The sequence below is a fragment of the Phyllobates terribilis genome, unplaced genomic scaffold (genome assembly GCF_046119375.1).
Source record: "Phyllobates terribilis strain yellow unplaced genomic scaffold, ASM4611937v1 Scaffold_217__1_contigs__length_3308461, whole genome shotgun sequence".
Taxonomy (NCBI): domain Eukaryota; kingdom Metazoa; phylum Chordata; class Amphibia; order Anura; family Dendrobatidae; genus Phyllobates; species Phyllobates terribilis.
In genome coordinates this window covers 654610-726698 of record NW_027362977.1, presented here as the reverse complement: position 1 = coordinate 726698, position 72089 = coordinate 654610, and the positions used below count along the sequence as shown (strand labels likewise).

The following is a 72089-nucleotide window of genomic DNA, read 5'->3' as shown; positions in this document are numbered from 1 at the left end:
GTTGATATATCCCACTCTTAGTCCACTTGGCTAAAAAGATGATTTACATCCAGGGAAGAGGGACAGAGGGGCAGGAACACAAGAAAAGCAACGCCGTATTCAGAACAGGGGCATTTACACCAGGTAAAAAATTACATCGTTATGGAAAGTGACAGGTTCTCTTTAAAGGGATTTCAGAAGACTGAGAACACCTACAACACCTGAAATGGATGACCCACATCTCTGGTTCACTCTATTATGACCGGCTATTAATGGAAAAAGTATGGAAATTGGACCAGTCGTGTGCAGGGTCCTCACATACAAAGGTTGAAAAAAAGATGATGGGGCTGGTATCTACTATAGACAAGTTGTGGGGCCGCACATCAACTAGTCCATAAACCTCCTGCAATCAGCAGCAAACCAAAGACAAGTGCGAAGCATCATGCTCCGTGTGCATTACCTAATTCTCTATTAGTTATTCATTTGTGGGGATAATTTGGGACATTAATTTGACTGCTGGTTCTATTAGCTCAATAGGTCCACAGGAATCCTTGATTAGTTTAGGAAAGGGCATCCACTATGGTTACTGGACACATGAAGTCCCCCACAACCACCATACCCATACACAATAGATACAAGGTAGAAAGTCTTGCCCTGTTGAACGCTACACCTGACTTGAGGCCACCACCTCTTGGTTGTCCAATGTTCTTGCTTCTCTAGGGCTCTTCTCAGATATTCATTATACCAGCTCCCCAGAATACCAAAGCTAGGGTGGGTGACCACGAGCCCTGGTGGTGGTCATAACTGCGGCCACCCAGGGGCAATACTCCATAACAACAATCCCCTGAGGTGGTGTAGGATGTAAGGACCTATTCACACTACATTCAGCGCTGCATTCAGGTCTTTACACAAGGCTTACAACTGAATCCCTGAAATTCAGGATTGTGCTGTCTGAAATGAGACATCTGAAAGCAGAGCAAATGGAGCCTGAAGATTCATACTTTAGGCTCGGTTTGCCTTTGTTCAAATCAATGGAAAAAATCCCCATCTCTACATGTCTGACAGCCATTCTATTCCAGCGTCAGCTGAATTCCAACCACAGTCCACCTCATTCTACTTAATGTGCTTCTGATTAGGTGATCACCTGAACCAAATCTTATGTAACCAGGGAAAGTATAAAAAACACTGCTGTGGTCTTCACAATCCTCTTGCAATAGGACAAGCTGGATGGCAAAACAAGTGCTAGGAATAGCCCAAAAGTAATTTGAATGAAAAACTAACTTTTAACCATGCCAAAGGAGTTGAAAAGAAAAGTCTTGAGTGAGGAAAAGAAGGGCTCAATTATGGCTTCACTAGCAGAGGGATACAGTGAGCGTCATGTTGCCTCCATCCTTAAAATTTCAAAGACGGCAGTCCATTACAACAAGGTCAAGCAGCAGACATTGGGGACAACAAAGCTACAGACCGGCAGAGGGCGAAAGCGACTCTCCACTGACCGGGATGACCGTCATCTTATTCTAATGTCACTCAGCAACCGCAGGATGACATCAAGTGACCTACAAAAGGAATGGCAAATGGCAACTGAGGTGAAGTGCACGGCAAGAACAGTTCATAACAGGCTCCTAGAGACCTCAAGTCATGTAAAGCTAGAAAAAAGCCTTTCATCAATGAGAAGCAAAGGAGAGCCAGGCTGAAGTTTACCAAAGACCATAAGGATTGGACCATAGAGGACTGGAGTAAGGTAATCTTCTCTGATGAGTCTAATTTTCAGCTTTGCCCAACACCTGGTCTTCTAATGGTTAGACGGAGACCTGGAGAGGCATACAAGCCACAGTGTCTTGCACCACTGTGAAATTTGGTGGAGGATCGGTGATGATCTGGGGATGTTCCAGCAAGGCTGGAATTGGGCAGGTTAATCTTTGCGAAGGACGTATGAATCAAGCCGCATACAAGGTTATCCTTGAAAAAACACTTGCTTCCTTCTGCTCAGGCAATGTTCCCCAACTCTGAGGACTAATTTTTCCAGCAGGGCAATGCCCCATGCCACACAGCTAGGTCAATCAATGTGTGGATGAAGGAGCACCACATCAAGACCCTGTCATGGTCAGCCCAATCTCCAGACCTGAACCCTATTGAAAACCTCTGGAATGTAATCAAGAGGTAGATGGATAGTCACAAGCCATCAAACAAAGAAGAACTGCTTACATTTTTGTGCCAGGAGTGGCGTAAGGTCACCCAAAAGCAGCGTGAAAGACTGGTGGAAAGCAGCCAAGACGCATGAAAGCTGGGATTAAAAATCATGGTTATTCCACCAAATATTGATTTCTGAACTCTTTCTGAGTTAAAACATGAGTATTGTTGTTTCTAAATGAATAAGAACTTGTTTTCTTTGCAGTATTTGAGGTCTGACAGCACTGGTTCTCTGTTTCTCTGTTTCTTTTTTATTATTTTGACGATTTCTCATTTGCTGCAAATAAATACAAAATTTTTAGCTTTGAATTTCGGAGACATGTTGTCAGTAGTTTATAGAATAAAGCAACAATGTACATTTTACTCAAAAATAGACCTAGAAAGAGAAAAATCAGAGAAAATGAAAATGAGCTGTGTATATATAGATATATATAGATATATACACACACACATTATATACATACACACATTATATTATATACACACACACATATATATGTGGCGCCCCTGAGGGTTCGGTCACCACAGAGGTACTGCATCTCACCCAGAGCTGTGGTATCTCACTCTCAGGTAAGGAAGGAGTACAGCTCAGGACCCCAACACCTGCATTCATTACACCACACTTCAGAGGGCGGGGCGAGATTGCTCCTACGGGAGAGCACAGTCCCTGGTCCCTGGCTGGAGTGGGGGGAACCTAGTAAAGGGGTGTGGGTGGAGGACGTAGTTAAGGGGAGCACATAGAAGGAAGATATAAAAAGAGAAACCATCTTAGAAAGACAGATTAGTCTGAGGAGGAAAGTGCCAGGAGCAGAGGCTCTGTAGGAGCTCTTTTCCAGAGGCGGGCCTAGCCAGTGAGGCCCAAGGCTGAGAGGAAGAAGAGAAGGAGAGGAGAGGGAGCAGGAAGGCTCCAGGAACCAGAAGAAAGGATCCCAGGGGTACAGGCAGTGCGAGAGGCCACCCGTACGCCCGAATATGGTGGAGGGGTCAGGCTGCATACAGGGAACTGGTCCCTCAACTAGTAGAAGATTGCACGTCTTAACTAGAAACCGGAGGCTGCAGTATTTCATGTCCAGTAGCCAACATTCCATACCAGTCTCACCAGGAAGGTAGCTATATAGGACCCAGGGGACGGAACAGACGTCGCCCGCCAAGGCCTGCAGGTACTGGACTGGGACACTTGGTATGAGGTTCGGGGAGACAGCCAGAGAGAGTACACAGAAGGGGGTCGTGCTATGAACTCCAGAGTTACCTGGGGGTGGACTGAACCCCTCACTGAGTAAATGCTGCACGGCACGGGAAGTTACCTTGACGTCTGTAACTTGGACTGCAATAACCGTGAGTAAAGATCCAGAGGACTGCACCACCTTGTCTGTGTTTCTTGCAGCGCCATCACTCCCTGCACTACAACGCCCAGCGCAACTTAAAACAACATCTACACTGCCCTGGAGCTAGCTCTTCCTGTGGAGAGCCACACCATCCCTGCTGCAGTAACATCAGCTTCAGAGGACGGCTCCGCAGCGGCCGCTCCCTTTAGCCGCAATCCACAGGTGGCGTCACAAACTTTAACATCCTACTAATATTATAAATGCGAAAGTTTGTGAGTATGTATGTTTGTTACTCTTTCACGAAAAAACTACTGGACGGATTTGCATGAAACTTTACAGTAATATAGATTATACATCGGAATAACATATAGGCTACAATTTGTAATGATTTTATGTAATTTTGGTCGTAATATAACGATACATGTCAATTAAGTCGGAAAAAAATCTGGCCTCTGAGAGTTATCTTGGCGTACGCTGCCTAAACCGTTGGAGTTACACAAAGATGATGTACCGTAGAATTGTTTGTCTTGAATAGTTCTAAATAAAAGTCCGCGACAGCATATATCTACCTTTTATGTGGAAGCCACTATGACCAAAATTGTGAACCATAAATTTAATTAAATTAGATACTATTTTACAATGCACATTTTAGTATATTTATCAAACTTTTTAGTATATTTATCAAACTCTTATATACACACATACACAGGTGATATTTAAATGGCTGATTTACAGCAGTCAGAAGAGATTGATAATACAATCATTTGCCCATAGTGGATCATTGTATAGTGAGGTCACAGTTGCCGCCTGTCCACAGTCAGAATACAGGGGTGATCATATACCGTGGCCAGGTACAAGTGTGGCACAGGGGGTTCACACACGACCCCCAGGGACTGACATTTCCTAGAAACTTTGGCAGCTGTCAGTCATGAGCTCACCCTGATACATTACACTCTGGAAACAGCTGAAGGGAGAAGGATAATTGATGACATTTTCTCAGACTTAAAAAAAAAAAAAAAATAGCCCAGAAAACAGCCCATATGTCAGGAACAGGTTACTAGGGAACTACACGTCCCAGCACGGCCTGCCCGCGCCCACAGCCCGGGGGGAGTGTGAGGCTTCCTCCTGCAGGTTGCCCGGGGGCACCGGGCCGTCATTGTCCTCACACAGGGGGTCCATTGTCCCCCCACATAACACCGTATAATAAAACATGCGCTCACCTGCGCCAGCTGCTGCAGCCGGGAAAGTTCCGAGCGCCTCACCTGGGCGGAGGGGAAGTGACTCACACACGGGGAGGGGCAGTAACCTGAGCGCGGCTCCATGGAGGATGCACACACTGCAGCCTGACAGCACCGGCAGCAGCGCTACACAAATGGCGTCCTCCCCTCCTGTGTGCAGCACAGCCCTGTGTGTGTGCAGCGCAGCATGTCACCCACAGCACCAGCAGGCTGCTCTCAGCTCCCACAGAGCACTGGGAATGGTTGCTATGGGTAACCGCGCCACAGCTGCTCCTCATAGACCAGTCATATACAACTGATATCGTCTGTACAGCGATCGGAATATAACTAATTAGATTGTTTTAGTATTTTGTTTGAACTTTACTAAGTACCTATTTTGTAATTAGTACTTATAAAAATGCCGCGAAAGCGTAAGTCTAACATTTCGCAAAGCTCTAATAAAGCCCGAGCTCTGAAAATAATTAGACGTGATGAGACGTCTCAACAAGCCGAGCAACGAAGGCTTGAGCAGGCGGTGCGTTGTGCGGCACATAGAGCTGCAGAGACTCCAGAACAATCCCAAGCCCGACGTAAACGGAATGAGGAGTTTTTGGCATCTCAACGGGCTGCTGAAACTCCAGAACAGTCCCAAGCCCGACGTGAACAGCATGCGGAGTATCTGGCGTCTCAACGGGCTGCTGAAACTCCAGAACAGTCCCAAGCTCGACGTCAGCAGCAAGCGACTTACATGGCGTCCCAACGGGCTGCTGAAACTCAAGAACAGTCCCAAGCCCGACGTGAACAGCGTGCGGAGTATCTGGCGTCTCAACGGGCTGCTGAAACTCCAGAACAGTCCCAAGCCCGACGTGAACAGCATGCGGAGTATCTGGCGTCTCAACGGGCTGCTGAAACTCCAGAACAGTCCCAAGCTCGACGTCAGCAGCAAGTGACTTACATGGCGTCCCAAAGAACCACTGAAACTTATGAAATGGCCGAATCTCGCAGACGCACTGTTGCTGAAAGGGCAGCACAGCAACGTCAAACATTTACAAGAAATACATGGATATTGTTTCATAAAGCTGCATTTGAGTATGACGAGACTCTTTATTATGAAACTCACAAGCTTATAAAAATAGAAGCAATGACCATAGATTGCAAATATTGCGGAGCTCTTAAGTGGAAAGAGGAAGCAGCAGGTATGTGTTGTTTGGGTGGGAAAGTAGCTCTTCCTTATATAGACGAGCCAGTTCAACCTTTAAAAGAGCTTTTCTCTAATGAAACTGATGAATCTTGCCTTTTTCTAAATAATATAAGAAAATACAACATGTGCTTTCATATGACGTCTTTTGGAGCAGATCAAATTGTCTCAATGCCAGGGTTTTGCCCGACCTTTACAATACAAGGACAAGTATACCACCGTATCGGTTCTTTAATTCCTACGTCCATTTCGCAACCACAATTTTTACAAGTTTATTTCATAGGTGACGAAGAAGAACAAATCAACAGGCGTACTGAGTGCGTGCAAAGCGTAGATAGAAACATAGTTAAAAAATTACAACAAGTACTTCAAGACCACAACATTTTGGTGCATGAATTTAAAACGGCTAGAGACAGAATGATCAATGACGATCATTTCAAAGTAGTGATTCACCCAGACCGTGTACCACGTGGTCAACATGAGAGACGATTCAATGCCCCTACTACAAATGAAATAGCTGCTGTAATAGTTAGTAGCGAACAAACTATGTCTCGGGACATCGTTGTGCAGCCGCGCGATGGCATGCTCACTAGGGTTCCCGATACACATAGATTCTATGACGCTCTCGAGTACCCAATAATTTTTTGGAAAGGACAAGAGGGGTACAGCATTGATATTCCTCAGATAAATCCAATTACCAAACAAGCAATGCCAAGCAAAAAGGTGTCCTGCAAAGATTTTTATGCCTTTCACTTGATGGTCCGTCGCAGCGATTTTAATTTGATGCTTAAGTGTAGGCTCCTACTTCATCAGTTTCTGGTCGACATGTATGTAAAGATGGAAAGTGAGCGCTTAAGGTTCATTTCTTTAAATCAAAAAAAACTGCGCGCAGAAAATTATATTCACTTGCAAGATGCAATAAGAAATTATGCGGATTTGGATCCAAATAACTTAGGTCAGATGGTGATTCTCCCGTCATCATTTGTAAATAGCCTGAGATACCTACACGAATACACACAAGATGCGTTCACATACGTACGTAATTATGGGAGGCCTGATTTATTTATTACAATGACTTGCAACCCCGCTTGGCCAGAAATCACCAAAGAGCTTATGGCTGGTCAAAATTCAACGGACAGACAAGACTTAACAGCTCGAGTATTTAGAATAAAAGTACAGAAGTTGGTAGCTCTACTTACAAAAGGTAACATATTTGGTGATATGCAATGCTTCATGTACTCGATCGAGTGGCAAAAGCGAGGTTTGCCTCATGTGCACTTACTGCTGTGGTTAAAGGAAAAATTGCATCCGAACCAAATTGACGAAATCATATGTGCTGAGATACCAAACCCAGAAACCGATCAAAAGCTCTATGATACAGTGAAAAAGAATATGATTCACGGGCCATGTGGTACATTCAATTCTTCATCGCCATGCATGAAGGAAGGAAAATGTGTAGCGCCGGCGTCCCTGCCCTCTGCTAGGCAGGGACGCTGTTCCCCTCACCCCTCTGCTCCGAGCCCGGCGTCCTCCTCCCGCTCTGCTGGCAGCGCGCGCTCCTTCCCGGCCACTGTGCTTAGGGCGCGCGCGCGCTCCCTCCCTCTTAAAGGGGCCGCGCGCGCCGTCCTAAGGAGTCCCCGGCCAATGGCCGGAGGACTTCACCATATATAAGGCACCTCCTCCAAAATGGAGGTGCCCGAGCAATGTTGTTGCACTGTTCACTACTCTGCTTCAGCCCTCAGGTCCCGTTGCCAGTTACCTGCCAGAATCCTGCCAGTTTGCTGTCTGTTTCCTGCCTGACATTCCTCCTACCTGCTTGCTAGCCTGAGGTCCGACGGTCTGCCTTCCTACTCCTGTCAGTCTGTCTATGGACCAGCTTGCCCGCTCACCTGGGAGCGCACATCTGCTACCTGCCTGCTAGCCTACCTGGAGGCTCCGCCGTCACGTGCTGTGACCACCTGCCATTCCAGAGACTCCTGCCCGCTCACCTGGGAGCGCACACCTGCTACCTGCCTGCTAGCCTACCTGGGGGCTCCGCCATCACGTGCTGTGACCACCTGCCATTCCAGAGACTCCTGCCCGCTCACCTGGGAGCGCACACCTGTTACCTGCCTGCTAGCCTACCTGGAGGCTCCGCCGTCACGTGCTGTGACCACCTGCCATTCCAGAGACTCTCGCTTGCTCACCTGGGAGCACACATCTACCATCTGCCTGCTAGCCTACCTGGAGGCTCTGCCATCACAGGTCGTACCTACCCTTTACCCAGAGACTGCCCCGGTCACTTGCCGTGACCTCCTGCCCGTTCATCCAGAGACTGCCCCGGTCACTTGCCGTGACCTCCTGCCCGTTCATCCAGAGACTGCCCCGGTCACTTGCCGTGACCTCCTGCCCGTTCATCCAGAGACTGCCCCGGTCACTTGCCGTGACCTCCTGCCCGTTCATCCAGAGACTGCCCCGGTCACTTGCCGTGACCTCCAGCCCGTTCACTCAGAGACTGTCCTGGTCACCTGCTGTGACTGCCTGCCCATCTTCCCTGGTCGCCACCCGCTCCCTTACAAGGACCGCCCCCTTGTATAGTAGCTCAGAGGTTCCGCCTCCCAGACCCGTTACAAAATGTACCAAAAAATATCCGAGGAAGCTTTTAAAAGATACTCAAACCAATGACAAAGGTTATCCTTTCTTTGTACAGGCGCAGAGCACCAGAGAATGGTGGACGCACGACGATTATAAAAACCCGTAGAGGAACACAGGAAATATTGGTGGACAATAGCTGGGTGGTCCCATATTCTCCACTCTTATCAAAAAAATTTAATTTTCATTTAAATGTAGAGTTCTGTAATACGGTACAGGCGATAAAATATATTTGTAAATATATTAATAAGGGTAGCGACAAGGCTATTTTTAACATCCGCCAGATAGGGAATGTTAACATTGACCCAAGAGATGAGGTGCAGACCTTTAGAAACGGCCGATATGTTAGTAGTAACGAAGCAACGTGGCGGATCTTAGGTCTGCCTCTGCACGAGAGACACCCAACCGTCACTCATCTCGTGATTCATTTACCCAATGGCGAGAGGGTTTACTTTATGGAAAATAATTTTAGAGAGAGATTAGAAGCACCACCTAAAACTACACTAACTGCATTTTTCCTGTTGTGCCAAAGTGATACGTTTGCAAAAACATTACTTTACATTGACGTGCCTCGCTACTATACTTGGAATGTGGCTCGGAAGCAATGAAAACGTCGTTTACAAGGAACACCTGTCGATGGCTGGCCAGGTGTGAAGGCAGGAGACGCTCTAGGTCGCATTTACACGGTGCACGTTAGCAATTTTGAATGTTATTGCTTGCGTATGCTGCTGAATGTAATAAGGGGTCCAACCAACTTCTCGGATTTAAAAACATTTGAAGGTCAAGAACTTGCAACTTTTCGGCAGGTGTGTGAGAAGATGGGGTTGTTGGAAGATGATAACCACTAGGATACCACCTTAGAAGAGGCCGTGCTATGTCGCTCCCCGGCGCAAATAAGAGAGCTGTTTGCCATATTGATATGCACTTGCGGTTTATCCAATCCTCTACAACTCTGGCACAAGTATAAAACTGCGTTATCAGAGGATATCATGCACAGATTTGAAAGAATGGATCACGTTAACGATGATCTCTGTTTCAATGAGGCGTTGGGGCTTATCGAGGACAAAATATTAATAATTTCTGGAAAGAAATTGTCCGATTTTAGTCTACCCTCACCGCGGCGTAGAGGAGAGCTGTCAAACGAGTTGATAAAAGAGCTAAGCTATGATACCAACCAGTTAGATGCTCACGTTTGCGAAACTGAGCCACGTTTGCTACCTGATCAAAGAGAGATTTATCACAAAATAGTGGGACGAGTTGAGAATGGTGAAGGCGGACTTTTTTTCCTTGATGCCCCGGGTGGTACAGGAAATACTTTCTTGCTTAATTTACTTTTAGCAAAAATTCGTAGTGGTCATAACGTTGCATTAGCTGTGGCTTCCTCTGGAATTGCTGCAACATTGCTAAGCGGTGGACGGATGGCACATTCAGTCTTTAAATTACCTCTTAATCTGGTGAAAGAAGAAACCCCATCGTGTAATATCAGCAAGAGCAGCGCCCGTGGCCTCCTGTTGCAACAGTGCAAACTAATCGTGTGGGACGAGTGCACAATGTCACACAAACGCGCCATCGAAGCTCTTGATCGTTGTCTACAAGACTTACACAGTAAACAAACAATAATGGGTGGTGTGGTTGTTTTATTGGCTGGGGACTTTAGGCAAACTTTGCCTGTCATCGAGCGAGGCACTGCAGCAGACGAAATTAACGCATGTCTGAAATCCTCATATTTATGGACCAAAGTTGAAAAGCTGCACCTCACCACCAACATGCGTGTCCAGTTATTCAGTGATCTAGAGTCGGGCGCGTACGCTGAGAAACTGCTCGAGATCGGTGAAGGTCGAATCGAAACTGACGAAGAAGGTATGGTTCTATTCACTAACCAATTTTGTCATGTTGTGGATTCGGAAGACGCACTTATTGCTCAAGTTTTTCCAAGTTTGCAACAAAACATCCACGATGAAAATTGGCTATGTGAAAGAACTATACTAGCACCAAGAAATGAAACAGTTGCGAAAATCAATAAAATTATCTTGGACCAAGTAACCAGCGATGCAACAACCTACAACTCCATCGACACAGTCATGTCATCTGAAGACTGTACGAGCTACCCCGTCGACTATCTTAACTCTTTGGAGCTATCCGGGGTCCCATCTCATAAGCTCGAATTAAAGGTCGGTATACCCGTTTTTTTAATGCGCAACTTGGACGCCCCGAGATTATGTAATGGCACTAGATTGCGAGTCACTGAACTAGGCAGGCACATTGTAAAGGCCACAATTTTAACTGGAGAAGCTAAGGGTGAAAATATTCTTATACCGCGCATCCCAATAATACCCAATAACTTACCCTTTAATTTCAAACGTTTGCAGTTCCCACTTAAAGTTGCATTTTCAATGACCATCAATAAATCGCAAGGGCAAACTTTGAAGGTAGCGGGGATACATTTAGGCACGCCCTGTTTTTCCCACGGTCAGCTATACGTAGCTTGCTCACGTGTTTCTAAATCGCAAAATCTACATATTTTCGCTGAACGAAAGAAATCAAATAACATAGTTTACAGGAGTATATTGCAGTAAAAACACATAGATAAATTACCTGCAGACGTCCATTATTCCAATTACATACTAATTCTTTACTAACACGAACAATATTAAACGCAAGTAACTTCAGTCCGTCCTGTTTATTAATCAGTGTTTAGTAATCCGTTTGTGATGAAATTTGATATGGATAATTTCAAGCCTGGGGAAGGACATAGGGCTACTTTTTATAAACACACCATACAGGCGAAGATTATATAAAACTGTAAACCTGATTGACTGACACAACTAGCGGTCAACGCACAGCCGAAACCACTGAACTTAGCATCTTGAAATTTGCAGATAGGTTCTATTATAGCTTAAATGAGCACTAAGAAAGGAATTTTGATAATTCCACCCTCAAGAGTTTCCCTCTTCATATTATAGGGGTTCAAAGATTGTATGGAATCCGTCAGTTTTGAAGTTAGACATCTGAAATTTTGGATGTACGAGTAACTAAATAAGATTATTTTCTTTTACTCAAGATTATTTTTTTTTACTATTAAGATTTTTTTTTTTTACTATTAAAATGATCTGTCATGAAACTTAATGTGGCAGACCAAATTAAGCTAGTGTTTTAATATTTTAATAAAGGCAGTGGCCAATCTTTTATCCCCAAGTCAATGTGTCAAGCAGTATTTGTTATGCGCTGTTTAGGTAGAGAGTTAGATTAATGTGTAATGCCTTTGCAATGTATCTGTAAAAATCGAAAGCTATACTATGGCTCTGTATGGCATCTGATTTTTTTTACGCACCCAGACTTGAATGTGCGAGTCTCATCTGATTTATAGAAGAAACCAGAGCACGCTGCACTATTTTTCTCACACAAATTCAGTGAAAAAAAAATGTCTCATCTGCACTGTGTCACTGAATAACAATGGTCCGAGTGTGGTCCGTTATTTCAACAGACAGCACCCGGACCAAAAATACAATCCTGTGAATGAGCCCCAATCCTGGCTAGAAATCAGACATGAATTGCAGCAGCTGCTTACTGATGGTCTCCTGGCCAATCTCCTGCCAGCTTCCAGGATTTAAACCACAGAGAGGAAGCAGTCAGCAGATTGTGTGCTGTGATGAGGGCCTTTATGAGAGGGTGTAAAGATGGCAGCTGTGATGACCAGGGTAAGTGGAAGGGCTCTGGCGGGTGCAAGGGTTAAGTTACTTGCATGTTGTCTGGTTATAGGTAAATTCCACTTTTACATTGTGCTGCTGTTTTATGAGATTTGCATTGCTGGGTTCTTCATGGTTTATGTGGAGGCATGTCATTGTATGATTTTCCAATTTTCTTTTTTTTGTCTTATTGCTGAAACTAGAACTTGGCTTCTTCACTCTTTTTAGGCCATTTTAAAAAAAAAAAACAAACCCTTGTTGCTTACTGAAATTCCTGCTGTGACTTTGCTGCTTGCCTACAGGACTGAGTACTGGGCTAGCTGAGGCCTAACCCTGACAGCACATGTAACTCCTTTAGTGATATGGGTTAGGATTAGTGATGAGCGAGCACAAAAATGCTCGGGTCGAGCAAATTGGAATACTCAGGTGCTCGACCCGAGCAACGAGCCCAATGTAAGTCTATGGGAAACTCGAGCATTTTTCAGGCGGCTCCCCCCGGCGGTCTGCAGAGGGCCTAAAAATTGCCCAAATCGATGGGAACAGTGCTCAAATGACATGGGGAAGACCCCTGGAAGCATTTCTGACTCCCAGGTCACTGGTGTCTACAACGTTGTCAGAGAATTACACCACTTTTACGGACTCACAATAAAACATACAAAAACAAAACCAAAATGGATTTTCCTGGGAAATATATTAAGGAACATCCTTTCCAGGGTAAAGATTGTATATAAGGCAAAATAAATAACAAAAAATACTCCTCCACACCTTGGGCTATGTTCACACGTAGCGTTTTTTATGCGTTTTTGCACTTTAGCATTGCTTTCAACAAAGACAAATGCATTCACTGGGAAATGTAATTTTAACATTTTACAACCTTATCTGGCCATGTGGTGTATGACACATCATCAGACACATGCATACAGTGCTGAAAAGACATGGGAACAGCATGGGGAAGTCCTCTGGAAGCATTTCTGACTCCCAGGTCACTGCCTAAAAGTGTGGCCATCATAAGTGATCCTTGGCACATGCGAAGATGCCTCCCGCCATGCACCTGTCGTTGCAGACTTGCAACAATCACTGTCCACGTCCTTGTCCCAGTGCAGCGTTCAGTTGTCCCTACCCCATTCCTTGGAATGCAAGCGCAAGTATGCAGCCACCCACCCACCCACAGGCTGCAATACTATACTGCCAAATTTTTCACAGCTGCTTGCACTTGAAAATGTGGCCTTTTAGGCTCGTGGAGGCGGAAGCTTTTGATAACCTCATGCAGGAGGCGGCCGGGTGTCCATACTCCTCTCCCCAGCCGCCACTGTTTCTCCCGGTGTCGTCTCCTCCTTCCACAAGCACGGTTACCACAACATTACCCGTGCCCTCCCCAGTGCACTTACTGGGAAGGACCGCCTAACCACAAACACGTGGACAGGTGAATGTGGCCAGGGAAGGTACGGAGCCAGTCCACAGCTTTTTCTGCTGAGTTGTATTTCACCACAGCCATATTCTTTAGCTTGGTGAAAGGACTTGGGAAACCATATCTACCCAGCTGTCATTTCTCCCAAGAAGTCCTCTAAAGCTGCTTTCACTTGAAATGTGGCCTTTTAGGCTCGTGAAGGCGGAAGCTTTTCATAACCTCATGCCAGCAGCGGCCGGGTGTCCAAACTCGGTCCCCAGCCGCCACTGTTTCTCCCGGGGTCGTCTCCGTCTTCCACAAGCACGGGTCCCACAACATTACCCGTGCCCTCCCCAGTGCACTTACTGGGAAGGACCGCCTAACCACAAACACGTGGACAGGTGAATGTGGCCAGGGACAGTACAGAGCCAGTCCACAGCTTTTTTTGCTGAGAGCTGTATTTAGCTCGGTGAAAGGACTGGCATAGAGGGAAATCGAATTTAAAGACACGTAGAGCAGGGCCACAATAAAGACAAATTCCCATAAGAAAAGAGAGAGTTTGCTATACAGTTATAGGGTATGCAGTGAGTCCAACGGCTGACCAATTTTAGGAAAAACCCCACTAAGAATTTAAAGACACATGGAGCAGGGCCACAGTAACAAGGTACGACATGTTCCCATTAGAAAGGAGAGGGTCTGCTATACAGTTATAGGGTATACAGTGAGTCCAACGGCTGACCAATTTTAGGAAAAACCCCACTAAGAATTTAAAGACACACGGAGCAGGGCCATAGTAACGACAAATTCCCATTAGAAAAGAGAGAGTCTCCCATAGTGTTGGCCTATGCAGTGAATGCAAGGGCTGCCAAAAATTTGGAGGCACTTCAATGCCCCTTGGAAGAGACGTGGAGGAGGGCCTCATAAAAAAAAAATGTTTCCATTAGAAAGGAGCGGGCCTCCTATACTTGTAATGCCCATGCACTAAGTGTATGGGCTGACAAACATTTACCCCTGGGGGGTATACATGAACATACTGTATAAAAAAAATTTTTAACGGGCATCATAAACACCCTCTAAGAAAATTTTGTGGGTGTTGCATCACGGACCACGGTCACCATGGAGATATGGTGGTGGAGGATGAGGAGAAGGAGGAGGAAAAGAACAAATAGCCAAAATCAGGAAGCGTATACCCATGTGTGGGTGTGAAAAGGTGCATGGGAATACACCTCCCAAGAAAAGACACTGGATTTGAGTTTCTTATGCTGCTATCATTCGGTGTTGTTGAGAAGCCTGGCCCAATCCAGCCCTTGTTCATTTTTATAAGAGTCAGCCTGTCAGCATTTTCAGTTGACAGGCAGATAATTGATTTTTGGGCCTTCTGTGTAACTGCCAGGTACCACTGACCTAGATGCTGTACCGAAATCTCGCACATCAATCTGCTCATCTCTAGTGTCTAGCAGTGGCTGTCCCTATTGACTACACGTAAACCCTCAGTCATACTGATCATTCTATTATAATGGGAAGTCGGAAAAGATAAGTGTTGGCAGGACAAGTGTCTTGTCAATAGCCAACTCATGTCTATGGCCACCTTAGCATCCGGAAAGCCATTCTCCAACCTACCATAAAAATGGAGGCTAGGTAAAGGCTGTTAGAGCCTCAGCTAAACCTCACTTAAAAGAAGTCATGTAACAGTTATTTTAAAATAATAATGTAAATAAAACACAAGTCCGGATAAATGTCATTTTCCAAAACTTTATTTAGCATTGACTTTTTAATTAAAATCATTAAAGTATAAACTCTATTTTAAATGTAAAAATAGCTGCAGGGGCAACAGTTTTTCTTCTGAAACTCCTTTGTGGTCAAGTTGTTCTGCTGTCAAAGGCCCTGCTTGTTCTTGGTCTTCCCCATCGTGCAAATTCTGAAGACCAGGATTGCTCCTCGGGGTCAGGCTTCTGTTGACCAGTCATGAGGTCAGAATGCCATGGAGATATATAGCCTTCAGTTTAGGAAAGCAAGAGGGGAATAAGATGAATGTGATGTACTGACAAGACAGAGCTAAAAAAACAATATGTATGAAATAATATGTGACGTTGCAAGTTGCACAAAAACTGGACCACAATGACCAAAGTGCAGTAGCATTTAAGAGCTTACAAAATGCATGTTTTAAAGAGAAGCTGTCATTTGCCATTAATATGATTTTTTTTTCCAAAACAACTTCAGGGAAACAAAATCATTTAGACCAGGTAAAATATTTCCATATTTATGGCAAGTGACAGATCCTCTTTAAAGAAGAACTCCCGACAAACATATTATCTTGTAAACCTTTCTAGATACAGGGAAGGAAATAATTATTTGATTAATTGCTGTTTTTGTAAGTTTGCCCACTGACAAAGACATGAACAGTCTATAATTTTAAGGGTAGGTTAATTTTAACATTGAGAGATAGAATATCCCCCCAAAAAATCAAGAAAATCACATTGTATAAATTAGATACATTTATTTGCATTTTGCAGTGAGAAATAAGTATTTGATCCCCTACAAACCATTATGAGTTCTGGCTCCTACAGACTAGTTAGACGCTCCTAATCAACTTGTTACCTGCATTAAAGACAGCTGTCTTATATAGTCACCTGTATAAAAGACTCCAGTCCACAGACTCAATTAATCCGTCAGACTCTAACCTCTACAACATGGACAAGACCAAAGAGCTTTCTAAGGATGTCAGGGACAAGATCATAGACCTGCACAAAGCTGGAATGGGCTAAAAAAACAAAAGTAAGACGCTGGGTAAGAAGAAGACAACTGTTGGTGCAATAGTAAGAAAATGGAAGAAGTACAAAATGACTGTCAATCGACATCGATCTGGGGCACCATGCAAAATCTCACCTCGTGGGGTATCCTTGATCATGAGAAAGGTGAGAGATCAGCATAAAACTACAGAGGGGGAACTTGTTAATGATCTCAAGGTAGCTGGGACCACAGTCACCAAGAAAACCATTGGTCGGGCGAGTACAGAGTATCTTCAGCGTGCTCGGTGATATGTTTGAATCACTCCCATGTGCATGATTTGCGACTGTTTGACAGCTTTAATACATGTGAAGAATGCTTGTTTCTTAAGCATTCCTCACATGTATTAAAACTGTCAAAGAAGCACGCTGAAGATACTTGGTACTCGCCCGAGCATACTCGTCGAAAGGGTTAACTGAACATACTCGCTCATCACAAGTGCAGGCCCACCTGAAGTTCGCCAATGAACAACTGTATGATTCTGTGAGTTATTGGGAGAAGGTGCTGTGGTCAGATGAGACAAAAATTGAGCTCTTTGGCATTAACTCAACTCGCTGTTTTTGGAGGAAGAGAAATGCTGCCTATGACCCAAAGAACACCATCCCCACTGTCAAGCATGGAGGTGGAAACATTATGTTTTGGGGGTGTTTCTTTGCTAAGGGCACAGGACTACTTCACCGCATCAATGGGAGAATGGATGGAGCCATGTACCGTAAAATCCTGAGTGACAACCTCCTTCCCTCCACCAGGACATTAAAAATGGGTCGGGGCAGGGTCTTCCAGCAAGACAATGACCCAAAACATACAGCCAAGGCAACAAAGGAGTGGAGGGAGTTGAAACTCCGAGTTGCCAATCGACAGCCTCAAAATCTGAATGATTTAGAGATGATCTGCAAAGAGGAGTGGACCAAAATTCCTCCTGACATGTGCGCAACCCTCATCATCAACTACAAAAAAAGTCTGACTTCTGTGCTTGCCAACAAAGGTTTTGCCACCAAGTATTAAGTGTTGTTTTCCAGAGAAATCAAATACTTATTTCTCACTGCAAAATGCAAATAAATTTATCTAATTTATACAATGTGATTTTCTTGATTTTTTGGGGGGATATTCTATCTCTCAATGTTAAAATTAACCTACATGCGGCCCGGCGTCTCTTTGCCACCAAAACACACGGCCTGGCATCGCGTGCCACCAGAGCACACGGCTCAACTCCCACGTGCCAACAAAACACGTAGCCTGGTTTCCGCTTGTCGCCGAAGCATATGACCCAGCATCCGTATGCCACTGAAGCATATGGCCACATAATCGAATGTCACTGAAACATATGGCCCCGTGTCCATGTGCCACCAAAGTACATGGACCAACATCCACATGCCACCGAAGCTCATTGACCGACATCTGCCTGACACCGAAGCACATGGCTAAATGTTTGCAGCACAGTTAAATCCACTGATAGAGAATATAATGTCATGCTATGGGTCATCTATGTACGTATATAAGAATATGACAAGCTATCAAAATATGAAATTATAACCAAACTGTAGATAATAATACAACCGCTAACATACAGTATGTTATCAGAAAATGAATTACTGGAGAGCTTACCCTCCAGGTCACACTCATTGGCAATTGGTCTGCCTCTGATTTTTTTTTCCACCAAAGCACAAGGCCTGACATCCGAGTACAAACGAAGCACACTGCCCAAAGTCCATGTGCTATTGAAGCACAAAGTCCGACGTCCGCGGGCCACCGAAGCACAAAGAACAGCGTCCATGTGCCATAGAAGCACAAGGTCCTCGAGTTTGAGTCCCACTGAAGCACAGGGCTCGGCATCCGGGTGCCACCGAAGCACACGGCCCCACGTCCAGGTACCACCGAAGCACACAATCCCGTGTACGGGTGCCACCGAAGAACACGGCCCGGCATCTGGTTGACACCAAGGTGCATGGCCCCGCGTACATGTGCCATTGAAGCACAAGGCACCGCGTACGGGTGTTAGAACTCTCCTGTTAGGTTTTTTCTATCTTGCTGGTCACATGACCTTTTTTGCCTATTTAGTCCTGCTCCACCCTCCTGGCCTTGCTGGACTTCATTGTAATTTCTACTCTTAAGCTAGCTTGGTGCTTAGTTACCTTTCTCAGTCAGTTTTCCTAGGTCTTCGGACCTTTGTTCTATGTTGTGTGTTTGTCTTTTACTGCTACAATTTCTGCTAGGAGGTGTCCAACTTTATCCCAGTCCCTAGTTCTTGTAGGGATCCCTTTCTTGCATCTATAGGTCTTCGTACAGACTAGCGAGGACTTTAGCGGGTCTGATCGCAAGATCAGGTTCCCCGTTACATCGTAGGGATCTAGCTTATTTCTATTGTAGGGACAGATCTCCTTTCTTTCCTTAGTACTTGTAGCAGATCATAACAGTAAGTCCAGCCCAAAATTATCTCTAAGGAAAGACTTCCAGTTTCCATCATGGTGTCGGTTCAGGATTTGGCTCAACGCCTGCAGGGACTCTCTCTGGAGGTGGCCGAGCTCCAACAACACGTGAGTAGCTGTTCTGGAGCACATTTTGTGGAGCCAAAGGTACGTTTGCCTGATTTATTTTTTGGTGATCAACAAGAATTTTTTTCCTTTAAAAATGCTTGTTTGTTGTATTTTCATTTGAGACCCAGATCCTCTGGTGATGAATCACAGCGCATAGGGTTCATAATGTCACTTTTGCGCAAGGAGCCTCAGGGATGGGCCTTTTCTCTCCAACCTAGTGATCCATGCTTTAGATCAGTGGATAGTTTTTTTTCTGCTTTGGGTTTGTTGTATGATGATCCTGATCGTGTCTCATCAGCTGAGACTGAATTGAGACGTTTGAGGCAGGGATCAGGTAATGTGGAAAAATATTGTTCTCACTTCCGTCGGTGGTCTGCCCAGGTGGGGTGGAATGATTCAGCTTTGAAAAGTTTGTTTCTTGCGGGGCTAGGTGATAGGGTTAAGGATTTGCTGATTGCTTATCCCACACCTGGAAACTTGCAGGAGGCAATGCAATTAGCTATACGGGTGGACAGGAGACTGCGTGCAAGGGTTAATGAGAGTAAATCCTCTGCCATGTCAGCTCCGAGTCTTGAGAGGGTCTGTACTGACATTGGAGAGCCGATGGAGATTGGGGCGATGGCACCCCGCTCTCAGGAAAAAGACCGCAGGTATTCTGAAGGTTTGTGCTTTTATTGCGGGAAATCTGACCATTTTATTAAGAACTGTGTGCAACGTATGAACAAAGAAAAAAAAAAGGTCATGTGACCAGCAAGATAGAAAAAAACTAACAGGAGAGTTCTAACAGTACCCCCTCTTCTATGAGGATCCTCCGGATCCCCTAGGCCCAGGCTTATCAGGAAACCTCTTGTGAAATGCTCTGACAAGTCTGGAAGCAGAAACATCATCCGCCCTCACCCATGAGTTATCCTCAGGTCCGAAACCCTTCCAAGCGACGAGATACTGCAAACTCCCTCTATACCGTCTAGAATTTAGGATGCGGGAAATTTCGTATTCCCCGTCCTCCACCACCGGAGGAACAGTGGTAGAGGCGTCACCATCCGACACACAAGCTCTTTTCAACAGAGAAACATGAAACACCGGATTAATCTTCCAGGAGGTAGGAACCTCCAACCTAACAGCAGATTGGTTAACTACCTGAAGCACCTTAAAGGGCCCTACAAACTTGGGACCCAATTTTTTAGAAGGAATCCTCAACCGCAGATTCTTAGAGGACAACCAAACCATGTCACCAATAGCAAACAAAACCTCTTGCCGTTTCCTATCAAAGTACCTCTTAGATTTTTTGTTAGCCTCCTGAAGATTACCACGCACATCCGTCCAAACTCTCTCCAAATCACCGGAAAAACTCTCCTCCTCAGGCACAGCCGATACCAATTTGGAGAATGACCCAAAAGACGGATGTCTCCCAGAACAACAAAAAAAGGCGAACAACCATACATCCTCTTCTGCTGGTTGTTCGTCTTTTTTTTGTTGTATTAAAACTGTCAAACAAGCACGCTGAAGATACTTGGTACTCGCCCGAGCATACTCGTCGAAAGGGTTAACTGAACATACTCGCTCATCACAAGTGCAGGCCCATCTGAAGTTTGCCAATGAACAACTGTATGATTCTGTGAGTTATTGGGAGAAGGTGCTGTGGTCAGATGAGACAAAAATTGAGCTCTTTGGCATTGTATAAATTAGATACATTTATTTGCATTTTGCAGTGAGAAATAAGTATTTGATCCCCTACAAACCATTATGAGTTCTGGCTCCTACAGACTAGTTAGACGCTCCTAATCAACTTGTTACCTGCATTAAAGACAGCTGTCTTATATAGTCACCTGTATAAAAGACTCCAGTCCACAGACTCAATTAATCCGTCAGACTCTAACCTCTACAACATGGACAAGACCAAAGAGCTTTCTAAGGATGTCAGGGACAATATCATAGACCTGCACAAAGCTGGAATGGGCTAAAAAAACAAAAGTAAGACGCTGGGTAAGAAGAAGACAACTGTTGGTGCAATAGTAAGAAAATGGAAGAAGTACAAAATGACTGTCAATCGACATCGATCTGGGGCACCATGCAAAATCTCACCTCGTGGGGTAGCCTTCATCATGAGGAAGGTGAGAGATCAGCATAAAACTACAGAGGGGGAACTTGTTAATGATCTCAAGGTAGCTGGGACCACAGTCACCAAGAAAACCATTGGTCGGGCGAGTACAGAGTATCTTCAGCATGCTCGGTGATATGTTTGAATCACTCCCATGTGCATGATTTGCGACTGTTTGACAGCTTTAATACATGTGAAGAATGCTTGTTTCTTAAGCATTCCTCACATGTATTAAAACTGTCAAAGAAGCACGCTGAAGATACTTGGTACTCGCCCGAGCATACTCGTCGAAAGGGTTAACTGAACATACTCGCTCATCACAAGTGCAGGCCCATCTGAAGTTTGCCAATGAACAACTGGATGATTCTGTGAGTTATTGGGAGAAGGTGCTGTGGTCAGATGAGACAAAAATTGAGCTCTTTGGTATTAACTCAACTCGCTGTTTTTGGAGGAAGAGAAATGCTGCCTATGACCCAAAGAACACCATCCCCACTGTCAAGCATGGAGGTGGAAACATTATGTTTTGGGGGTGTTTCTTTGCTAAGGGCACAGGACTACTTCACCGCATCAATGGGAGAATGGATGGAGCCATGTACCGTAAAATCCTGAGTGACAACCTCCTTCCCTCCACCAGGACATTAAAAATGGGTCGGAGCAGGGTCTTCCAGCAAGACAATGACCCAAAACATACAGCAAAGGCAACAAAGGAGTGGAGGTAGTTGAAACTCCGAGTTGCCAATCGACAGCCTCAAAATCTGAATGATTTAGAGATGATCTACAAAGAGGAGTGGACCAAAATTCCTCCTGACATGTGCGCAACCCTCATCATCAACTACGAAAAAAGTCTGACTTCTGTGCTTGCCAACAAAGGTTTTGCCACCAAGTATTAAGTGTTGTTTTCCAGAGGAATCAAATACTTATTTCTCACTGCAAAATGCAAATACATTTATCTAATATATACAATGTGATTTTCTTGATTTTCTTGGGGGATATTCTATCTCTCAATGTTAAAATTAACCTACCCTTAAAATTATAGACTGTTCATGTCTTTGTCAGTGGGCAAACGTACAAAAACAGCAAGGGATCAAATAATTACTTCCTTCACTGTATGTATGCTATGTAGTATTATCGTGTTACAATACTTACTGATCACCTTCTACCCCAGTTTTCAGTGCCGCCTAGGTTCATTAAAAGCTGTTAGAATTTTTTTGCGCACCGCCAAATCTTTGTTCAATTAGTCCATAACCCCAATCTTATGAAACCTTTTCTTCATCCCAATTGAGCTTAATGGCATATGGCTGAAAGAGATCTTCCCCATCAGAATCACCCTACATATAAACTTCAGGGAATCCAACAATGGCTAAAAATTTCTGACTATCACATCACACCGCATTCACCTTTCCATCTTCCGGTAATCAACTTGACAGCCGGCAGCCTACACTGCCCTTTTAGCGAGTCCACTTGTATTCCTATATAGGACAGTCTTGAAAATGGAAAATATTTTTTTCGTGAATTCCATTAATAATTTCTCCTCTGCTTCCTCACTACCTGTCTAAGTCTGTCTTCGCTGCCAAGACTTAGGTTAAAAAAAACAAAAAACATCCACGTACTCTCCTTCCCTGATGCTCTTACTACAAATGTATAAGTGGATGACAATGAACATACCCTGCGCTGTGACTAGTATCTCACTGTTCTGAGCTTTCAGCCATGTAGTGATCACCTCTTTCTTATAACACTTCTCAGCTTTCAAACACTTTATTAACGTGTTAAACATATTTCCTTCCTTACTGCATGCATCTTCATCTGACAATACAGCCCCATCCAATGAATTAGAATAAGACTTACTTGGCTACTGCGGTGCTGCTTGGATTGTGTCCTTGCTGTGACTTGCTCTTGTTTGGCCACTGTTTGCTGCGTGAGACCTCCATGTCCCGGCCACCTCTTATCGTCTAGTGTCCACATCTTGTTGCACCTTGTCGCTGCTTTGATCTCTGCAACAGACACTGTGCGAGTATGCGTTCACATGTGATTTCACTGAGGACGCAACAAATTCCTGCCCACGCCAATTACTCCCTGTACGTGGCCTGTGCTGTGACTACTCACCTAATCCTGGATGCTGTCCATGCTTCCCAACCTAAATTTGTCCTGGCCTCTGTTCCTTACATCTCCTAGTTCTGAGTCCATGATCTGCTCCTGCTATATACTGGTTATGTCCAAGGCCTATTTCTAGTTATAGCTTGTGGTCATGAACCTGATCCCGGCTGTGTCCCTGGTGCCATGATCCTGCATGCAGCTCTTTGCTGTGTCCTAGTTATCCGTCACTCTGCTTACAGCTCCACATCTGGTACTTAAAGGGGTTTTCCAATGAACAAAAGTTCATTTTAATCAATACATCTTGGAATAATAATAATTTCCACAATTGGATGTGTTTACATAAAATGTTCCTGTGCTAAGATAATCTTATAAATGTGCCCCTGCTGTATACTGTGTAATGACCCAACTTCTGTGTGACACTGAAGCACATGGCCCGAACAGATGCCACATAAGCACATGGTCTGATGTCCACATGCTGCTGAAGCATGCGGCCCGGTGTCTCTTTGCCACCAAAACACACGGCCTGGCATCTGCGTGCCGCCAGAGCACACGGCTCAACTTCCACATGCCAACAAAGCACGTAGCCCGGTTTCCGCTTGTCATCGAAGCATATGACCCAGCATCCGTATGCCACTGAAGCATATGGCCACGTAATCGAATGTCACTGAAACACACGGCCCTGTGTCCATGTGCCACCAAAGTACACGGACCAACATCCACGTGCCACCCTAACACATTGACCGACATCTGCCTGACACCGAAGCACATGGCTAAATGTTTGCAGCACAGGTAGAGAATATAATGCCATGCTATGGGTCATCTATGTACGCATATAAGAATATGACAAGCTATCAAAATATGAAATTACACCCAAACTATAGATAATAATACAACCACTAACATACAGCATGTTATCTGAAAATGTATTACTGGAGAGTTTACCCTCCAGGTCACACTCATTGGCAATTGGTCTGCCTCTGTTTTTTTTTCCACCAAAGCACAAGACCTGACATCCGGGTACAAACGAAGCACACTGCCCAAAGTCCATGTGCTATCAAAGCACAAAGTCCGACGTCCGCGGGCCACCGAAGCACAAAGAACAGCGTCCACGTGCCACAGAAGCACAAGGTCCTCGAGTTTGAGTCCCACTGAAGCACAGGGCTCGGCATCCGGGTGCCACCGACGCACACGGCCCCACGTCCGGGTGCCACCAAAGCACACAATCCCGTGTACGGGTGCCACCGAAGAACACGGGCCCGGCATCCGGTTGCCACCAAGGCGCACGGCCCTGCGTACATATGCCATTGAAGCACAAGGCACCGCGTACGGGTGCCCCGACACACACGGTCCCGCTTACAGGTGCCATTGAAGCACATGTCCCGGCATCTGTGTGTCACCGAAGCACACGGCCCTGCGTATGGGTGTCATTGAAGCACATGGCCCTGCTTTGGGGTGCCACCGAAGCACACGGCCCCACCTCACGGTGCCAAGGAAGCACACGGCCTCGCGTCTGGGTGCCACTTAAGCACACGGCCTCCCTGTATGGGTGCTACTGAAGCACACAGACCCGCGTCTGTGTGCCACCGAAGCACTCTGCCCCGCCTCCGGGTGCCATCGAAGCACATGGCCCCGTGTCTAGGTGCTACCGAACACACAGACCCGCGTCCGGGTGCCACCGAATCACACGGCCCCGCTTCTCGGTGCTACCGAAGCACAAAGCTTGGCGTCCAGGTACCACCGAAGAACACGGCTCCACGTACGAGTGCCCCTGAAGCACATGGCCCTGCGTCTAGGTGCCACCTAAGAACACAGACCCGCGTCCGTGTGCCACCGAAGCACATGGCTCCTCGTCCGGGTGCCACCGAAGCACATGGCCCGTGTCTAGGTGCCACCAAAGCACACAGACCCACGTCCGTGTGCCACCGAAGCACATGGCCCCGCTTCTCGGTGCCACCGAAGCACAAAGACCGGCGTCCGGTACCTCCCAAGCACACTGCTCAATGTACGACTGCCACTTTAGCTCTCTGCCCCGCGTCTGAGTGCCACCGAAGCATACGACCCCCTGAATGGGTGCCACTGAAGCACACAGCCCCACATAAGAGTGCCATTGAAGCACATGCCCCTGTGTCTGGGTACCACCGAAGCACACAGACCCACGTCCATGTGCCAAATAAGCACAGGGCCCTGCGTACTGGTGCCACGGAAGAACATGGCTCCTGCTTCTCGGTGCTACTGAAGCACAAAGACCAGAGTCCGGGTACCTCCGAAGAACACAGCTCCACGTACGATTGCTCATGAAGAACACGGTTTCGTGTTTGGGTACCACCGAAGCACACGGCCCCGTTGAATGGGTGCCACCGAAGCACGCAAACCTGCGTCCGGGTGCCACCGAAGCACACGACCTCCCTGTACAGGTGCCACCGAAGCACACGGCCCCACATGCGAGTGCCACCGAAGCACACAGACCCGTGTTTGGGTGCCACCGAATCACACAGACCAGCGTCCGGGTGCCACCGAAGCACATGGCCCTGCTTCTCGGTGCTATCGCAGCACAAAGACTGGCGTCCGTGTACCACCGAAGCACACAACTCCACATACGAGTGCCCCTGAAGCACATGGCCTGGTGTCTGGGTGCCACCGTAGCACACAGACCCGCATCCGGGTGCCACCGAAGCACATGGCCCCGGTGTCTAGGTGCCACCGTAGCACACAGACCCATGTCTAGGTGCCACTGAAGCACACAGACCAACGTTCATGTGCCACCGAAGAACATGGCTCCTCGCCCGGTTTCCAGCGAAGCACATGACCCCGTTTCTCGGTGCTACCGAAGCACAAAGACCGGCGTCCGGGTACCTCCAAAGCACAAGACTCCACGTACCAGTGCACATGAAGAACACGGCCTCGTGTCTGGGTGCCACCGAAGTACAGGGCCCCGTTGAATGGGTGCCACTGAAGCACACAAACCTGCATCCGGGTGCCCCCGAAGCACACAACCTCCCTGTACAGGTGCCACCGAAGCACACAGATCAGCGTCCAGGTGCCACCGTAGCACAAGTCCCCGCTTCTCGGTGCTACCGAAGCACACAGACCGGCGTCTGGATACAACCGAAGCACAGGGCTCCGAATACGAGTGCACCTGAAGCACAAGGCCTTGAGTCTGCTTGCCACCGAAACACACAGACCCACATCCATGTGCCACCAAAGCAAATGGCCCATGTCTAGGTGCCAACGAAGCACACAGACCCGTGTCCGGGTGCCACCAAAGCACACGGCCCCACGTCCGGATGCCGCCAAAGCACACAGCTCACATACGGGTGCCACCGAAGCACACAGACCTGAGTCCGGGTGCAACCGAAGCACACGGCCCCACGTCCGGGTGCTGCCAAAGCACACGGCCCCGCATCTAGGTGCCAAAGAAGCACACAGACCCGTGTCCATGTGCTACCGAAGCACTCTGCCCATGCGTCCGGGTGCCACCGAAGCACACAGACCTGCAATCGGGTGCCACCGAAGCACACAGACCCGTGTCCATGTGCCACCGAAGCACTCTGCCCCTTGTCTAGGTGCCACCAAAGCACACAGACCTGCAATCGGGTGCCACCGAAGCACACGGCCCCGCTTCCGGGTGCCATCGAAGAACACAGCCCCACATACGAGTGCCAATGAAACACAAGCCCCGTGTCTGGGTGCCACCGAAGCACATGGCCCCACATCTGGGTGCCACCAAATCACACAAACCCGCGTCCATGTGCCACCGATGCACTCTGCCCCGCGTCCGGGTGCCACCGAAGCACATGGCACCATCTCTAGGTGCCACCAAAGCTCACATAGCCATGTCTGGGTGCCACCGAAGCACACAGACTAACGTCCATGTGCCACCGAAGCACATGGCCCCACGTCCGGGTGGCACCGAAGCACATGACCCCGCTTCTCAGTGCTACCGAAGCACAAAGAACTGCGTCTGGGTACCTTTGAAGTACACGGCTCCATGTATGAGGGCCCCTGAAGCACACGGGCTCGTGTCTGGGTGCCACTGAAGCACACAGACACGCGTCCGTGTGCCACCAAAGCACTCTGCCCCGCGTCCGGGTGCCACGGAAGCACATGGCCCTGTGTCTAGGTGCCACCGAAGCACACAGACCCGCGTCCGTGTATACCACCGAAGCACACAGACCCCAGTCTGGGTGCCACCGAAGCACATGGCCCCGTGTCTAGGTGCCACCGTAGCGCACACACCCATGTCTGGGTGCCAGAGAAGCACACAGACCAACGTCTATGTGCCACCAAAGCATATGACCCCGCGTCCGGTTTCCACCGAAGCACACGGCCCTGCTTCTCGGTGTTACCGAAGCACAAAGACCGGCGTCCGGGTACCTCCGAAGTACACGGCTCCACAAACGAGTGCCCCTGAAGCACACGGCCTCGTGTCTGGGTGCCACCAAACCACTCAGCCCCGCGTCCGGGTGCCAACGAAGCACATGGCCCCGTCTCTAGGTGCCTCCATAGCAGACAGACCCGTGTCTGGGTGCCACCGAAGCACACAGACTAACGTACATGTGCCACCGAAGCACATGGCCCCACGTCCAGTTTCCACCGAAGCACATGGCCCCGCTTCTTGGTGCTACCGAAGCACAAAGACCGGCGTCCGGGTATTTCCGAAGCACACGGCCCCACATACGAGTGCCACAAAAGCACACGGCCCCACGTCTGGGTGCCACCGAAGCACATGACACCGCTTCTCAGTGCTACCGAAGCACAAAGAACGGCGTCCGCGTACCTCCGAAGTACACGGCTCCACGTACGAGGGCCCCTGAAGCACATGGCCTCGTGTCTGGGTGCCACCGAAGCACACAGACCCGCGTCCATGTGCCACCATAGCACTCTGCCCCGCGTCCGGGTGCCACCGAAGCACACGGCCCCACATATGAGTGCCACCGAAGCACACGGCCTCGTATCTGGGTGCCACCAAAGCACATGGCCTGGTGTCTAGGTGCCACCGTAACACACAGACCCGTGTCTGGGTGCCACCGCAGCACACAGACCAACGTCCATGTGCCACCGAAGCACATGGCCCCTCGTCCGGTTTCCACCAAAGCACATGGCCACGCTTCTCGGTGCTACCGGAGCACAAAGGCCGGCGTCCGGGTACCTCCGCAACACATGGCTCCACGTACGAGTGCCCCTGAAGCACACGGCTTCGTGTGTGGGTGCCACCGAAGCACTCAGACCCATGTCTGTGTGCCACCGAAGCACATGGCCCCTAGTCTGGCTTCCACCGAAGCACATGGCCCCACTTCTCAGTGCTACCGATGCACAAAGACCCACTGAACAGGTACCATCGAAGGACACAGCCCAGCATACGAGTGCCACCGAAGCACATGCCTCCGTGTCTGGGTGCCATCGAAGCACACAGACTCGCTTCCGTGTGCCAACTAAGCACGTGACCCAGCGTCCGGGTGCCCCCGAAGCACATGGTCCCGTGTCTAGGTGCCACCGAAGCACACACACCCGTGTTAGAGTGCCATCAAAGCACACGGCCTACCTGTATGGGTGCCACAGAAGCACATGGCCCTGCATCCGTGTGCCACCGAAGCACATGGCTCCGCTATTCAGTGCTACCGAAGCACAAACACCAGTGTCCGGGTACCACCGAAGCACACGGCTCCAAGTATCAATGCCCCTGAAGCACACGGCCTCGTGTCTGGGTGACACCGAAGCACACAGTCCCACATCCATGTGCCATCGAAGCACATGGCCCCATGTCTAGGTGCCACCAAAGCGCACAGACTCGTGTCAGGGTGCCACCAAAGCACAAGGCCCCGTGTCTGGATGCCAACGAAGCACACGGCTTCACATGCGAGTTCCACCGAAGCACACGGCCCCGTGTCTGGGTGCCACCGAAGCACAAAGACCCACGTCCGTGTGCCACTGTAGCACTCTGCCCCGCCTCCGGGTGCCACCGAATCACACGGCCCCGTGTCTGGGTGCCACCGAAGCACACAGACCCGCATCCGTGTGCCATCGAAGCACATGACCTTGCGTCGGGGTGCCACCGAAGCCACATGGCCCCATGTCTAGTTGCCACCAAAGCACTCAGACCCGCATCCGGGTGCCGCCAAAGAATACAGTTCCATGCACGAGTGCCCCTGAAGCACACGGCCTCATGTCTGGGTGCCACCAAAGCACACAGACCCACGTCCGTGTACCACCGAAGCACACAGACCCCAGTCCGGGTGCCACCGAAGCACAGGGCCCTGTGTCTAGGTGCCACCATAGCACTTAGACCCATGTCTGGGTGCCACCGAAGCACACAGACCAACATCCATGTGCCACCAAAGAACATGGCCTCGCGTCCGGTTTCCATTGAAGCACATGGCCCTGCTTCTCGGTGCTACCGAAGCACAGAGTCGGCGTCCGGGTACCTCCGCAGTACACGGCTCCACGTACGAGTGCCCCTGAAGCACACGGCCTCGTGTCTAGCTGCCACTGAAGCACACAGACCCGTGTCCGTGTGCCACCGAAGCACATGGCCCCACTTCTCGGTGCTACCGAAGCACAAAGATCGGCATCCGGATACCACCGAAGTACACGGCTTCACGTACGAGTGCCCCTGAAGCACACGGCCTTGTGTCTGGGTGCAACCGAAACACACAGACCCGTGTCCGTGTGCCATCGAAGCACTCTGTCCCGCGTCCGGGTGCCACCAAATCACATGGCCCCCGTGTCTAGGTGCTACCGAAGCACACAGACACGCGTCCGGGTGCCACCGAATCACATCGCCCCGCTTCTCGGTGCTACCGAAGCACAAAGCTTGGCGTCCAGGTACCACCGAAGAACACGGCTCCACGTACAAGTGCCCCTGAAGCACAAGGCCGCGCATCTAGGTGCCACCTAAGCACACAGACCCGCGTCCTTGTGCCACCGAAGCACATAGCCCCTCGTCCGGGTGCCACCGAAGCACATGACCCCCTGAATGGGTGTCACCGAAGCACACAGTGCCACATGAGTGCCATTGAAGCACACGCCCCCGTGTTTGGGTGCCACCGAAGCATACAGACCCTCGTTAATGTGCCAAATAAGCACAGGGCCCTGCGTACGGGTTCCACCGAAGCACATGGCTACCGCTTCTCAGTGCTACCGAAGCACAAAGACCGTCGTCCGGGAACCTCCGAAGCACACGGCTCTAAAGACGAGTGCCCATGAAGAACACGGCCTAGTGTCTGGGTGCCACCGAAACACACGGCCCCGTTGAGTGGGTGCCACCGAAGCACACAAACCTGCGTCCGGGGGCCACCGAAGCACACGACCTCCCTGTACAGGTGCCACCGAAGCACACGGCCCCACGTACGAGTGCCACCGAAGCACACAGACTAGCGTCCGGGTGCCACCGAAGCACAAGGCCCCGCTTCTCGGTGCTACCGAAGCACAAAGACTGGCGTCTGGGTACCACCGAAGCACACGGCTCCGCGTACGAGTGCCCCTGAAGCACAAGGCCTTGTATCTGCGTGCCACCGAAACACACAGACCCGTGTCCGTGTGCCACCGAAGCACACAGACCCGTGTCTGGGTGCCACCGAAGCACACAAACCCGCGTCCGAGTGCCACCGAAGCACATGGCCCCGCTTCTCAGTGCTACCGAAACACAAAGACCGACGTCCGGGTACCAACGAAGCACACGGATCCGCGTACAAGTGCCCCTGAAACACACGGCCTCATGTGGGTGCCACCGAAGCATACAGACCCCCGTTAATGTGCCAACGAAGCACTCTGCCCCGCGTCCAGGTGCCACCGAAGCACATGGCTCCGTGTCTAGGTGCCCCTGAAGGACACAGCCTCGCGTCCAGGTGCCACTGAAGCACACGGCCCACATACGAGGGCCACCGAAGCACATGGCCCCGTGTCTGGATGCAACTGAAGCACACAGACCCGTGTTCGGGTGCCACCGAAGCACATGGCCCTGCGTATAGGTACCATCGAAGCACACGGTCCGGAGTCTGGGTGCCACCGAAGCACATGACCCCACGTCTGGGAACCATAGAAGCACAAGGCCCCGCATACGGGTGCCACCGAAGCACACGGCCCCTGGTTTGGGTGCCACTTAAGCACACGGCCCCGGTTACTGATGCCACCGAAGCACACGTTCCTGTACACGGATGCCACCAAAGCATTTGCCCCCAAGTACAGGTGCCACCGGAGCACACATCCCAGCATAAGAGTGCCACCGAAGCACGTGACCCCGCGTCCGGGTGACCCCGAAGCACATGGTCCCGTGTCTAGGTGCCACCGAAGCACACAAACCCGCATTAGGATGCCGTCAAAGCAGACGGCCTACCTGTACGGGTGCCACCGAAGCACATGGCCCCACATGCGAGTGCCACTGAAGCACAAGGACCCGTGTCTGGTTGACACCGAAGCACACTGACCCACATCCATGTGCCACAGAAGCACATGGCCCTGCACCCGTGTGCCACCGAAGCACATGGCCCCGCTTATTGGTGCTACCGAAGCACAAACACCGGCGTCCTGGTACCACCGAAGCACACGGCTCCAAGTATGAATGTCCCTCATGTCTGGGTGACACCGAAGCACAGACCCACATCCATGTGCCATCGAAGCACATGGCCCCATGTCTAGGTGCCACCAAAGCACACAAACACGCGTCCGGGTGCCACCGAAGCACACGGCCCCGTGTCCGGGTGCCACCGAAGAACACGGCTTCACATGCTAGTACCACCAAAGCACACGGCCCCGTGTCTGGGTGCCACCGAAGAACACAGACCAGCATCCGTGTGCCACTGTATCACTCTGCCCCACCTCCGGGTGCCACCGAAGCTCATGACCCCACATACAAGTGCCACCAAAGCACACGGCCCAGTGTCTGGGTGCCACCGAAGCACATGGCCCCATGTTTAGGTGCCACCGAAGCAAACAGACCCGCATCTGGGTGCCACCAAAGAATACAGTTCCATGTACGAGTGACCTTGAAGCACACGGCCTCATGTCTGTATGCCACCGAAGCACACAGACCCATGTCTGTGTACCACCCAAGCACACAGACCACAGTCCGGGTGCCACCAAAGCACATGGCCCCGTGTCTAGGTGCCACCGTAGCGCTTAGACCCGTGTCTAGGTCCGCTTTCCACTGAAGCACATGGTCTAGCTTCTCAGTGCTACCGAAGCACAAAGCCGGCGTCCGGGTACATCCGCAGTACACGGCTCCACGTACGAGTGCCCCTGAAGCACACGGCCTCGTGTCTAGCTGCCACCGAAGCACACAGACCCGTGTCCGTGTGCTATCGAAGCACATGGCCCCGCTTCTCGGTGCTACCGAAGCACAAAGATCGGCGTCTGGGTACCTCGGAAGTACACGGCTTCACCTACGAGTGCCCCTGAAGCACACGGCTGTAACGGGTCTGGGAGGTGGAACCTCTGTGCAACTATACAAGGGGGCAGTCCATGTAAGGAAGCGGGTGGCTCCCAGGGAAGACGGGCAGGTAGTCACGGCAAGTGACAGGGACAGTCTCTGGGTAGAGGGGCAGGTAGTCACGGCAAGTGACAGGGACAGTCTCTGGGTAAAAGGACGGGTACTCACGGCAAGTGACAGGGACAGTCTCTGGGTAGAAGGACAGCAGGCAGGTGGCTGGTGAGCGCTCCCAGGTGAGCGGGCGAGAGTCTCTGGACGGGCAGGTGGTCACGGCAAGTGACAGCAGAGCCTCCAGGTAGGCTAGCAGACAGGTAGCAGGTGAGCGCTCCCAGGTGAGCAGGCAAGAGTCTCTGGACAGGCAGGTGGTCACGGCAAGTGACGGCAGAGCCTCCAGGTAGGCTAGCAGACAGGTAGCAGATGAGCGCTCCCAGGTGAGCAGGCGAGAGTCTCTGGACTGGCAGGTGGTCACGGCAAGTGACGGCGGCGCCTCCAGGTAGGCTAGCAGGCAGGTAGCAGATGAGCGCTCCCAGGTGAGCGAGCAGGCTGGTCCATAGACAGACTGACAGGTGTAGGAAAGCAGACCGTCGGACCGCAGGCTTGCAAGCAGGTAAACGGATATCAGGCAGGTATCAAGCAGGAATCAGGCAGGTAACTGGCAGGTAACAAGCAGGAATCTGGCAGGTGACTGGCAGGAAACAAGCATGAATCTGGCAGGTGACTGGCTGGTAACTGGTAACGGGACCTGAGGGCTGAAGCAGAGTGAAGGCTTTGCAACAACATTGCTCGGGCACCTCCATTTTGGAGGAGGTGCCTTAAATATGGGAGGTCCTCCGGCAATTGGCCCGGGGACTCCTTAGGACGGCGCGCGCGGTCCCTTTAAGAGAGGGGGAGCGCGCGCCCTAAGCACACTGCCGGGGAAGGAGCGCGTGCCGGAAGCAGCGGGGAGAGAAGCGCTGGAGGACGCCGCGCCAGGAGCGGGGAGGTGAGAGGGACGGCGTCTCTGCCTAGTACGGGGCAGAGACGCCGATGCTACAGTACCCCCCCCTTTAGGCCCCCTCTTTTTTTGGCCAGAAAGAAATTTTTCAAGGAGAAGCAGGGCGTTGATGTTCTCCCTGGGTTCCCAAGTTCTCTCCTCAGGACCAAACCCCTTCCAATCTACCAGAAAAAAGGTCTTTCCTCTTACCCTCTTGGAGGCCAGAATACTCTCTACCTCAAAGACGTCATCAGCGGAAACCGGAGCAGGAGGGGCACCTGGATTATTGGAAAAAGAGTTAAAGACAACGGGTTTGAGGAGAGATACGTGGAAGGAGTTGGGAATCCGTAGGGTGGCCGGGAGTTTTAATTTGTAGGCCACAGGGTTAATTTGCCTGAGGACTTCGAAGGGACCGATGAATCGAGGGCCCAGCTTGAATCAGCATATCTCTTCATCCGCTCAGAGGACAGAAGAAGAGCGGACCTGGTACTCTCCCAAATAGTAGAAAATTCGCTGACAAGAGACTCCGCAGCAGGGTTGTCCACAGAAACGGAGACAGGGAGCGGAATCCGGAGGTGCTGGCCATAGACAATAAAGAACGGGGACTTGGAAGAGGATTCGCTCTCGTGGTTATTATAAGAGAACTCGGCCCAAGGAAGGAGGTCCACCCAATCAGAATGGTGGGCATTAACAAAGTGCCGGAGATAGCTGGTAAGGATCTGATTGATCCGCTCCACTTGACCATTGGACTGAGGGTGGTAAGCGGAGGAGAAGTCCAGGGTGACGTCCAGCAGTTTACATGTGGCTCTCCAGAAGCGTGAGGTAAACTGAACCCCTCGATCCGACACGATGTGGAGGGGTAGGCCATGGAGACGGAAGATATGGCGAATAAAGTCCTTAGCCAGCTCAGGTGCAGACGGAAGACCAGGCAGGGGAATGAAGTGGGCCATTTTAGAGAAGCGGTCTGCGACCACCCAAATGACAGTACACCCGGCAAAGACAGGAAGATCGGTAATGAAGTCCATAGCGATGTGTTGCCACGGGGCAACAGGTATGGGAAGCGGCAGGAGATGACCAGCTGGTAAGTGTCTGGGAATTTTGTTGCGGCCACAAGATGAACAGGCAGAGACGAAGTCTACCACATCCTTACGCAGGGTAGACCACCAGTAATGCCCGGAAATGAGTAGGGAGGTCTTCTTTTGGCCGGCATGGCCAGCTAGTTTAGAAGAATGACCCCAGCGAAGAACCCTCTCACGGTCTGGAAGTGCCACGAACGTCTTGCCGGGTGGAAGACGAGTCAAATCCAAGGGGGCCACATTCATCACCTTGGAGGGGTCGATAATGTGCATAGGCTCCTCCTCTTGGTCGGAGGACAAGAAGGATCAGGACAAGGCATCAGCTTTGACATTTTTGTCCGCCGGGCGGAAATGAAGGATGAAATCGAAGCGGGCAAAGAACAAAGACCACCGGGCTTGACGTGGATTAAGTCTCTGGGCATTTTGGAGATATGCCAGGTTCTTGTGATCCGTATAGATGATCACCGGGTATAGAGCCCCTTCAAGCAGGTAACGCCACTCCTCCAGCGCCAATTTAACGGCAAGCAGTTCTCAGTCTCCTATGGAGTAATTGCGCTCAGAGGAGAAGATTTTAGAGAAAAAGCCGCAGGTTACCATTCTCCCGGAGGAAGACTTCTGGGTGAGCACCGCTCCGGCTCCAGAGGAGGAGGCATCAACCTCCAGGTAGAACTGTTTGTTGCAGTCCGGACGGTGCAGCACAGGGGCAGAGGAGAAGGCTTGTTTCAGGGAAAGGAAGGCCTCCTCAGCTTCGGATGACCATACCTTGGGATTTGCTCCCTTACGGGTGAGCGCAGATATGGGCGCAGTCCGTGACGAGAAGTGAGGAATGAAGAGACGATAGTAATTAGCGAAGCCCAGGAATCGCTGTATCGCCTTCAAGCCCTCCGGACGGGGCCACTTTAGGACAGCAGAGAGCTTCTCGGGATCCATTCGCAAGCCTGTCTGGGAGATAACATAGCCCAAGAAAGGAAGAGAGGTCTGCTCAAAAAGGCACTTCTCGTATTTAGCATAGAGGTGGTTCTGCCTGAGCCTAAGCAGGACCTGACGAACATCCCTCCGGTGTGTGGGAAGATCCGGAGAGAAGACCAAGATGTCGTCCAGATATACCACCACGCAGGAGTAAAGAAGGTCACGGAAGATGTCGTTGACCAGTTCTTGGAAGACGGCGGGAGCATTGCAGAGACCGAAGGGCATCACACGGTACTCATAGTGTCCGTCCCGGGTATTAAATGCTGTTTTCCACTCGTCTCCCTGACGGATACGGACCAGGTTATAAGCTCCACGTAGATCCAGCTTGGAGAAGATCCTAGCGCCTTTAAGACGATCAAATAACTCAGAGATGAGCGGAAGGGGGTATTTATTTTTAACCGTGATCTGATTGAGTCCTCTATAGTCAATACAGGGGCGTAGCGAGCCGTCTTTCTTTTTGACGAAGAAGAATCCGGCTCCAGCCGGGGAGGTAGATTTCCGAATAAATCCCCTAGCCAGATTCTCTTCAATGTACTCAGACATGGCCCGGGTCTCGGCTGCAGACAACGGGTAGATACGCCCACGGGGAGGAGTGGCGCCAGGTACCAGGTCGATCGGGCAGTCATATGGCCTATGGGGTGGCAACGTCTCTGCTTCCTTCTTACCGAAGACGTCCGCATAGGGCCAGTAAAGAGCCGGGAGACCTGGTAAATTAGCTGGAGTAGGCGGAGGGCGAACTGGGCGGACCGGAACCAGGCAGGTCCTATGGCAATCTGGACCCCATCGGAGTACTTCACCGGATCGCCAGTTCAATACGGGTTCGTGTGTCTGGAGCCAAGGTAGACCTAGCAACAGGGAGTGAGAAAGTCCGGACAACACATGGAATGAGATTTCCTCAGAGTGCAGCATTCCCACCTGCAGGGTTATGGGTTCAGTGACGAGCAGGATGGTCTCCGAGAGAAGTCTTCCATCCACGGAGGCGACTGATAATGGTTCAGCCAGGGACTTGGTGGGAATACGGTATCTCTCTACCAGAGACTGGGAGATGAGGTTTCCAGCAGCTCCAGAATCCAGGTGGGCAAGTTCAAAGTGACGGTTTTCTCCCCAAGCAATAGAGACCGGTAAAGTCAGAGACGGAGAGGGCTTACTTTTGTCTAGGACGACCTCTCCGAGCGGTCCTAGACACTGGCGTTTCCCGGCTTCTCCGGGCAGGAACGGATGAAGTGCTCCATACTGCCACAATAGAAACAGATTCCCTCGGCTCGGCGAGATTCTTGGCGAGATTTGACCATCTTGGTCTGGTCGATCTGCATAGGTTCAGGCGAGGGCGCCCGCGGAGTGACTGATTGAGAGGCAGGTCTCAGGGAAGTAGGAGCAGAGCAAGAAAAGTCTTTCTCCCAGGTAGTCTCTTTGGCACGTTCTTGGAACCGAATGCCAATCCGGGTAGCTAGTGACACCAGGTCATCCAGAGTGGTAGGAATGTCCCGACCAGCTAACTCGTCCTTAATTCGACCGGAAAGACCCTCCCAGAAGACGGACACCAGAGCCTCATTTTCCCAGGCAAGCTCAGAAGCGAGGGTGCGGAACCGTATGGCATATTGGCCCACGGTGAGACTCCCTTGGCGGAGACGTAGCAGTGAGGAGGCAGAAGAGGTTTTCCGTCCAGGTTCATCGAAGACTTTCCGGAAAGCAGCGAGGAAAGACGGCAGGTCGGACACCAGGGGATCCCCTCTCTCCCACAGGGGATTTAGCCATGCCAGTGCCTCCCCAGTAAGATGGGACATGATGAAGGCCACCTTGGCTCGGTCGGAGATGAACTGGTATGCCAATAGCTCAAAGTGCAGGGTGCACTGGTTTATGAAACCCCGAGCTAAAGTAGGTTCACCGGCAAAGCGTGGAGGTGCCAGAAGCCGAGGTCCATAGTCGGGTACCAAGAAGGGACTGGATTGCGGTACCGCAGGAATGGGCATGGCTGGACCAGAGGTAGACATAGACAAGTCACACAATGCGCCTAGACGAGAGTTAACGGACCGTAGATAGGACAGTACCACCTCCTGCTGAGTTTTCTGACGTAAGACTTCCTGGTGCAGATCGGAGATCTGGGGGCCACCGGGTTCCATGGCCCGAGCAAACTGTAACGGGTCTGGGAGGTGGAACCTCTGTGCAACTATACAAGGGGGCAGTCCATGTAAGGAAGCGGGTGGCTCCCAGGGAAGACGGGCAGGTAGTCACGGCAAGTGACAGGGACAGTCTCTGGGTAGAGGGGCAGGTAGTCACGGCAAGTGACAGGGACAGTCTCTGGGTAAAAGGACGGGTACTCACGGCAAGTGACAGGGACAGTCTCTGGGTAGAAGGACAGCAGGCAGGTGGCTGGTGAGCGCTCCCAGGTGAGCGGGCGAGAGTCTCTGGACGGGCAGGTGGTCACGGCAAGTGACGGCAGAGCCTCCAGGTAGGCTAGCAGACAGGTAGCAGGTGAGCGCTCCCAGGTGAGCAGGCAAGAGTCTCTGGACAGGCAGGTGGTCACGGCAAGTGACGGCAGAGCCTCCAGGTAGGCTAGCAGACAGGTAGCAGATGAGCGCTCCCAGGTGAGCAGGCGAGAGTCTCTGGACTGGCAGGTGGTCACGGCAAGTGACGGCGGAGCCTCCAGGTAGGCTAGCAGGCAGGTAGCAGATGAGCGCTCCCAGGTGAGTGAGCAGGCTGGTCCATAGACAGACTGACAGGTGTAGGAAAGCAGACCGTCGGACCGCAGGCTTGCAAGCAGGTAAACGGATATCAGGCAGGTATCAAGCAGGAATCAGGCAGGTAACTGGCAGGTAACAAGCAGGAATCTGGCAGGTGACTGGCAGGAAACAAGCAGGAATCTGGCAGGTGACTAGCTGGTAACTGGTAACGGGACCTGAGGGCTGAAGCACAGTGAAGGCTTTGCAACAACATTGCTCGGGCACCTCCATTTTGGAGGAGGTGCCTTAAATATGGGAGGTCCTCCGGCAATTGGCCCGGGGACTCCTTAGGACGGCGCGCGCGGTCCCTTTAAGAGAGGGGGAGCGCGCGCGCGCACTAAGCACACTGCCAGGGAAGGAGCGCGTGCCGGAAGCAGCGGGGAGAGAAGCGCTGGAGGACGCCGCGCCAGGAGCGGGGAGGTGAGAGGGACGGCGTCTCTGCCTAGTATGGGGCAGAGACGCCGATGCTACAACGGCCTTGTGTCTGGGTGCAACCGAAACACACAGACCAGTGTCCATGTGCCACCGAATCACACCGCCCTGCTTCTCGGTGCTACCGAAGCACAAAGCTTGGCGTCCAGGTACCACCGAAGAACACGGCTCCACGTACGAGTGCACCTGAAGCACAAGGCCACACATCTAGGTGCCACCTAAGCACACAGACCCGCGTCCTTGTGCCACCGAAGCACATAGCCGCTCGTCCGGGTGCCACCGAAGTACACGACCCCCTGAATGGGTGTCACCGAAGCACACAGCCCCACATGAGTGCCATTGAAGCACACGCCCCCTTGTTTGGGTGCCACCGAAGCACACAGACCCACGTCTGTGTGCCAAATAAGAGAGCCCTGCGTACGGATTCCACTGAAGCACATGGCTACCGCTTCTCGGTGCTACCGAAGCACAAAGACCGGCGTCCGGGTACCTTCGAAGCACACGGTTCTACGTACGAGTGCCCATGAAGCACACGGCCCCGTTGCAAGGGTGTCATCGAAGCACACAAACCTGCGTCCAGGTGCCACCGAAGCACACGACCTCCCTGTACAGCTGCCACCGAAGCACATGGCCCCACGTACGAGTGCCACCGAAGCATACAGACCCATGTCTGGGTGCCACCGAAGCACACAGATTCGCGTCCGGGTGCCACCGAAGCACAAGGCCCCGCTTCTCGGTGCTACCGAAGCACAAAGACCGGCGTCCGGGTGCCACCGAAGCACACGGCCCCGTGTTTGGGTGCCACTTAAGCACACGTCCCCGGTTACTGATGCCACTGAAGCACACGGTCCTGCATACGGATGCCACTGAAGCATTTGTCCCCAAGTACAGGTGCCACCGAAGCACATGGCCCTGCGTCTGGGTGCCACCAAAGCACACGGTCCCGCATACGGATGCCACCAAAGCACATAGCCCCGAGTACGGGTGTCACCGAAGCACACAGTCCAGCTTCTCAGCGTCACCGAAGCACACGGACCGGCGGATGCCACTGTGCCACCGAAGCACATGGCTCCACATACGGGTGCCACCGAAACACACGGCCTGGCATCCGGGTGCCACCGAAGCACATGGCCCCACATACGCGTGCCACGAAGCACATGGCCATGCATCCAGGTGCCACCGAAGCACACGGCCCTGTGTCCGGGTGCCTACAAAGAACAAGCCCCGTGTACCGGTGCCACCGAAGCACAGGGCTCCATATCTGAGTGCCCCAAAGCATACGGTCCTGTGTCCAGGTGCCACTGAAGCACAAGACCCGGTGTCCACGTGCCACTGAAGCACAAGGCCCGATGTCTGGATGTCGCTGAAGCACACGGCCTGGCATTTATTTGCCATCAAAGCACATGCATCACCTTCCGCATTCCAGTGAAGCACCAAGCCCGACATCCACATGCCACCGACGCACATGGACCGATGTCCGTGTGACACCAAAGCATCTACTGGTACAGAATATAATATCATGATATAGGTCATCTACGTATATAAGAATATATATATATTCCTCCTATACCCTGTTTACAATGCTTTTGTTGGACAGAAAAAATGCATCAACAATTTGATTAGTAATGTAATAATGGCAATGGAGAACAGATGGGCATGTTAGCATTTATACTGGATTCCTGACAGATGCCACACAGACTAACGATTAGATTTGTTAATCCAAGGGAAATACACTATTGTGTTTCTGTTGACTTGTTATGTATGAGCATTTCTGTTACTGGTCAAGGGCAGACCAGTATTTGTATAACCCTGATTGTTGTCTTTTATTAGTCTGTGGAACAATTAATGTTGATTACGCTTTGTGTGGACACTGTGGCTTGTTGACTCCCAAGACAGGAGGACAAACTATGCAAATTCATTAAATGCTCAAACATTGAGACCTGAGCGCTGCCCTTTCCCCCAAACCGGTGAATGTGTACTTGCATGGAGAACTGTGACTATTTTAAGGGACATGTGCTTCTGTAGGAGAGACATGGGACAGAGATTGAAATAGACTTGGAACATCAGCTTGGTAGTATGGCTTTACCTAAAGAGACCCAGATTTGGATTCTACATGATTCTAGCCTAAGGGTATATAGCCCTGACTGGAAAGATACGGATCTGCTCCATTAACCATCAGAGAGCCCATGGATACATTTGTGGAGACCAGGTTGGGACGATGAAGTCACCTGGCCCCATGGATATGTTGTTTGGGGTTGCCAGGAGGGACCCATTGGTCGCCTGGAACTCATGGAGACATTCGTAAAAGCCAGATTGGGACTCACCAGTCATCTGGCCCCATGGAAACTCTCAGAGAGGCCAGGGTGGGACCCTCAGGTCTCTTGACCTTGTACCTTGATGGACTACTAACTTCCTAAGCTTGCCGCTACCTTCTCTATGTGGGGGTCCGCCAGTAGCCGGGGCCAACTGATTGAGGTAGTTGACCCTGGAAGTCTCAAAGTCGCAGCTGTTCTATCCCTGGCAGGCGGAGCGGAAAGGTGAGACTGTGTAATGTTGTACCATCTTGGGTATTTGCTGGGACTGTTCTATGTGTTTATTGTCCTATTTTGTGGTTCAATAAAGTATTGCCACGCTGTTTTACCCTCACCCCTGTGTTGTCTGAGTAGCATTACGCCCACTGAAGACCCCGGAACTTCACACCATACATTAAATGTTGAATAACAGTTGCTTAACTCCTTAAATGCCGTGGTGAAAAACAAGCATGGTATCTAAGTTGATAGACATAGGGAGGATCTCCTTTTCTCTCAGTATCTCTAAAATGCGCAATAATGGAGTATTCAGAAGTAGAAAAAAAATAAAGTGAAAACCACAAAAATAACTTTTTTTACATTAAAACGTGTTTTGACAAAAAAATCACAAGCAAAAAAATATAAACCTACGGTAATTTATATTGCAGCATCTGTAACTACCCAAACTATAAAGCCATCACATCATTTATCTTGACTGAAAAATGGCATAATAATAATAACACCACAATTGCTATTATTGATCATTTTGGCCTCACCCTAAAAAAAATCCACCAGAATATATTACCTATACTGCATTATAAACTCTGTACAGTTATATAAATAACCAAATGGAAAAGTTCATACCAGTCATCACCCCCCATGGATGAAGCGGAGAACGCTCTGGTGGTCTGCATCAGATCCAGAAGTGATGATTTCGCCATCCGGATGTTACTTGATCGCTGATTCACTGCACAGGTCAGGAAAGATCTAATGACACACTGGTTCAGACGCCTGTCCGGCCAATCTCAGGCTTCAGCATCGGTCACATCTGGGCGGCTTAGTCATCGTTTCTATCTAGAGTGAGTATAGCAGGGGGACGCACATTTGTTTGTTATTTTTAAAAGATCAATGCCAAAGAAAAAATATTGGATAACTCATTTAAAAGTAAAATAATGGTAGCTCTCAGAAAATGTAGACAGAAAAAATATTTTTATTTTTACAAAGTGATTTTATTGAGCAAAGCTTGAAAGCTTCAAAACCTTCTAAATTAGGTAAAGTGCTAAAAATAAAATAAATAACATTTTTTTTGTCACAAAATGCAGCTTTTTTTATTCATCTTTCCTACAAATAAATGGAATTAAAAAGTGATCAAAATGTTGTCTGTACCCTAAAATAGTACCACTTCTTTTTCCCTTTCCAGATTTCTGATGCACTTGTACGACGTACGTGGGGTGATTGTGTACGTGGCCCACTCGTTACAGGGTGGGTGCTGGCTGTGTTATACAGATGGCACCGGCCTCTAAACCGCACCTGCTGAAAATAGCACCGATTGTTACTGTCAATTTATGATAGCGGCATTTAAATACCGTATATTCCGGCGTATAAGACGACCCCCCTACTTTCCTGTTAAAATATAGAGTTTAGGATATATTCACCGTATAAGACTACCCCTTTTCCAACGCATACCAAACACCGGTAAAAATTTAAAAAAAAACAGATTTGAATTTAACATGGTCCTTTTTTAATTTAAATTCTTATGACATGCAGGTATATAGCAGGAAAACTGTCACTCATAAACATATTAAAATAGGGGGGACCCCACGTCATTTTTTGGGGGGGTCCCCCATTCTAATAGCTAGTAAAGGCTAGGTATTCAGCTGGGGGCTGATATTAGTAGCCTGGGAAGCTCCGTGGGTATTACCCCCTTCCCAGACTTCAAACATCTGCCCCAGCCGTCTGCTTAACCTCCGCTAGAGACTATAATGATGGTGGATCCCACGCCAATTTTCTTTTTAAAAAATCCTTTATTTTAACACTAAATGACAATAGAGGGGTTAATAAAGATGCAGTCCCTAAATTATTATTAATTTTGTAATTAATTTTTCCCAAAAATGTTGACGTGGGCTTCGCCATATTTTTGTGTCCAGCCAGGTACAGCAGGCAGGAACGGGCTGCCCCCAACCACCAGCTGCCTATTTGTACCTGGCCGGACACAACAATATAGGGAAGCCCTTTTTTTTTTAATTATTTCATGAAATAATTTAAAAAAAAAGACGTGGGGCTTCGCCCTATTTTTGTGTCCAGCCAGGTACAACTAGGCAGCTGGGGGCTGGAATCTGCAGCGCAGGGAGACCCAAGCTTTCTGGGCCCCCCCCGCTGCAAATTGCAGTCCGCAGCCACCCCGGAAAATGGCGCGTTCATAGAAGCGCCATCTTCTGGCGCTGTACCCAACTCATCCAGGGCCCTGGTGCGGTGGCTCACTGGGTAATAAAGGGGTTAGGGCCAGCTTGGCATTATCAGCTGGCCCTAAGCCCGAAATTCATGGGGTCACGCCAATATTAGACATGACCACCATGAATTTCTAGTAAAGTAATTAAAAAAAACACAACACCCAGAATAAAGTCCTTTAATTGAAATAAAGACACAATTCTTTATTGTTCTAAATTAAACCATACTTACCGTCACGCCCATTCCAGCTGAAGCCAACGATCTCCTGCAATAAAAGTAAAATAATAAAGCAACCTCATCCTTACCTTTCCATGGTTCCCAGGACCGGTCCAGCTCTGCTACATTCACATGACATGCTGCACTGCAGCAGAACGCTGCCGTTCAGCTTGCCATGCGGCAGACACTGAGAAGCGCAGGCATGCTTGTGCTCCTCAGTGTCTGACTGTGACGGCATCCAGATGAGCCGAGATCATGTCCAATGAACTCGGCTCACCTCATGCACGTCACTGACAGCGTGGGAAAATTCTCCTGCTCCCCGCATGCGCAGTAGAAGTTTCCCACGCTGTCAGTGACGGACGTCCAGGAGGTGAGCTGAGTTCATTGTCGGCTCATCTGGATGCCGTCACAGCGAGACACTGAGGAGCGCAAGCATGCCTGCGCTTCTCAGTGTCTGCGGGATGACAGGCTGGATGGCAGCGTTCTGCTGCGGTCCAGCCTGTCATCTCGATGTAGCAGAGCTGGAGCTGTCCTGGGAACCATGGAAAGGTAAGGATGAGGTTGCTTTATTATTTTTCTTTTATTGCAGGAGATCGTTGGCTTCAGCTGGAATGGGCGTGATGGTAAGTATGGTTTAATTTAGAACAATAAAGAATTGTGTCTTTATTTCAATTAAAGGACTTTATTCTGGGTGTTTGTGTTTTTTTTAACTTTGACTATGGGGTTAGTAATGGGGGTGTCTTATAGACGCCTCTCCATTACTAACCTGGGCTTGATGTCAGCTGGCATTATAAGCTGACATCAACCCCAACCCTATTACCCCCTGCCACCGCACCAGGGCAGCGTGGAAGAGCGAGGCTAAGTGCCAGAATTGGCGCATCCTATGGATGCGCCATTTCTGGGGCGGCTGACGGCTGGTGTTTCTAGCCTGGGAGGGGGCCAATATTCATGGCTCCCTTCCTGGGCTATTAATATCAGCCACCAGCTGTCTGCCTAGCCTTTGCTAGCTATTAAATTAGGGGGGACCCCACGTCATTTTTTTTGGGGGGTCCCCCATTTTAATAGCTAGTAAAGGCTAGGTATTCAGCTGGGGGCTGATATTAGTAGCCTGGGAAGCTCCGTGGGTATTACCCCCTTCCCAGGCTTCAAACATCTGCCCCAGCTGTCTGCTTAACCTCCGCTAGAGCCTAAAATTAAGGGGAACCCCACGCCAATTTTTTTTTAAATAAATCCTTTATTTTAACACTAGATGACAAGTACAGTAACCAACACTATCACTGTACTTCATATATATGTGACTGACATGTTTCTATCTATCTAATCTATGTGTGAAGCTCTATTCTGTCTGTTATAAATTGTCGGGTACCGCTGCTGAATTGCCGGCCGGCTTTTTTAAAGAGACGGTGCATGAAAACACTATTATTTTTTTTGATAAATCCTTTACGCTAAATGACAAGTACAGTAAGCAACATTGTCACTGTACTTCATATATATGTGACTGACATGTTTCTATCTATCTAATCTATGTGTGAAGCTCTATTCTTTCTATTCTAAATTGTCGGGTGCCGGCTTATGCCGCTGCTGAATTGCCGGCTTTTCATATATTGTCACAGAAGCGATGGGAACTTCCCTGCTCCGGACACAGCGCAGCGCTTCTGTGACAAGTGAAAGCTGTCGGCACAGAAGCCCTGCGCTGTGTCCGGAGCTGGGAATACGCAGCGATGTGTCAGTTTCAGCACAGAAGCGCTGACTGTCTGGACCTACCGCCGCCGTATTTTAACTCCCTCCACCTTATATTAACTCCCACATGGCAGGGATACGGCCACGGCAGCTTATTAACACCCCCAGAGTATCCCCGCATGTCAATTTCTGAAAGTTCAAAAGCATTACCGGCGTATAAGACGACCCCAGACTAGACAGAAGATTTTTCAGTCTTCAAAAGTCGTCTTATACGCCGGAATATACGGTAATACTGGTGGATAAAACAAGACTGAGCACAAGACCTTCACAGCCGTCTACACATCATAGGGGAGATCTCATGACACCTTCTCTCCATCTACCTGATGATCCTGAGGAACATTGGGATCTTCTTGCTTACAGTCCTGTGGAAGAAGAGGACGGGGACATCTCTCTGGTGTTGTCCTCTTACTGGATAGATCTGGAGGAAACATACAGGGACTGAATTCATTCTTTCCATACGATAGTTATAGGCCGTGTGTATTTAGTCCTCCTGTCTATTACCTGGTGATGTGAGGGGCTGGGGAACCTCCATCATGACGTCCTTGTACAGATCTTTGCGTCCTTCTAAATACTCCCACTCCTCCATGGAGAAATAGATGGCGACATCCTGACACCTTATAGGAACCTGACACATACAATGATACCGTCATCCCCCGATCCCTTCATAGCGTTACTGTATATATAATGTCCCAGCATTCCCAGCAGTGTCACCTCTCCAGTCAGCAGCTCAATCATCTTGTAGGTGAGTTCTAGGATCTGGTCATTGATGTTCTTATGTATCAGGGGGTGAGATGGAGGTCCCGTGATTGGGCGCTTGGGTCTTCCCCATCCCTCAGACACAGGGTCCTGACATCGCTCACTAGAGGTCTTCTTCACTACTGTGTAATCCTGGTTATGGAGAGACACATTAATAAATCTCCCTCCAGACATTTCCAGAGTCCTCACCTCTCCAGTTCTGTCCATCTGTTATTCCCATAGATAAGAATGATGTAATGTGAAGTCATCAGAATCTCTCACCTCTCCAGTAAGCCGGAAGAGGATCTGACCAGCCCCCGCTTCCCCAGTCCCACTAACAGGAGCTCTATGGAATGCTCGCTCCGTCTGCAACAAACGTTCCAAAATCCATGATCTTTTCATTACTAACAAACTTTCCTTCCTTGGCATCACTGAAAAGTGGCTCAACCCCTCTGACCCGTCCTCTCTAGCTGCACTTTCGTACGGTGGATTCCATCTTTCTCACACACCCCGCTCCAACACCAAGCATGGTGGAGTAGTAGGTTTTATCCTGTCAGATAACCGCTCTTTCACCCAAATCCCACTGCCACCTTCCGTTGCTCTCCCCTCTTTTGAGGTGCATTCTGTTCGCATCTACTCCCCCTCCACCTCACCGTCATTTACCGCCCCCCAGGACCAGCCACCATTTTTTCAGCCACTTCACCACCTGGCTACTTCATTTCCTTTCCGCTGACATCCCCATCATTGGTGATTTCATCATCCCCATTGACACTTCCCACTCATCTGCCTCTAAGCTTCTATCCCTCACTTCCTCCTTCGGCCTTGCTCAATGGTCTTCAGCCCCCACCCACATAGATGGCCACACACTGGACCTCATCTTCACCCGCCTCTGTTTCCTATCTAACTTCTCTAACTCACACCTCTCTCTCTGTCTGACCACAATCTACTTACATTCTCCTCCCTCTCCTCTCCAGGTGCCAATCCTTACTCCACAAACTTGCAGACCATCGCAGAAATCTCAAACACCTTGACCTACATTCACTCTCTGAATCCCTCCTCCCTCTTACAGACATAAGTTCATTACACGATGCAGATGCAGCTGCCACTTTATATACTGTCATACTGTCTGTTCAGCGTCGATGGCCTGAGGACAGGGAGGAGCAGGAGCAGGAGGAGGAGGAAGAGGAGGAGAGCATGGTCAGTCGTCCTCTTGGTGAGGACATGGAAGTCTTGCCTCTTTGCAGTATGGCACACATGGCTGAGTTTATGTTATGCTGCCTTTCTCGTGACCCTCGCGTTCTCAAAATTTTTGGTAACAGTCATTACTGGTTGGTGACACTTCTATATCCACGCTACAAGGAGGACTTTCTAGCTCTTATTCATGAGGCGGACATGTCTACAAAAATGGGGCAGTACCAGGATGCCCTTGTTGCAGAACTATTAAAAAAATTCCCATCTGAAAACGCTGGCGGCAGAGAGCACAGTTCGTTGGACAACCAAGGAGTACAGGCGAGGGAGACACAATTCATGTTTCGACGGACTACACCGTCGATAAAGCAGCCACAGCCGGTGACTGAGTAAAATCTGTGACTTCTCTGCATTTAGTGGTCACTACTCACCTGGGTAGTCATATGTCGGAATCTCCTCCTTACACCGCTCATCACCCCTCACATATGTCTCTGTAGTATTAGTATGGGTCAGATCTTCACCCTGAAACAAATATTGTAAAAGTCACAGACAGATGGAGAAGTCCCATCTATGATCAGCTCTAATCCTGCCATCTCCACTGTTCTCATTACACAAGTATAAAACAAATAATACTGGTGGATAAAACAAGACTGAGCACAAGACCTTCACAGCCGTCTACACATCATAGCGGAGATCTCATGACACCTTCTCTCCATCTACCTGATGATCCTGAGGAACATTGGGATCTTCTTGTTTACAGTCCTGTGGAAGAAGAGGACGGGGACATCTCTCTGGTGTTGTCCTCTTACTGGATAGATCTGGAGGAAACACATACAGGGACTGAATTCATTCTTTACATACAGATAATTATAGGCCGTGTGTATTTAGTCCTGTCTATTACCTGGTGATGTGAGGGGCTGGGGAACCTCCATCATGAAGTCCATGTACAGATATTTGTGTCCTTCTAAATACTCCCACTCCTCCATGGAGAAATAGACAGCGACATCCTGACACCTTATAGGAACCTGACACATACAATTATACCGTCATCTCCTCGATCCCTGCATAGCGTTACTGTATAATGTCCCAGCATTCCCAGCAATGTCACCTCTCCAGTCAGAAGCTCAATCATCTTGTAGGTGAGTTCTAGGATCTTCTGGTCATTGATGTCCTCATGTATCAGGGGGTGAGGTGAAAGCTCAGTGATTGGGCTCAGGGGTCTTTCCCAGCTCTCAGACACAGGGTCCTGACAGCGCTCCCTAGAGGTCTTCTTCACTACTGTGTAATCCTGGTTATGGAGAGACACATTAATAAATCTCACTACAGACATTTCCAGAGTCCTCACCTCTCCAGTTCTGTCCATCTGTTATTCCCATAGTTAAGAATGATGTAATGTGACGTCATCAGAATCTCTCACCTCTCCAGTAAGCCGGAAGAGGATCTCTAGGGTGAGGTGCATTATCCTCTCCGCCATCTTGTCTCCGCTCATATCCATCTTTGATAGGTAAATCAGGAAAATTCTCTCATATAGAAGATTTTCACTGAGAGGATCCGACACTGTAGAGAGAAGATGATGAGCTGATGAAACAGCATAAAAATCCTGTATAATAATACAATTACTGCAGATAATAAGGGAAACATGAGATTTATTATTTTAAAGTATTTAGTTTTCTTCTATACATCAAACTAATAAAACCTATATATTTTAGGCCACAGACAACAAGCAGTTTCTTCCTCGGAGTCGGCAGCTGAATACGTTTCTCATAGACTCATCGTCCATAACGCTAATTCTCGAATCATTTACCAACACTGGAATCGGTAATGGATTCCACATTCCTCTATTCCTCCTCATCCAGTGAGGAAGGACCCCCAACAAGGCGACTTAGGACCTAGGCAATCCCTACCGCAATTGATCCCATATGGCCTGCACCCCTGAAAATTATCAGCCTGTTATTCTGGATTTCACCGGAAGCTGAGGAATCAAATTTGCTGTTACACGCCTCACTGAAATTGACTTTTTCAAATTCTTTTTCAGAGAGGAAATAGTAAATCTTATGGTGGCCCAGACAAATTTGTATGCCCATCAATTTTTTACCAAAAATCCCACGTCAGCATATGCCAGGTGGACCCCTGTAAATGCAGCAGAGATTAGGACATTTTGAAGCATGGTTCTGCATATGGGCATAGTTAGAAAACCAGAGATTCGGCAATACTGGAGTACTGATATTCTCTACAGCACACCGGTATTCTGTTTGGCTATGAAAAAAATGTTTGCATTAGGCCCCAGCCCCACTATCAGTATTTGGTCAGTATTCGGTCAGTATTATTTCTCAGGAGTTGGAGCCAAAACCAGGTGAGGAACAATCCAAGAAAAGGTATAATAGGAACAAGTCACCAATTCTGCATTTATCTCCCACTCCTGGTTTTGGCTCCCACTCCTGAGAAAAAATACTGACCGAATACGGATAGTGGGGCCATGGCCTTATAGTGATAATGCGCTGTGTCCTCCTGAGACGATCCTAACTTTGATCGTCTATACACAATTCGGCCAGTAGTTGACCACTTCAGCAGAAAATTTGCTGAGGCGTACAACCCCCAAAGGGACATCTCTATAGATGAATCTCTGGTTCATTTCAAAGGGCGGTTAAATTTCCGACAATACACTGTGTGCAGAATTATTAGGCAAGTTGTATTTTAGAGGATTATTTTTATTATTGATCAACAACTATGTTCTCAATCAACCCAAAAGACTCATAAATATCCAAGCTTAATAGTTTTGGAAGTTGGAGTGGGATTTTTTTAGATTTGGCTATTTTAGGAGGATATCTGTTTGTGCAGGTAACTATTACTGTGCAGAATTATTAGGCAACTTAATAAAAACCAAATATAATCCCATCTCACTTGTTTATTTTCACCAGGTAAACCAATATCAGTGCACAAAATTTAGAAATAAACATTTCTGACATGCAAAAACAAAAACCAAAACAATTAGTGATCAATATAGCCACCTTTCTTTATGATGACACTCAACAGCCTTCCATCCATAGATTCTGTCAGTTGCTTGATCTGTTTTCGATCAACATTGTGTGCAGCAGCCACCACAGCCTCCCAGACACTGTTCCGAGAGGTGTACTGTTTTCCCTCCTTGTAGATCTCAAATTTTATGATGGACCACAGGTTCTCTATGGGATTCAGATCAGGTGAACAAGGGGGCCATGTCATTATTTTTTCTTCTTTTAGACCTTTACTGGCCAGCCACGCTGTGGAGTAGTTGAATGCATGTGATGGAGCATTGTCCTGCATGAAAATCATCTTTTTCTTGAACGATACCGACTTCTTCCTGTACCACTGGTTGAAGAAGCTGTCTTCCAGAAACTGGCAGTAGGCCTGGGAGTTGAGCTTCACTCCATCCTCAACCCGAAAAGGTCCCACAAGTTCATCTTTGATGATACCAGTACCCCACCTCCACCTTGGTGGCGTCTGAGTCGGAGTAAAGCTCTCTGCCCTTTAGAGATCCAGCCTCTGGCCCATACATCTGGCCCATCAAGAGTCACTCTCATTTCATCAGTCCATAAAACCTTTGAAAAATCAGTCTTAAGATATTTCTTGGCCCATTCTTGATGCTTTATCTTATGTTTCTTGTTCAAAGGTGGTTGTTTTTCAGCCTTCCTTACCTTGGCCATGTCCCTGAGTATCGCACACTTTGTGCTTTTTGATACTCCAGTAACGTTGCAGCTCTGAAATATGGCGAAGCTGGTGGTGGATGGCATCTTGTCAGCTTCACGCTTGATTTTCCTCAATTCATGGGCAATTATTTTGCGCCTGTTTTGGCCAACACGCTTCTTGCGACCCTGTTGTCTATTTGCCATGAAACGCTTGATTGTTCGCTGATAACGCTTCAAAAGTTTGGAAATTTCAAGACTGCTGCATCCCTCTGCAAGACAGCTCACAATTTTGGACTTTTCAGAGCCCGTGAAATCTCTCTTCTGACCCATTTTGCCAAAGGAAAGGAAGTTGCCTAATAATTAATCACACCTTATATAGGGTGTTGATGTCATTAGACAACACCCCTCCTCATTACAGAGATGCACATCACCAGATTTACTTAATTGGTAGTTGGCTCTCAAGACTATGCAGCTTGGAGTAGGACAACATGTATAAAAAGTATCGAAGTGATCAAAATAAGCATTTGCCTAATAATTCTGCACGCGGTGTACTTGCCCAGTAAGAGGGCTAGGTACGGAGTTAAACTATAAAAGATGTGCGAGAGTACCACAGGGTACACCCACAGATTTAGGGTCTAAGAAGGAAAGGACGTCCAAATTAACAAGTGGGATAATTGTGTGGGAATTGATGCACCCACTAATGGAGAAGGGTTATCCCCTCCACATTGATACATTTTTACACCAGCATCCTACTCTTCAAGACCCTCTCTGTCAGAGGTACAGTTGCATGCGGCACCGAGTGAAAAAAAACAGACAGGCCTCTCTAAGCTGCTAATTGGGCAATTGCCGAAAAAGGGAGAAATAATTAAGCTACTCAACCAGTATAGGTGCTTCATAATAATTATTGTACAGTAAAAATCATCTGATTAGGTGCACTTGTGGACTACAGAGTAAGGGGACAAAATCGCTAGAAAACATCAGAACCACGGACTGAAAAAAAAAATGATCAAAAAAATCCCAAATGACAGAGTATCATATAAAAGATAAAGTCTTTGTTAAGGCATGTATAAAATCTACACAATACAGGTAATTGGAAATGGCGACAGAGATCGTGACATGCACATGAAAAAAGGATGTGCGTATCACCCAGAGATCACACAGGAAATATTTGTATAGTACAGATAATTATAAACATCAAAGCTCGCTCCATCTGCAACAAGTGTTCCTACATCCATGATCTTTTCATTACTAACAAACTTTCCTTACTCGGCATCACTGAAACGTGGCTCAACCCCTCTGACACGGCCTCTCCAGCTGCACTTTCGTACGGTGGATTCCATCTTTCTTACACACCCCGCTCCAACACCAAGCATGGTGGAAGAGTAGGTTTTCTCCTGTCAGATTACCGCTCCATTACCCAAATCCCACTGCCACCCTCCGTTACTCTCCCCTCCTTTCAGGTGCATTCTGTGTGCATCTACTCCCCCTCCAACCGGCCACCACTTTCTTTGACCACTTCACCACCTGGCTGCTTCATTTCCTTTCCGCTGACATCCCCACTATCATCATGGGTGACTTCAACATCCCCGTTGACACTTCCAACTCATCTGCCTCTAAGCTTCTATCCCTCACTTCCTCCTTCGGCCTTGCTCAATGGCCTTCTGCCCCCACTCACAAAGATGGACACACACTAGGCCTCATCTTCACCCACCTCTGTTCCCTAACTTCTCTAACTCACCTCTCCCCCTGTCTGACCACAACCTACTTACATTCTCTTCCCTCTCCTCTCCAGGTGAACAATCCTTACTCCACAAACTTGCAGACCTTCGCAGAAATCTCAAACACCTTGACCTACATTCACTCTCAGAATCCCTCCTCCCTCTTACAGGCATAAGTTCATTACACGATGCAGATGCTGCTGCCACTTTATATATTACTACTACAACAGCTGCAGCTCTGAACTCAGTCGACCCTGTCACTCTAAATGTGAGTGCAACACAGAGAGTCACGCCAGGTGTGAGTGCAACACAGAGGGGAAAGGGAAAGGGAACCCAGACACTAGGGAAAGGGGGAAGAGCTGACCTCCTAATCTGGACTAGCATCACTCTGTCTCCCCCTACCACCCTATACAGCCTCCACTGCTGTCGCCGATCACGTGCCTCACCCTACTATCCATGGTGTAAGGCTATAGCTGGGGGTGGAAGGAGATGCGCACTAGTCAACCTCCGCTAGCACTCTAAAGACAAAAAAGGGAAGACAACACAAGGGAATAACAACTTAGCTTAGAAGAAACTCCAAAAGGGCAAACGGCCTAAAGACTCCAGAAAGGACGTGATGCTACTTCAGCCAAGTTCCAAGTAGAAATGAGTATAACCGGCGACGCCCACCTAGGCACACCAGGTAAAAATACACCCAGACTAAAGGGAGGTAGTCGCTGGGTCCTAAACACAGCCTCCTATCTAGGCAGCTGTCTGCATTGCCAAACGTGGAGATCTCCTGCAAACCACTGCAGGGCGACTGTCACCTCTGACACACCCGTGACAGACCCCCCACACATACCACAGCTCGCATACTCAATAGGCAACCCTGGCACACCAACCTGACTAAAGAACTACGAAGGGCCTCAAGGGTTGCCGAGCAGAGATGGAAAAGGTCCCACTCCAATGAGCATTTCATTGCATTAAAATAGTCCCTCAATTCTTTCAATTCCACACTTACTGCAGCAAAACAAACCTACTTCTCATCTCTCATATCCTCTCCCTGTCTCACAACCCTAAGCAGCTATTCAACACTTTTAATTCTCTCCTCCCTCTCCTCTCATATCAGCCGAAGACTTTGCCTCATTCTTCAAGCAGAAGATTGACACCATCAGACAAAGCTTTTGCCTAAAGACCCCACAGCCCCTCCTCCTATCTACTCAACCCTTCTCCTCCAAAACCAGCTTCTTCACCATTACGGATGATCAAGTTTCCTTTTTACTCCTCGCCACCTGCGAACTTGACCCAATACGTCCCACCTCATCCCAAACCTCACCACAGTCTTCATCCCAAATCTAGCCCACCTTTTCAACCTGTCACAACTGGTATCTTCCCCTCATGTTTCAAACATGTCTCCATCACACCCATCCTCAAAAAGCCCTCCCTTGACCTATCCTCTGACTAGCTATTGACCCATACCACTTCTCCCCGATGCCTCAAAACTACTGGAACAACACGTCCATTCTGAACTGTCCTCCCACCTCTCCTCCTGCTCCCTCTTTGACCGCTTACAATTTGGCTTCCGACCGCACCATTCTACTGAAACTCCTCTGACTAAAGTCACCAACGACCTACTAACTGCCAAATCCAAGCGACACTACTCTGTCCTCCTCCTCCTGGACCGGTCATCGGCCTTTGACACAGTGGACCATTCCCTTTTACCACAGACTCTCTTATGTCTTGGCATCACAGACTTGGCCCTATCTTGGAGCTCTTCATACCTAACAGACCGGACATTGTGTCTTCCACTTACACACCACCTCCTCATCTGACCCCCTATCTGTCCGTGTCCCCCGAGGTTCAGTTCTAGGACCTCTGCTCTTCTCCATCTACACCTTCGGCCTGGGACAGCTCATAGAGTCCCATGGGTTTCAGTATCATCTCTATGCTGATGACACACAGATCTATCTCTCTGGATCTGATATCACCTGCTTACTCATCAGAATCCCACAATGTCTGTCCGCTATTTCATCCTTCTTCTCTGACAGATTTTTAAAACTTAACATGGATAAAACTGAATTCATCATCTTTCCACCATCTCACTCAACCCCCTCATCTGACGAATCCATCATAGTCAATGGCTGCTCACTCTCCCCAGTCCCGCAAGCTCGCTGCCTTGGGGTAACCCTGGACTCTGACCTCTCCTTCAAACCACATATCCAAGCCCTTTCCACTTCCTGCCAACTCCAACTCAAAACAATCTCCTGGATCCGCACATTCCTCAGCCATAAATCTGCAAAAACACTAGTGCACACCTTCATCATCTACCGCCTCGACTACTGCAACCTTCTGCTCTGTGGCCTCCCCTCTAACACTCTCGCACACATCCAATCTATCCTAAACTCTGCTGCCCGACTAACCCACCTGTCCCCCCGCTATTCCCCCCGGCCTCTCCTTTCTGTCAATCCCTTCACTGGCTCTCCATTACCCAGAGACTCTGGTTCAAAACCCTAACCATGGCATAAAAAGCCATCCACAACTTGTCTCCTCCATACATCTGTGACCTAGTCTCCTGGTACTTACCTGCACACAACCTCCGATTCTCACAAGATCTCCTTCTCTACTTCCCTCTTATCTCTTCTTCCCACAATCGCATACAAGATTTCTCCCGTGCATCCTCCCTACTCTGGAACTCTCTACCTCAACATATCAGACTCTCACCTACCGTGGAAACCTTCAAAAGGAACCTGAAGACCAACAAGCGTACAACCTGCAGTAACCACCACTCCACCATACTGCTGCACGACCAGTTCTACCCTCACCTACTGTATCCTCACCCATCCCTTATAGGTTGTGAGCCCTCGCTCAGGGTCCTCTTTCCTCTTGCACCAGTCACTGACTTTTATTGTTCAAAATTATTGTAATTGTTTTTGCTCTGTATACCCCTTTCACATGTAAAGTTCCATGGAATAAATGGTGCTATAATAAATAATAATGATAATAATAATAATAATAATTAAATCCTATTACCACACTCCCCTTCAGCATACAATCACATTAGGTGATGGACTCCCTGACATCTAGGGTGTGGAACTCCCTTTCCCCCTCATTTTTAGGGTTCTCGCAGAATGACGGTAAAACTATATCCTGTGATCTATGAAAAGAGGACACTACCTTTGGAAGGAAGGCAGGGTCCGGGGAAAGAATAACCCTATCTGATAGGATTTGAGTGAAGGGCTGATTTACTGATAGGGCCTGAATCTCTCCTACCCGCCTAGCTGATAAAACGGCACTCCTGGTGGCTATTACAAGTGTCAAATTTTTAAGAGAACAATCTGATATGGGCTCAAAGGGAGTCTTGGAAAGAGCTTTGAGTACTAGGTCTAAGTCCCAGGGGGCTGCTCTCGGTTTTGGAACAGATTCCGAGCGGCTAAGTGCTCTAAAGAATTTTACTATCAAGGGGTGGGACGAGAGGTCTCCTCCAAAAAGGGCCCCTAAAGCTGCAGAGTGAACCTTAAGGGTGCTCTTTTTAGCCCCATCTCCCAACCTTTTTGCAGGAATTCTAAAATCCCCACGTATGGTACCCCTTGTTTTTTTAAAGGATTTATTCCTGAAAAAATTAGAAATTTACTCCATATTCTATAATATATAGTTGACATTTTCTTCCTTGCTTTAACAAGTGTGGAAATCACTCTCCCCGAGCACCCTTTAGCTTTCAGAAGTTGCCGCTCAAGCACCAAGCTTCTTTACGTCTGGGTGGTGAATGGGACCCTGGGAAAGGAGGTCTGGAATCTCTGGGAGTACCCATGGAGTTGCCACCGATAGGCGACGAACCCAGGAAAACCATGTTCTCCTGGGCCAAAAGGGTGCCACTAGAATTATCTCGGCCCTCTCCATACGTACATCCCTGAGAACTGCTGGAATTAGATGTACAGGGGGAAAGGCATAGAGCAGGCCTACTGGCCATTTGAGGACAAGGGAGTCTACCCCCCAGGGGAGATCTTTTGGATCTAAGAAGAATTTGCGGACTTTTTTGTTCAGCTTGTGCGCAAAAAAATCTATTTTTGGAACCCCCCCAGAGACCTACTGTTTTCTGGAAGATTCCTGAGTTCACGGACCATTCGTCCTGATCTACCCTGTGACGACTCAGGAAGTCTGCTTTTATATTTTCTGACCCCTTTAAATAGCCTGCCGAGATGGAACTTAGAATTCCTTCCGCTAACAACATAATTTTTTGAGTTTCTGCCATAAGACCTTCTTATTTTGTTCCCCCCTGTTTGTTTATATAGGTCACTGCAGTTTTGTTGTCTAAGAGGATTCTTAGATGACGATCTTTTACAACTGGCAAGATTTGTCGTTAGGCTAATCCTATGGCTGCTAACTCTTTCCTGTTGGAATATGCATCTATCAAGTCTCGAGGCCATCTCCCTTGCAGGATGCTTCCCTCTACAAGGGCACCCCACACCCCAGGAACTTGCGTCCGTAGTGAGTATAAAGGGATTTTTTATTTCCCATGGGACTCTTTGCGATAGATTTGACTCGTTTGTCCACCACATCATTGATAGTTGAGTGTCCTTGGATATCATTTTTGGCGTGTTCAGGTTCCCTCCTGCTTTCTGTTCTACTCTCAGGATATCCCATTGGAGAGGTCTGAAATGACACCTTGCCCAAATTACTGTCGAGATGCATGCAGGAGGGACCCCAAGGTGGACATGGCCCTTCTTAGTGTAGTCTCTGGTTTGTTTATTAGTTCTAAAGCTAGTCTTTCTAGTCTTTCCCTTCTTTCTTCTGGAAGGAAGGACATTTGTTTTCTTGAATCCAACCAGGTGCCTAAGAAGGTTTGTTTTTGTTTTGGCTCGAGCCTTTAATTTTTTTTGAGTTTATCAGCCACCCTAAAGAGGCTAAGATACTTAAAACCTTTGTGACTGCCAGGTTGCATTCGGACTCTGATCTTCCTACCACAAGAAAGTCGTCCAGATACGGGATGAATAAAACGTCAGTTTCCCTTATGTGTGCTGACATTTCCCCCACTATTTTTGTAAAGACCCTTGGGGCCATGGAAAGTCCAAAAGGGGAGCACTTGGAACTGTAGAGGTGTCAGATGGCCTTTAATGTAGACCGCCACTCTTAGGAATCTTTGATGAACTTGAAAGATGGAAACATGATAATAGGCATCTTTCAGATCTATAGTGGCCATGAAGCACTTTGGGAATAGGAGTTTTATCACTGACTCGGTGTTTTCCATCTTGAACCGTTTGAGAACCAGAAACTTTTTGAGGTTCCTTAAGTTTATGATGGTCCTGTAAGACTGATCTGTTTTTTATCTTAGGAATACGGGATGTAAAACCCTTTTCCCACAGGATAGAACTCCTTTTTGGATTAGAGACATAACCTCCTGTTCCAGGATATCCTGTACCAAACCCGAAGGTTGGATTTTGGTGACAATATAAGCGTCTGGAGGGGAAGAAAGAAATTCTAATTTCAACCCCTCTAGTATTGTGTGCAGGACCCAGGGACTTAGGGAAATTCTTTCCCAGGCGGGGAAGAAGAGTTTTAATCTTCCACCTACCGGGGACCTGGCGTCATTGTCTTCTCGCTCTTTTTGGGAACCCGGACAAAAAACGATCCACCTGTGAGGTTTTTCCCCTGTTTCTTTCTGGTTCATTCCATTTCGAGTCTTTTGGCTTCGCCCCCACATTTCAGAACGTGCGGAAAGGCCTCTTGAATTTTGGTGCACTTAACTGGGGAAACTTTTTTAGAGTCTCCTGTTTTGTCCAGAATTTTGGCAAGAGAGGACCCAATAAGGTAATTCCCTTCGAAGGGAATACCAAAAAGCCTGGACTTTGAGTCGAAGTCGCCCTTCCAGTTTTTTAACCAGAGGGCTCTTCTGGCTGAATTTGACAGGGCACAGGTTCGGGCTGTTAGACGGACGGCGTCTCCTGAGTAGTCCGCAAGGAAGTCTGCCGCTTTGGCTAAATTGGGTATACAGGCTAGTATCTCGTCTTTGGGGCATTTATTCCGGATCTGGTCTTGTAATTGAGCTTAAAGATCTTGCAGTGCATGTTGCCACTATGTTCGATTTAAATTCTGCGGCCCCTGTCTCCCAAGCTCTTTTTAGAAAACTCTCTACTTTCCAATCAAGAGGGTCTTTTAGTCCAGCATCATCAAATGGGAGGGATGAGTTCCTGAAGACTTTGCAGACCGCCACATCTATCTTGGGTGCTTTGTCCCAGGTCTCTGAGTCCTCTGCTCCGAAAGCGTATTTTCTCTTCATCAGCTCGGGAATATAAGCCTTCCTGTCTGCTTTTTTCCATTCCCTTTGGATCAGCTGGGAGATGGTTTTGTGGACTGGAACCCTTTGAACGATTTTTTAATTTCACTTCTAATCATGCCCTGCATGATATCCATTAGTGAGGGAAACGCCGCTGACAAAGTTCTTTCTATACAATCCTTACAAAGTCGTTTGGTGTAAGCTGACTCTAGTTTATATTTGCATAATGCACATTCCTTATGTTTCAATTTGGCTTGAGTCTTCCTAGGTCTTCCCTAAAGGAAATGTATAGAAAAAGTGTACTTTTAACAAAGTTTTTTCCCCAGGGTTTCACCCCTGACTTACCTCACCTGACGCAGGACTACACAGGTCGGAGGGGCAGCTTCCATGGGTTCTACAGGTTGAGCTGTGTCCTCCATTCTTGGGATGCAGCACTGAATGGAGGTGGGGGGGAGCTTATGTCCTCTTCTTGCTCCCCCCCCCCCCCGTGATACGCCCCATGGTGTTCTCTGGTGAAGCACTATGCCCCTCGGGCCGTGCCCCCAGATGACGCCCCCGCTCTCGTCCCGGGGACGCACCAACCAAACCAAGCCGTGACCCCGGGACCACCGCTGGCCGGCTCCCAGCAAAGCATCGCGCCACCGGATGTGACGCAAGACGCAGGCGGGGATTCCGGGGAAGCACTCTGCCACAATAGACCGTTCCCCCGGAACTGACGTCACGCCGCCCCGGAGATGCTTGCATGCGACTCGCCGGCCGGCATCCGGAACAGCGCCGCATGCCCCACAGGAGCCAGGAAACCCGGACTGACAAGGGAGCAGTAGCGCCGAGGTGAATTTTCACTCCCTCGGCAGCGCCTGAGGAGCTGTAGGGTCTCTTCGAGGACAGGAAACCACTGAGGCATAGTAGAGGGCTCCGCCTTTCAAACCTGTAGTGGTTTCCTGCCCTCGGAGCGGTTCCCTCTCTCCATGGGTGCTGTCGTGGGGAATGGGAAAAAAGAAACAGAACTAATAAATTTTATATTTAATCCAAAAGAGAGGCAGTGTTTAGGAAAAATATACAGAGATTTTACAAAAGGAGACAATACAATACATATGCAGTTACACAAAATAATACGGATTAAAGAAGAAACTTACTATAAGATCAGAGACGATTCAATATAGCTGGGGGGGTGGGGGCACCCCACTTTGATGTGAACGTTATGGAACGTGATCCGTTGCTTATAGTCTCTCTCTATACCCCCTGGCAATGAATACTGATCCATCCCTCAGTGGATTCTTTTATGTCGAAGGGTGAAACCTGCCCACAAACCCCATGTGCTGCCTTCACATTTTTATTAAAATATCTGGCTTTTGTGATAACTTATCGCTGGTTGATCGTAGAGGCCCGAAAATTATACAATTTTTTCCGTTGTGAATTTACCTTCTGTTAGAGACCACACACGATATAGCTGTGGTATGCCAGGTTGTTACTATTGCGTCACAGCTCCCAGGAGGGGCTTACATCAACGGAAAAATAAGCATATTGTTCCTTAACTGACCCTGTCACTAAAAATATGGGCCCCATTATTATCGAACTTATGGAACTTTAGCTATTCCATATTTTGTCCGGCTGCAGAGCTCTGTTGAATTCCCGGGAACTAATCTTCCTTGGCTAGATGTACATTTATCACAAGTCTCTGTTAATTGGGTTCGCCACCACTCTCAGTACTGGCATCTGCTTACAAGCCACTTTGCCTGCGAGTGCTAATTGGGTTTGTAGCACCTTTTGTGCTACCATTTCTCCTAGCTACTTCTGCTGTGGGTGATAATTTGCATACAGACAGATGGTGGATTGTCAGCTCCTCTCCTCTGACAAATACTATAGGGGAGAAGGGGTGAAGAGAGGGTTGGGGGAAATTCTTAATATTTTCTTAATACATACATGAAAACCACCATAATACTTCCATGACAACCACCATAATACTCGCCTGTCGGATGTAATCCCATCAGCAGTCACTGATGTGACTGCTCTACAAGACAGCCGGCTACACACTTACAATCACACTGCGGTCAGCGGCGGTGCCATGAGATCACTTGGGTTCATCAGCTGAACTGAACTTTCTCCCGGCAACTCAGCTCTACACACTGCCTGTCACTTATTTATTTAGACACTGACTGTGTCAGTATGTAGCCGGCTGTCATGTAGAGCAGTCACATTAGTGACTGTTGATGTGGATTACGCCCGACAGGTGATTATTATGGTGTTTTTTTATTTGTTCTCATTTACAGCGGACAAGGGCATGAGGCATTAGGTAAGTATAACTGTGTTGCTTATTTTTATATAAATGTGTAAAATGGTGTCTGTCTCTCCCGCTTTTCTACAAACAGAATACAAAATGTACTGTGGGGACCCTTTTTCCTGAATCTGGTGTTCATGTCTATTGCCTGTATATTAAAATCTGTGACATTACAGCAGTACCTTCTCAACCATAAAAATTGCCCCTTGGGTTTTCCTTTTTTTAGGGGGATGGGGTGGTGGCTATCTCACTTCAATAGTTTATTAGTGCTTGTAGGTTAATGGTAGATGAGGGTCCCTAGGGTCCGTCCAGTTCTTTCTAGATTAGTACATCCAGGAAAGGCAACTGGTTATAGCTAAACTCTGATGTAAATCTCAACTCTACTGATTTCCCTGACAAATTCAAGAAATTGTTCACTCGTCTTTGACCAGAGGATATATTAATGATACTTTTATCTATACCCCAGTATATGGATCCCACACTTATGATCATCCCTGAATATTGTGGTTTCCTCCCACCAGCCCAGGAATAGGTTAGCATATGAGGGGGCACAGGTGCTCCCCATCGCAGTACCCCTGAGCTGGTGGAAGTACTGCCTGTCAAAAAGAAAGAAGTTCTGAGTAAGAGTGAATTTTAGAAGATCCTCCATGAAGTCATTATGTCTGCTACACTGTATTGATCTCGATTTAAAGAAATGTCTTACTCCTCTGATACCATCCTCAGGCCGTATATTACTGTACAAAGCCTCGATATCTAGTAAGGCCGGCTGCTCCCCTACATGCATGTATACATGCTCGAGGGTATACATGGAGGGGAGCAGGCAAAGGGAAAACCAACTGCAGAGGGATTATTCCAACTGCAGGACCTCAGGCGGTACTGTGGGGGCATCATACATACTGCATAAGGGGCATAATGGGGGCATCATACATACTGCTTAAGGGGCACAATGGGGGTATTACACTGTGTGGGGGCATTATACATACTGCATAAGGGGCATAATGGGGGCATTACACTGTGTGGGGGCATCATACATACTGAATAAGGGGCATAATGGGGCATTACACTGTGTGGAGGCATTATATATACTGCATAAGGGCCATAATGGGGGCATTACACTGTGTGGGTCTTCATACATACTGCATAAGGGGCATAATGGGGGCATTACACTGTGTGGGGGCATCATACATACTGCATAAGGGTCATAATGGGGGCATTACACTGTGTGGGGGCATCATACATACTGCATAAGGGGCATAATGGGGGCATTACATTGTGGGGGCATCATACATGTAGCATCGGCGTCTCTGCCCTCTGCCAGGCAGAGACGCCGTCCCCCTTACCGCCGCGGTCCTGCTCCGGCGTCTTCCGGCCTCCCTGCAGCTGCTGCTGGTGCACGCAGCTTCCCTGGTTCTGTGCTTAGGAAGCGCGCGCCATCCTAAAAATTCCCTGGCCAATGTCCGGAGGACTTTCCCTATAGAAGGTACCTCCACCAATATGGAAATCCCCGTGTAAGGTTGTTGCTTTGTGTTAATTACTTAGCTTCAGCCCTCAGGTCCGCTGCAAGTCAGTCCTGTCCGCCAGCCTGTTCTACAGTCCAGTCCACCAGTCTTACTACTATCCAGCCCGCCAGTCTGTCTATGGGCTCTGCCCACCTGCTTACCTGGAAGCACCGGCCTGTTACCTGCCGTGCACGCCAGCCAGCATTACCTGGAAGCATCTGCCTGTTACCTGCCGTGCCCGCCAGCCTGCTTACCTGGAAGCACCCGCCTGTTACCTGCGCTGCCCGTCTGCCTGCTTACATGGAAGAACCTGCCAACTATCTGTTGTGCCCGCCAGCCTGCTTACCTGCAAGCACCTGCCAGCTATCTGTTGTGCCCGCCTGCCTGCTTACCTGGAAGCACCCGCCAGTTACCTGTTGTGCCCACCTGCTGGTCTACCCGGACCACCCGTCAGCCTGCGTGCCGAGCTCATCCGCTGTACCGGTCAGTTCCTGCCTTCTGACCCGTGGGAGTCACCTGCTCTCATACAAGGTCGGTCCCAGAGTGGCACCTGGTCTCTCTGCTCGGTTCCTCCCTGGTTCACGAAGTCGACTGAGCTGCCGTGCAACCTTGGTCGGGCCGAGTAGATACTTAGTCACGCCCCTCTGGTCCCTCCTTGCAGCGCAGCACAGAGGTTCCACCACTCGGATCCGTAACAGTTTGCATGGGCCATGGAACCAGGTGGCCCCGAGGCTCCTTCGCTCTCTGACCTGTACCAGGAGGTTTCTCGTCAGAGATCCCAACAGGAAATTATCCTGACCTACCTGCGGTCTGTCAACTTCCGCCTGGACACGCTGCCCACCCCATCTGTGTCCGTCTCGAGTCGAGCGGCAGCCGCTCCAGCGGCGCCTCAGCCTACTGGTGCCATGGCATTCAGCTCTGGACCCCGGCTCTCTGCGCCTCCACATTTTGGTGGTGACCCCGTCTTATGTCGGGGTTTTCTGAACCAGTGCACGCTGTACTTTGAACTCCTAGCACATCAGTTTCCCTCCGACCAGGCCAAGGTGGCGTTCATCATGTCTCACCTCACCGGGGAAGCATTGGCATGGCTAAACCCTCTATGGGAGAGAGGGGATCCCCTGGTGTCCGATCTTCCGGCTTTCCTCACTGCCTTCCGGAAGGTCTTCGATGAGCCCGGACGAAGGACTTCCACTGCCTCCTCACTGCTCCGTCTCCAAGGGAGTCTCACCGTGGGCCAGTATGCCATACAGTTCCGTACCCTCGCATCTGAGCTTGCCTGGAACAACGAGGCCCTGGTGTCCACCTTCTGGGAGGGTCTTTTCGGACGGATCAAGGACGAGCTAGCCGGCCGGGACATTCCTTCCACCCTGGACGACCTGGTGTCTCTAGCTACCCGGATTGACAACCGTTTCTTGGAAAGAGTTAAGGAGACTACCCGGGAGAGAAGGATTTCCTCGTCTCGCTCCTGTATTCCAGAAACCCACCTCCAGGCCAGCAATTCCTCGGGCACGCTGAACCAAACCCATGCAGATTGACCGGACCAAGATGGTCAAGTCTCGCCAAGAGACGCGCCGAGCCGAGGGGAGCTGTTTCTACTGTGGCAGTAAGGAGCATCTGATCCTTTCCTGTTCGGTGAAGCCAGGAAACTCCAGTGTCTAGGACCGCTTGGAGAGGTCGTCCTAGGCAAGAGTAAATCCTCTCCGTCCTTGACTTTATCCGTTTCTATTTCCAGTGGTGAGACCAGCTTCTTTGAGACCTCCCACCTGGATTCCGGAGCCGCTGGGAATCTCATTTCTCAGGCCCTTGTGGAGAAGTATCAGATTCCTACCAAACCTCTGGCCGAACCATTGGCAGTCGCTTCTGTGGATGGGAGACTCCTTCCGGTGACCATCTTGTTCGTCACACAGCCTGTAACCCTTCAGGTGGGAATGCTGCACTCGGAGAGGATCTCCTTCCATGTGCTATCCGGACTGTCTCACTCCCTTTTGCTAGGTCTACCCTGGCTACAGAAAAATGAACCCGTCCTGAATTGGCGATCTGGTGAGGTGCTCCGTTGGGGGAAGGATTGCCATGAGACCTGCCTGGTTCCGGTTCGCCCGGCTCGATCTCCGTCTAATCCGTGTTAAAGATCCGGGTGGTGGAACCTCTGTGCTGCGGTGCAAGGAGGGGCCAGAGGGGCGTGACTAAGTATCAACTTGGTCCGAACAAGGTCGCAAGGCGGCTCAATCGACTCCGTGAACCAGGGAGGAACCGAGCAGAGGGACCAGGTGCCACTCTGGGACCGACCTTGTATGAGAGCAGGTGACTCCCACGGGTCAGAAGGCAGGAACTGACCGGTACAGCGGATAAGCTTCAGCTGGCAGGCTGACGGGTGGTCTGGGTAGATAAGCAGGTGGGCACACAGGTATCTGGCGGGTGCTACCAGGTAAGCAGGCAGGCGGGCAAAACAGATAGTTGGCAGGTGCTTCCAGGTAAGCATGCAGGCGGGCACGGCAGGTAACAGGCGGGTGCTTCCAGGTAAGCAGGCTGGCGGGCACGGCAGGTAACAGGCAGGTGCTTCCAGGTAATGCTGGCTGGCGGGCACGGCAGGTAACAGGCCGGTGCTTCCAGGTAAGCGGGTGGGTGGAGCCCACAGACAGACTGGCAGACAGGACTGACTTGCAGGTGACCTGAGGGCTGAAGCAAGTAAGTAACTCAAAGCAACAACCTTGCACGGGCACCTCCATATTGGAGGAGGTGCCTTCACGGAGTCGACTGAGCCGCCGTGCGACCTTGGTCGGGCCGAGTAGATACTTAGTCACGCCCCTCTGGTCCCTCCTTGCACCGCAGCACACTGTGTGGGGCATTACACTGTGGGGGGCATCATACATACTGTATAAGGGGTATAATGGGGGCATTACACTGTGGGGGTCCTGTACTCTGAGAACAATACGTTTCCTCCCTTCCTGTCTCCATAGTTGGGTCGTATGTATCTATTACAGGAAACAGAACAGAAACCTTATGATTCTTATAAAGACCCCAAAAGAGCCTCCGTGCTGAAGGGGTTAATGCCCCCTGCGCCCAGTAATGGGGTCTCCACATACCTCCACCACATATATGGCTGTTGTGTGCGCACAGGAGCTGTGATGAGGTCACAGGAGGGGAGGAGTCAGGGGTCACATGATCAGGGGCCTCAGTGGATGCAGGACTCTGCTGTGCTGGTTGTCATGGTGCTGGATGAGCTGAAGTTTGTGTGGGGTCAGGAGGGGTTTACAGTGTGGATGTAGCAGAGCCGCGCGTGTACGAGGTGTACGGAGCAGAGCCGCGCGTGTACGAGGTGTACGGAGCAGAGCCGTGTGTGTACGAGGTGTACGGAGCAGAGCCGCGCGTGTACGAGGTGTACGGAGCAGAGCCGTGTGTGTACGAGGTGTACGGAGCAGAGCCGCGTGTGTACGAGGTGTACGGAGCAGAGCCGTGTGTGTACGAGGCGTACGGAGCAGAGCCGCGTGTGTACGAGGCGTACGGAGCAGAGCCGCGTGTGTACGAGGCGTACGGAGCAGAGCCGCGTGTGTACGAGGCGTACGGAGCAGAGCCGCGTGTGTACGAGGCGTACGGAGCAGAGCCGCGTGTGTACGAGGCGTACGGAGCAGAGCCGCGCGTGTACGAGGCGTACGGAGCGGAGCCGTGTGTGTACGAGGCGTACGGAGCAGAGCCGCGTGTGTACGAGGCGTACGGAGCGGAGCCGTGTGTGTACGAGGCGTACGGAGCAGAGCCGCGTGTGTACGAGGCGTACGGAGCAGAGCCGCGTGTGTACGAGGCGTACGGAGCAGAGCCGCGTGTGTACGAGGCGTACGGAGCAGAGCCGCGTGTGTACGAGGCGTACGGAGCAGAGCCGCGCGTGTACGAGGCGTACGGAGCAGAGCCGCGTGTGTACGAGGTGTACGGAGCAGAGCCGCGCGTGTACGAGGCGTACGGAGCAGAGCCGCGTGTGTACGAGGCGTACGGAGCGGAGCCGCGCGTGTACGAGGCGTACTGAGCGGAGCCGCGCGTGTACGAGGTGTACGGAGCAGAGCCGCGCGTGTACGAGGTGTACGGAGCGGAGCCGCGTGTGTACGAGGTGTACGGAGCAGAGCCGCGCGTGTACGAGGTGTACGGAGCTGAGCCGCGCGTGTACGAGGTGTACGGAGCGGAGCCGCGCGTGTACGAGGTGTACGGAGCGGAGCCGCGCGTGTACGAGGTGTACGGAGCGGAGCCGCGCGTGTACGAGGTGTACGGAGCGGAGCCGCGCGTGTACGAGGTGTACGGAGCGGAGCCGCGCGTGTACGAGGTGTACGGAGCGGAGCCGCGCGTGTACGAGGTGTACGGAGCAGAGCCGCGTGTGTACGGAGCAGAGCCGCGCGTGTACGAGGTGTACGGAGCGGAGCCGCGTGTGTACGAGGGGTACGGAGCGGAGCCGCGCGTGTACGGAGCGGAGCCGCGCGTGTACGAGGTGTACGGAGCGGAGCCGCGCGTGTACGAGGTGTATGGAGTGGAACCGCGCGTGTACGAAGCAGAGCCGCGTGTGTACGAGGTGTACGGAGCGGAGCCGCGCGTGTACGAGGTGTACGGAGCGGAGCCGCGCGTGTACGAGGTGTACGGAGCGGAGCCGCGCGTGTACGAGGTGTATGGAGCGGAACCGCGCGTGTACGAAGCAGAGCCGCGTGTGTACGAGGTGTACGGAGCGGAGCCGCGCGTGTACGAGGTGTACGGAGCAGAGCCGCGCGTGTACGAGGTGTATGGAGCAGAGCCGCGCGTGTACGAGATGTACGGAGCAGAGCCGCGTGTACGAGGTGTACGGAGCAGAGCCGCGTGTACGAGGTGTAGGGAGCGGAGCCGCGCGTGTACGAGGTGTACGGAGCAAAGCCGCGCGTGTACGAGGTGTACGGAGCGGAGCCGCGCGTGTACGAGGTGTACTGAGCGGAGCCGCGCGTGTACGAGGTGTACGGAGCGGAGCCGCGCGTGTACGAGGTGTACGGAGGGGAGCCGCGCGTGTACGAGGTGTACGGAGCGGAGCCGCGCGTGTACGAGGTGTACGGAGCAGAGCCGCGCGTGTACGAGGTGTACGGAGCAGAGCCGCGTGTGTACGGAGCAGAGCCGCGCGTGTACGAGGTGTACGGAGCGGAGCCGCGTGTGTACGAGGGGTACGGAGCGGAGCCGCGCGTGTACGAGGTGTACGGAGCGGAGCCGCACGTGTACGAGGTGTACGGAGCGGAGCCGCGCGTGTACGAGGTGTACGGAGCGGAGCCGCGCGTGTACGAGGTGTACGGAGCGGAGCCGCGCGTGTGCGAGGTGTACGGAGCGGAGCCGCGCGTGTACGAGGTGTACGGAGCGGAGCCGCGCGTGTACGAGGTGTACGGAGCGGAGCCGAGCGTGTACGAGGTGTACAGAGCGGAGCCGCGCGTGTACGAGGTGTACGGAGCGGAGCCGCGCGTGTACGAGGTGTACGGAGCAGAGCCGCGCGTGTACGAGGTGTATGGAGCGGAACCGCGCGTGTACGAAGCAGAGCCGCGTGTGTACGAGGTGTACGGAGCGGAGCCGCGCGTGTACGAGGTGTACGGAGCAGAGCCGCGTGTATGAGGTGTACGGAGCGGAGTCGCGCGTGTACGAGGTGTATGGAGCAGAGCTGCGCGTGTACGAGATGTACGGAGCAGAGCCGCGTGTACGAGGTGTACGGAGCAGAGCCGCGCGTGTACGAGGTGTACGGAGCAAAGCCGCGCGTGTACGAGGTGTACGGAGCAAAGCCGCGCGTGTACGAGGTGTACGGAGCGGAGCCGCGCGTGTACGAGGTGTACTGAGCGGAGCCGCGCGTGTACGAGGTGTACGGAGCGGAGCCGCGCGTGTACGAGGTGTACGGAGCGGAGCCGCGCGTGTACGAGGTGTACGGAGCAGAGCCGCGCGTGTACGAGGTGTATGAAGCGGAACCGCGCGTGTACGAAGCAGAGCCGTGTGTGTACGGAGCGGAGCCGCGCGTGTACGAGGTGTACGGAGCAGAGCCGCGTGTATGAGGTGTACGGAGCGGAGTCGCGCGTGTACGAGGTGTATGGAGCAGAGCCGCGCGTGTACGAGATGTACGGAGCAGAGCCGCGTGTACGAGGTGTACGGAGCAGAGCCGCGTGTACGAGGTGTAGGGAGCGGAGCCGCGCGTGTACGAGGTGTACGGAGCAAAGCCGCGCGTGTACGAGGTGTACGGAGCAAAGCCGCGCGTGTACGAGGTGTACGGAGCGGAGCCGCGCGTGTACGAGGTGTACTGAGCGGAGCCGCGCGTGTACGAGGTGTACGGAGCGGAGCCGCGCGTGTACGAGGTGTACGGAGCGGAGCCGCGCGTGTACGAGGTGTACGGAGCAGAGCCGCGCGTGTACGAGGTGTACGGAGCAGAGCCGCGTGTGTACGGAGCAGAGCCGCGCGTGTACGAGGTGTACGGAGCGGAGCCGCGTGTGTACGAGGGGTACGGAGCGGAGCCGCGCGTGTACGAGGTGTACGGAGCGGAGCCGCACGTGTACGAGGTGTACGGAGCGGAGCCGCGCGTGTACGAGGTGTACGGAGCGGAGCCGCGCGTGTACGAGGTGTACGGAGCGGAGCCGCGCGTGTGCGAGGTGTACGGAGCGGAGCCGCGCGTGTACGAGGTGTATGGAGCGGAACCGCGCGTGTACGAAGCAGAGCCGCGCGTGTACGAGGTGTACGGAGCGGAGCCGCGCGTGTACGAGGTGTACGGAGCGGAGCCGCGCGTGTACGAGGTGTACGGAGCGGAGCCGCGCGTGTACGAGGTGTACGGAGCGGAGCCGCGCGTGTACGAGGTGTACGGAGCAGAGCCGCGTGTGTACGGAGCAGAGCCGCGCGTGTACGAGGTGTACGGAGCGGAGCCGCGTGTGTACGAGGGGTACGGAGCGGAGCCGCGCGTGTACGGAGCGGAGCCGCGCGTGTACGAGGTGTACGGAGCGGAGCCGCGCGTGTACGAGGTGTACGGAGCGGAGCCGCGCGTGTACGAGGTGTATGGAGCGGAACCGCGCGTGTACGAAGCAGAGCCGCGTGTGTACGAGGTGTACGGAGCGGAGCCGCGCGTGTACGAGGTGTGCGGAGCCGCGCGTGTACGAGGTGTACGGAGCGGAGCCGCGCGTGTACGAGGTGTATGGAGCGGAACCGCGCGTGTACGAAGCAGAGCCGCGTGTGTACGAGGTGTACGGAGCGGAGCCGCGCGTGTACGAGGTGTACGGAGCAGAGCCGCGCGTGTACGAGGTGTATGGAGCAGAGCCGCGCGTGTACGAGATGTACGGAGCAGAGCCGCGTGTACAAGGTGTACGGAGCAGAGCCGCGTGTACGAGGTGTAGGGAGCGGAGCCGCGCGTGTACGAGGTGTACGGAGCAAAGCCGCGCGTGTACGAGGTGTACGGAGCGGAGCCGCGCGTGTACGAGGTGTACTGAGCGGAGCCGCGCGTGTACGAGGTGTACGGAGCGGAGCCGCGCGTGTACGAGGTGTACGGAGGGGAGCCGCGCGTGTACGAGGTGTACGGAGCGGAGCCGCGCGTGTACGAGGTGTACGGAGCAGAGCCGCGCGTGTACGAGGTGTACGGAGCAGAGCCGCGTGTGTACGGAGCAGAGCCGCGCGTGTACGAGGTGTACGGAGCGGAGCCGCGTGTGTACGAGGGGTACGGAGCGGAGCCGCGCGTGTACGAGGTGTACGGAGCGGAGCCGCACGTGTACGAGGTGTACGGAGCGGAGCCGCGCGTGTACGAGGTGTACGGAGCGGAGCCGCGCGTGTACGAGGTGTACGGAGCGGAGCCGCGCGTGTGCGAGGTGTACGGAGCGGAGCCGCGCGTGTACGAGGTGTACGGAGCGGAGCCGCGCGTGTACGAGGTGTACGGAGCGGAGCCGAGCGTGTACGAGGTGTACAGAGCGGAGCCGCGCGTGTACGAGGTGTACGGAGCGGAGCCGCGCGTGTACGAGGTGTACGGAGCAGAGCCGCGCGTGTACGAGGTGTATGGAGCGGAACCGCGCGTGTACGAAGCAGAGCCGCGTGTGTACGAGGTGTACGGAGCGGAGCCGCGCGTGTACGAGGTGTACGGAGCAGAGCCGCGTGTATGAGGTGTACGGAGCGGAGTCGCGCGTGTACGAGGTGTATGGAGCAGAGCTGCGCGTGTACGAGATGTACGGAGCAGAGCCGCGTGTACGAGGTGTACGGAGCAGAGCCGCGCGTGTACGAGGTGTACGGAGCAAAGCCGCGCGTGTACGAGGTGTACGGAGCAAAGCCGCGCGTGTACGAGGTGTACGGAGCGGAGCCGCGCGTGTACGAGGTGTACTGAGCGGAGCCGCGCGTGTACGAGGTGTACGGAGCGGAGCCGCGCGTGTACGAGGTGTACGGAGCGGAGCCGCGCGTGTACGAGGTGTACGGAGCAGAGCCGCGCGTGTACGAGGTGTATGAAGCGGAACCGCGCGTGTACGAAGCAGAGCCGTGTGTGTACGGAGCGGAGCCGCGCGTGTACGAGGTGTACGGAGCAGAGCCGCGTGTATGAGGTGTACGGAGCGGAGTCGCGCGTGTACGAGGTGTATGGAGCAGAGCCGCGCGTGTACGAGATGTACGGAGCAGAGCCGCGTGTACGAGGTGTACGGAGCAGAGCCGCGTGTACGAGGTGTAGGGAGCGGAGCCGCGCGTGTACGAGGTGTACGGAGCAAAGCCGCGCGTGTACGAGGTGTACGGAGCAAAGCCGCGCGTGTACGAGGTGTACGGAGCGGAGCCGCGCGTGTACGAGGTGTACTGAGCGGAGCCGCGCGTGTACGAGGTGTACGGAGCGGAGCCGCGCGTGTACGAGGTGTACGGAGCGGAGCCGCGCGTGTACGAGGTGTACGGAGCAGAGCCGCGCGTGTACGAGGTGTACGGAGCAGAGCCGCGTGTGTACGGAGCAGAGCCGCGCGTGTACGAGGTGTACGGAGCGGAGCCGCGTGTGTACGAGGGGTACGGAGCGGAGCCGCGCGTGTACGAGGTGTACGGAGCGGAGCCGCACGTGTACGAGGTGTACGGAGCGGAGCCGCGCGTGTACGAGGTGTACGGAGCGGAGCCGCGCGTGTACGAGGTGTACGGAGCGGAGCCGCGCGTGTGCGAGGTGTGCGGAGCGGAGCCGCGCGTGTGCGAGGTGTACGGAGCGGAGCCGCGCGTGTACGAGGTGTACGGAGCGGAGCCGTGCGTGTACGAGGTGTACGGAGCGGAGCCGCGCGTGTACGAGGTGTACGGAGCGGAGCCGCGCGTGTACGAGGTGTACGGAGCAGAGCCGCGCGTGTACGAGGTGTATGGAGAGGAACCGCGCGTGTACGAAGCAGAGCCGCGTGTGTACGAGG

At 50.6% G+C, this 72089-nt stretch overlaps 1 protein-coding gene across 1 annotated transcript; it reads right to left on the bottom strand.

Moving 5' to 3' along the window:
• Window positions 1-47758: 47758 nt before the first annotated feature.
• LOC141214191 (gastrula zinc finger protein XlCGF66.1-like) lies at window positions 47759-65891 on the bottom strand. Its single transcript, XM_073665417.1, has 6 exons — window positions 65829-65891; window positions 48753-48892; window positions 48444-48623; window positions 48237-48360; window positions 48056-48153; window positions 47759-47857 (listed from the first exon to the last, which is right to left on the bottom strand). The coding sequence occupies exons 2-6, from the start codon at window positions 48828-48830 to the stop codon at window positions 47759-47761; spliced, it is 579 nt and encodes a 192-aa protein (XP_073521518.1). The 5' UTR covers window positions 48831-48892; window positions 65829-65891.
• Window positions 65892-72089: the final 6198 nt, after the last annotated feature.

What these genes read in the sequence shown, in the direction of transcription:
- LOC141214191 (XM_073665417.1), bottom strand. Translation starts at nt 48,830, where the DNA reads ATGGATATGAGCGGAGACAAGATGGCGGAGAGGATAATGCACCTCACC. An exon ending in TCTTCCGGCTTACTGGAGAG is followed by an intron (nt 48,624 to 48,752) that starts GTGAGAGATTCT and finishes CTCCATAACCAG; the next exon opens with GATTACACAGTAGTGAAGAA. An exon ending in CCAGCCCCTCACATCACCAG is followed by an intron (nt 48,154 to 48,236) that starts GTAATAGACAGG and finishes TGTTTCCTCCAG; the next exon opens with ATCTATCCAGTAAGAGGACA.